This window comes from Ammospiza caudacuta, chromosome 6, assembly GCF_027887145.1.
Source record: "Ammospiza caudacuta isolate bAmmCau1 chromosome 6, bAmmCau1.pri, whole genome shotgun sequence".
NCBI classification, from domain to species: domain Eukaryota; kingdom Metazoa; phylum Chordata; class Aves; order Passeriformes; family Passerellidae; genus Ammospiza; species Ammospiza caudacuta.
Genome location: NC_080598.1, coordinates 60,721,819 through 60,780,459, shown reverse-complemented (window position 1 = coordinate 60,780,459; position 58,641 = coordinate 60,721,819). Strand labels below are relative to the sequence as shown.

At 42.7% G+C, this 58,641-nt stretch overlaps 2 protein-coding genes across 2 annotated transcripts; one reads left to right on the top strand and one right to left on the bottom strand.

Annotated features, from left to right (window-relative positions):
• The first annotated feature begins 4,704 nt into the window (after positions 1-4,704).
• PCNX4 (pecanex 4) lies at positions 4,705-22,152 on the top strand. Its single transcript, XM_058806925.1, has 11 exons — positions 4,705-4,746; positions 7,841-8,566; positions 10,178-10,357; positions 10,446-10,960; positions 11,771-11,871; positions 12,020-12,142; positions 13,588-13,951; positions 17,196-17,299; positions 17,722-18,758; positions 19,253-19,439; positions 20,205-22,152. Exons 2-11 carry the CDS (start codon positions 7,878-7,880, stop codon positions 20,454-20,456), a joined length of 3,552 nt encoding a protein of 1,183 aa, XP_058662908.1. The 5' UTR covers positions 4,705-4,746; positions 7,841-7,877; the 3' UTR covers positions 20,457-22,152.
• A 969-nt stretch (positions 22,153-23,121) lies between these two features.
• Positions 23,122-42,951, bottom strand: DHRS7 (dehydrogenase/reductase 7). Its single transcript, XM_058807399.1, has 7 exons — positions 42,732-42,951; positions 37,032-37,184; positions 31,104-31,210; positions 30,568-30,807; positions 25,453-25,575; positions 23,842-24,057; positions 23,122-23,330 (listed from the first exon to the last, which is right to left on the bottom strand). The coding sequence occupies exons 1-7, from the start codon at positions 42,865-42,867 to the stop codon at positions 23,295-23,297; spliced, it is 1,011 nt and encodes a 336-aa protein (XP_058663382.1). The 5' UTR covers positions 42,868-42,951; the 3' UTR covers positions 23,122-23,294.
• Between the last annotated feature and the right edge of the window lie 15,690 nt (positions 42,952-58,641).

The window sequence follows — 58,641 nt, the reverse complement described above, 5'->3', positions numbered from 1 at the left end:
TTACCATTTCTGTCTTTTTATTTATTTTTTTTTTATTATTTATATAAGTTTTACTACTTGGGACAGACCTAGATAGGCTCTTCACAATAGCAACCAGTTTACCCAAAATGCTTTATTGTGTAAGATACAGTTCAATATTGCCACCCAAAAGAGCTGTGAAGGTCCAGCTTTTCTCCTGGGGAGGACTTGGATGGTTGGCTGGGAATCCTTCTCCATGTGGAACCTAATAGTCTATAATGCTGTAGGGACATGAGATTATTATTATGTATACCAAGAAATCATGGTTGAATTTCTCAATATTGTGGGAATTTCACAGGAGGGTCTTCACACTGAGACATTCCCTGCCTGGGCTGCTGTTCTGAAGGCACAATTAGAAACAACAGGCAAGGAGTAATTAATACTTTAAGTCAGGCATACAAGGGAAATGTGACTGAGTGGTGGGATCAGGCTCCTTCTCTAGTCTGATTTCACTAGAATAGCTGCTAGTGGCTCTTCCATAGCCTTGTCCACAGCTTCATGGTTAGGACATCTTTTAGGAGTGGCACAGTGAGCTAAGAAGGTCCTTGGCCTCCTTCCTCTTGGGATGGGCCACTTGAAGCCCTCAACAAGGCAGTTCCTGACACCAGACCACCGCTTTTATTCCTCCTTAAGAAGGTACCAGCCCCACCAGGGACATCCCAGTTCTGAGTGGATCAAGGCACTTTTTGCACCATCACAAACCAGCACTCAGACCTGCTTCTGGAGAGATGTTTCCTAATGACCAATGCAGCAGCTCTCCACTTAATGAGCATCCAACTCCCTCCAGAGACACGTCCTTCATTCCCAGTATCCCACAGAGCCCAAATGTTGCACTGAGATCTCTGAATTTTCTTGTTCAAGAATATTTTTTTAAGTTCTTGAGAAATTGGATGCTGCACAGTGGTGACCTGAGCCAAGTTTTAACAAGCACCAAGTGTGTATATGACCATTTTTAATTGGGTGAACTGTCAAGGACACAGGAGACACTACTTTGTTGGTGATTCAAACATTCCTACTCCACTGGAAGCTACAAAGTGTCCCAGAGCTTCAGCTGTAAGAGCTTGTGTGTCACTGGAGCAGAGAGTGTCCCACATGATTGTCACCATATTTTCTGAAAAATCTTCATTGCCCAGGATTTTTCTCCTGAGAAGCTGAGAAGCCTCAGGAAAGAAATGCAAGCAATAGTTATCTGATTGCTTTGGAACGTGGTCTGGAGGTTGCTTACCAACAGGTGCCTCTTTGATTGGTTCCATGTGAACTGTGTTGACTTAATGACCAATCCCAGTCCAGCTGTGTTGGGACTGTGGTCAGTCACGGGTTTTTATTATTTTTTCCTTTCTAGCCTTTTGATGTATCCCTTCTCTTTCTTTAGTATGGTGTTAGAATAGAATAGAATAGAACAATAAATGTATATTATTTATTATTCTATTCATATTATAGAAGAATATGGAGTCAGATTCATCTCTTCCCTCGTCCTGGGACCCTCACAACCACCACACACGATCTGTCTCTGTTTATATCCACACACTGGGGTATAAATGACAACTGTGAAGGCTGCATGGCCACGGGACTCTTGCACCCTGTCAAACTAAAGATGTAGAATATCCCATAGTCAATCCTGGGCTGTCACTTACGATTCCAGTAGTACAAAAATTTGCTGTTTGTAATTCTCTCTCTGTCCCTTTCTCCTTGGATCAGTGACAGATTCTCAAAATACAGCAATTGAAAGAGACTTCCAAGAGAAGTGAGTCTTTCCCAAAACATACAATATTTAACTAGATTGCTTCCATAATCAAGATGTTTTCAACATGAAATGCAAAGAGGAGGAAAAAAAGGAAAACCTACTGTGATAAACAACAAAAAGAATTCAGGTCAAAGCTGCTGATTTTAAGATTATCCTACACAAATTAAACAGAAATCTGCAAACTCAGTATTTTATCCTTCATCTGAAGAATACAGTTCTTACAAAATCCAAACCACTTTATATATACAGATAAATTGATGAGAAATATTCTCATGTTTTAATGTTGTAATAAACAGCTAGGTAGGAATACTGAAATGACTTGAAGCATATGTTCAGCTGCCATGCAGGAAGGGCACCTGAAAGGGAGCTGATGCTTCACTTACTAAAACTTTTTACATGGATGTTACCCTGAAACTCTTAATGGTTGCCCAAAAATGTCAACAAAAGCCTTTCCCTTTGGGAAAACATGGGTATCTTCCACATGTAGGAACGGGGAACATTTTCCTAAAGTTTATTTTAAAGGGATAAAATCACCTAGAAAGGAGTGAGCTCCTCTGCGAGCCTACAGCCAAGTTGTCAAAAGGCATTACTGCCAAGGGAGCCACAGGAAAGAAGTCATGGATAACACACATCCAGCACACAGAGATCTCCAGAAACCTACACAGACACAGGATGGGTCCCCTGCAGGATGCAGGACAGACTGAGTAAAACAAGGAGTCCGATTTTACTCTGATATCCTCCCTTTTGGGAATGCCAGCCTGCAGACTGCAATAAAACAATAATTAACTTTGGGCATCAGGAAAAAGTTCCATAATCCAACAAGCTCTTTCTCTCTTAATAATCAATAACTGCGAGAAAGCATCTGTTTCCCCTACCCTTACAGCAACACACAAAGATGCATTTCCAAACAGAAAACACTTATTTTTTGGTTTATCTCTGAAGAGAAGAAAGGTCAGTAAGAAAAATAATTTTACTTGTACTACTACAAACAAAGTCAACATTAAAAATATGGAAATGTTCATATTCAGGGAGTTAGGACTAACAGACTTTTCACAAACTGAACAGGCAAGACAAAAACCAAGTCCAAAATCTGGAAATGGTTTATGTGTATCATAATTTTAAGAGGATCAGGAGTCCTGTTAAATTCAGTGAGGTAGTTAATGTTTCCAGCTATATATTGTGTGATATCCAGAAAAAGACAGCTGGACGTCAGCAGAATTTACCTTGAACAGTTTATTCTGTTGGCAAGTTTTATCTTATTTTATATGAACAAGAAACCTCTTAGAACTCTTAAGAGAAATAAATTACTATGCTCCCTTCACCAGTAGTCAGTTTGCACTGACTGAAATTCTGATTTATCCTTTTTGAGCAAGAGTGAAAATATAGGAAATGATTCCTTGGGATTTTGAAGGAGCTTTATGTGAATTTTGAAACACAAGCAGCAGAGCTTGCAAAGAAATAAATCCAGTGTCTGCTTCCCTCACTCTGCTGTTGTTTTTTAGGATTTAAACATTCCAGAAAAGAATTGTCATCTTTACAAAGCTGCAACTGAATTGAGAAACTGGGACAGGATGAAACTTGACAACGAAAAAGTAAATACCTGCTACCAACCTTTAGGGAATTGCAAAGAAATGCTATTTACCTTAGAATATCTATGAGATATAAATAATTTTAATAGGATTTCAACATATGCATTTGAAAGAGGAGATGAAAAAATATTAGATCAAGGATAGTGAAAAAAACATTTTTTTAAATTTATTATGCAAGAGGATGGAATTAAGTGTGCTACTGAAGTACATTAAAATGAAATTCAATAAAGACAAAGGATCATTGTCCTCTGGTGGTGCTTCCAAGGTTTTACACTGGATTCCCCAATCCAACTGCCTTTTTATTATCTCTGAAGAATAAAGATTAACAGACCTACAAAAATGTTATGATGCTTCTGATGAGAACTGCTCCCAGTCAATCCATTGTCTAAAATTCCAAGCACATGCTTGTGTGTTAAATTACATATTCAGATTTAAATGGATATAACTGTTCCTAACTATCTACATGGTAATTGTTCTAACAGGGATTAAGGCAGATGTGTGCCCTGGTGTTAATACACTGAATTATACATTTTAGTATTATTAGATATGAATTATATTATGCGTGCTGACTCTGTTAAATATTCGCAGTATTTAACGGGTGTAATTTGAAGGGGTACTGCAGCATTTGGATTTATATTTCAGTTTGCCACTGAATGCTGGAAGAAAACAGAATTAATTTGGTTCTGAGGCTAAAAGTAGTGTTCATATATTGAATTAGTTAATACATAAATGCCATTAATATTCAAGATTAGGGGAATTTTTAGGGTTATTCTGTTATGGTGTCAGAATGCTGGGGACCTTCTCGCTCTCTTTAACTCCCTGACGGGAGGGTGAAGCCAGGTGGGGATCGGGATCTGCTTCCTAGGAACAAGGGGCAGGATGAGAGGACATAGTCTGAAGATGTACTAGGGGAGGTAAATTGGACATTAGAGGAATTTTTTCCAGGAAGAAAGATCAGACATTGGAATGGGCCGGCCAGGGAAGCGGAGGAGCCACGGCCGGGCTCTTAGAGACTGGCCGGGCACTCAGTGCAGTGGTCTGGCCATGGACTGGGCTCGATGATGCCAGAGGTCTTTTCCACCCGGATCCATTCTGGGATGCCGCCCTCACCCGTGAGGGAGCGGGAGCACCGCGGCCCCGCAGTGCTCCCGTACCGACCCTGCCGGGAGCAGCGCCGGGAGCGGGGCCGGGGCTGGCCGGAGCCATTTCCCGCAGGCAGCGCGTCCCCACCGCCTCCCTCAGGCGGGCAAAATGGCGGCGGCCGCTGAGGGGCGGGAAAAAGGGGCGGGCAGAGAACGGCAGCGCTCCGCCATCCTCCTCCTCCTCCTCTATCTCCCAACGCCGGCTCGGCCCCGTGCCCTGCCGCCCCCTGCCCGCTCCGAGCCCGGGCCCCAGGTAGGTGCCATCCTTGCGGATTTGCCCCCCGGCCCTTCCCCTCCGCAGACCGCAGAGGTGTTTTTGTACTCGCCGGGTGTTGGGTGTTTTTATTCAGAGCCTGCAGAGGAGGTGAAGGAACCTGGGTGGGTGGGAAGCGTGGTGGCCCCGGTGGGAACCCCTCTGGTCAGGGGCAGCGGTGCCGCGGGGGGAGGCGGCCAGCGACCCTTACCGAAGGTGACCCCGGGATGCTCATCCCATAACTGGATGGGAGGTGCGGTCCTAAATGCTGTGTCCCCTGGGGAATGGAGTCAGCACTGCTGAGCAGGGGCTCGCAGCCTGATCCTCCTGGCTGGAAGCTGACCTGCAGCAAACTGGGGTCTTCAGCCATGGATGCTCCTCCGGGGAATCCTTAACCCGGTGTGTGAGAGCGTCTGGACTTTGTGGGATGCCACAGCCTCCGCTCCACCTCCCATCTCCTTTATCATCCCCAGCTTGGCTAGCAGGTGCTTTGTAACCCCTACCCTTAAACACCTGTAAGACCACCGAGGTAAGGATTTTTAAGCCCTATATGTTTCAGCTGCTCAGGTGGCAGACAGCTGTACACAAACTCTGTAATCTGCTAAAAATAAAAGCAAACCAAACTCGGCTGATCCACCATCAGCCCACGTGGAGGATGGTGTTCATTTAGACAAAAATTCGTGCCCTCCTGTGAATTCCTGCCTGAATTTGTGGCGCGGTTTGTTTTTTTTTCCCTTTGTAATAACGAGGTTATTGCAGGGGAAACTTGTGAAGTGACTTTATGGTGTTAAAGCCCTTTTTCCATCCTTGCTGTGATAGCATCCAAGTGGCACAGATCCCCCCGGTGATGACGGACTGTTGTGTTAGGGCTTGTTTGGGTATCCAGGCAAGTTGTCAAAGTGGGGCCGGGCCTGTATGTCAGGAATGTGCATTGAAGCCAGGTCCTGTAAACACTCACAAATGTCTGCAGCCTTGTTGCTAGGGCTTTGCCCAGGAATAAGACAGGGATGAGCCCCTCTTTGAAGTCCTGATTGCTCCCTGAGTAGCTGGAAGCCAGCAGAACAGCAGAGGGAAGAGTTTCCATAGTTAACAAGCTTCAGTAAATAAATTCACCTCTTTTTTATGGCTCGTTTTGGAGCAGAGCCAAGTGGAACTATATTGTTTATGTGCGTAGATTCTTGTGTCTCACACAAAGATGCCTATTTTTTACACAGAAACTGTAAGGGGAATGTTTTGTTAACATTTGGTTAGCAATATAAACTTGACAAACACAAATGCAGACTGGAACTTGAAGCAAAAATAGCCCTTCTCAGAGCAGAAAAACACAGCTGCCCAAAAACTGTTTTTCAAGGAAAACTCTGCACCTATCGGTTCTGTATTTTCTTTTTCAACTCAGCTTCTGTCATTTCCATGCCTGTAAGTCTTCTACTGCATGTAACTATCCCCACAATTTAAGCTCCAAGCCCATGCACCCTCTAAACAGAGCTTATTTTTCTAAAGAGTGATTCAGTTGTGATATTTTATAATTACATTTGAAATTTGTTTTTAGTTGGGTGTGTCGCTGTTACATTCTCAAATTCCTGAGCTGACTGGGATGAATTCCCCTGTCCATTGTCAACATGTGTCTTTTCCATTAGTTCCAGTAGGACTGACTGCTGCCTTCTTACATTTGAGAAACTTTCAGTGGCTTAAAATAGTAGGACCAAAAAACCTGTTTTTTCAATATTTTATTAAAAAAAAAAAAAAAAAAAAAAACAAAAAAATCCACAACCTACATAAAGAATAGTTACAGAGCCTGTGGGGACCTGCTTCCCGTGATGGAGTATATTGACTTAGTGGATGTAGCATGTAAATTTTCAGTCATGATAATGCATAAAATCTCATTTTCACTGTTTGCAACTTCATTCCCCAATGATCAGCATGTATCAACATTCAAGTGACTGAGACCTGTTTAAATAAATGGGGTGAATTGTTCTCAGAAGGGCTCAGAAAGGTTTGGTATTGTAGCAAAAAGGGATCACAGTAGTTTGAGGACTCTGTGACAGCCAAATGTTTAATTTTTAATGTCTCACCAGTGATGGCAATGGGAATTCATCAGATTGTACAGCTCCAGGGGAAGAAAGTCAGAATTTCTGTCCTTGCACATCTCCTAATGCACACAATCTATTTTACAGAGTTACTATTAATGACATTGGCACTGCTTTTTTGTGTGCTGTTTTTTTCACCCTATTTCTTAGCTTGAGTATTTCTACCTGTCACTCACAGATTCTTGCTTTCATGATTAGTAGCCTAGAATATATTTGAATATCATAGTTATCACTTTACATTCATTGTTTCTACATTGCCTGATCCTCTCTGAATGAGCATTCAAACCTATTTTGTTTGATGGGTCGCTGTAAATGTCTACAGGTATCTTTTTTTCCTTTCTTTCAGCTTTTTCCACTGGCACCATGAAGAATATATCCTAATTTTGCTACAACTCACAAGTATTGTGTTTGATTTTTTTTTTAATGTATAAGTTTTAGGAAGCAGAAAGTGAATTGCTTACTTTAGTTTACACTGATATATCCTGCAGCAAGGCTGTGTAGGGAGGATGGTAGCAATGCTGGCGTGGAAAACAATTTGTAATACTTTAACTTATTTATGTAGAAAAAGCTTTATTGCATAAAGTTTTAATTTTCTTTTTTTGCTCTCTGTGCCTGAGTCCTTGCATTGTGTGGCTGTTCACTGAAATCACAGACTCAGTACACAGAGATCCTTAATAGGATTTGGAATTGGAGGTCTGTGCCAAAGTGTGATTGCAATCAGATTGAGTGGGAAGAATGTCAGTTTTAGGAAGGTATTCTGATGGGGAGGTGGGTTGGTTTTGTCACCTCCCAAGAACAGGTTATATGTTTTTATTTGCAACCTTCAGATGAAAGAATGTGTTCACATTTTTAAATAGATGCTTGCTTATCGTATTCTGAGAATTCTAACAGCAACATGTCAGAATTCCACTGTAGCTTGGTAAATAAAAAGAAGACACAAGAATTCCCTGGGTTCTGAGTTCCACAATCAGTAATGTGTCCATGTTTTCCTTCCTGTTCTCCTACAGGAAAGATGATCCCCAGCCAGCCCTGCTGAGCCACAGGATGGGGCCAGATGTCCCCCTGCTCAATGACTACAAGCAGGAGTTCTTCCTGAAGCGCTTCCCTCAGACCCTGCTGGGAGGTCCCAGGTTCAAATTAGGCTACTGTGCCCCTCCCTACATCTATGTGAACCAGATCATCCTTTTCCTGACCCCATGGCTCTGGGGAGGAGTGGGGACACTCCTGTACCAGCTGGGGGTGATGCAGGACTTGTGCACAGCAGCCCTGTCAGGAGGGCTCATGTTTGTTACTGCCCTTGCTCTTCAGATGACAAACCTCTATGCAAAGCAGAAAACAGTGACAGTAGAAAGAATGCAAATTCAGAATACCCTGACAGATGAAGACGAGTTTGAATTTTCCAGCTGTGTAGGTTCAGAGACAGTAAAGTTTATTATTCCTGGCAAGAAGTACATAATCAACACTGTATTCCATTCTGTTCTGGCAGGGGTGTTGTGTGGGCTGGGAACTTGGTATTTGCTGCCAAACAGAATAACCTTGTTATACAGCAACATTGGAGGAACTGTTGTGATCTTTGTGTTTGGATGGGTGACCATGTGTATAGGAGAGTATTCATTAATCATAAACACAGCCACTGAAACAGCCACTTTCCAAGCACTGGATACTTATGAAATCACTGCTCTGATGAGACCTTTCTACATTTTTGTCTTTATTGCAGTGGATCTTGCACACAGGTAAATGTAATAATGCATTCAGCCACTTAAAGTGATGGTCATTCTGTGTATTTTTGATGGGAAAGGTTAAATTATTCTTCTGAGGAAAATTTATTTTGAGATTCTAATCAACTGTAGTAACTTCAAAGGAAGAAAATTGATGCATTTATGATAAAAATTGAGGTTCTATGCTGTGTATAAAAGGCTCTTAAATTTCCATAGCATTCCATGTAAACCAGGAAAAGCAGTCTGTAAGAGATAGGTTAAAACTACTTTCTACCATGTCATTTTTCATATTTTTGTATTGGAGCATTTGCAAATATATCCTTTTAAAGGATGTGCTTTGAAAACACATGTTCCTGACCTGGAATCATAAATCTAAACACTGCAAGCTTCAGGATTACAGGATTTATGTCCAGATTTCATCTTGGAATACTTTCTAATTTAAGCTCTGTAAAGTGATAGCAGAGGATTTTATACAACAGGCAAAAAAAAAACCCAAAACCCTTGAATTTGGTTTTGATGAATGGATATGCAAATGGGAATATTGCTGTGGCTTTGTGATACAGATTTGGAACTTGGATTTTTAAATGCTTTTCCAATACAAAAGAGCTGTGTCAGTCTACAAATTAGGAGAGTCACATTTCTGTTTTTCAGATGAGTGTCTTAGCTGAAGTATTTGTAGTTTCAGGCTTCTAAAACAAGATGCTTTTAGATTTATTTTCTGCATTATTTCTCCCTGTCAGGTGATATTTATAGCACTTTGTCACATGTAATATTTTATGGGTGGGTTACACCAGATACATTAAAAAAAGCATGTTTGAATTTGCTGGTTTTGCACTGGGAGATGTCCTTGTTAATGATTTACCCTAATTGCCACCTCAGGTGAAGTATGAGAATTACACATGTGGTCTTGGGACTCCAAATCCTTCTATTCAATTTCCTGAGAAGAAGATTAAGACCTTGTCAAAATTCCTGATAAAATTCCTGTGAGGCTTGCTTACTTATTAAAATGGAGAGGGAAACCAAATATGTTGGCAGTCTACCACCTTTAGTTGGTAAACTACATCTAGGTTAGAATTTATGCAAATTTCTAATAATGATCTTTGTGATTTTGCAGGAAAATTTTAACATTTTATGTAGAAAAAAATCCTCTTTAGGAATATACAGTATTATCTGTAGGTGTACAGGCAACATGACAATTCTTCTACTTGGGCCTTGAAATTGCATAAAATTTTACTTTTGTGTCTCTGAAAAAATACTTTATAATTTTTTGTTAAACAGTTGAGGCCTTGGAGCCTGTAGATGTTTATTTTTTGCACAAGTATTTTTTCAGTGTGTTTTTCAGTTTGCAGTAGCAAAAATAATTGGGATAATTGCCTCACTGTATTCATCTGAAGGCTTCAAAACTTTTAAATGAAAATTTAGTCTGTGTTCTAATTAATATGTTACTGTCCCAAGCATAAATATATGTGCTTATTTTTCCTTTTAAAAGATACTTATTAGGTTTTATAGGTTGAATGTGTAAGGTTTTTACTTTGGGATTTGCTGTAGTAATTAAACAGGAAGTCTTCCCACACTGAAGTTATTTTTCCTTTCACAGAATTCAAATGCATTTCTTCTTTTATCCAGGTTTGCTGTCAACACACCCATTCTAGAGCAGACAAACCAGATTTTGCACATCCTGTTTCTTTTTCTGCCATTCTTGTGGGCCATGGGAATTCTGCCCCCACTTGATGCACTTTTTCTCTGGGGAATGGAACAACTGTTGGAGTTTGGACTAGGAGGTTCACCTATGTCAAGTAACACCAAGTAAATGTTTCTACAATTGTAAAATATATCAGTGTTGTTTATAACCTTTTTCTTTTCAAGCAAATCTTCTTTATTTTCTCCTTCACAGGTTGTTAGTAATGTTTCTCATTTCTGCTGGAACAGCAATAGCATCGTATTTCATTCCCAGCCCCCTCGGTGTGATCCTCTTCATGACTGGATTTGGGTTCATACTGAGTCTTAACCTAAGTGAGATTGGGTTTGCCTTCAAACACACCATGATCAGCCATTTAGCCTCCAGCAAAGCTAAAAATGCTCACAGGGCTCTTAGATTACAATTTGGGTGGAGGGAATTAATTTTCTATGTGACTGTGTTGGCATTTGCTCTCACAGAAGCGAGTCTGCTGCATCAATTTGCAGGCTCCTCATCATCTTCCCAAGGCAGACCCCAGGCCATAGCAAGTTACATTCTGATCCTATTACTTGTAATGATGTGGATTCTTAGAGAGATTCAGAGAGTGTACTTGTTTGGAGTCTTCAGAAACCCCTTTTACCCAAAGGATGTCAGGACTGTGGCTGTGTTCATGGAGAAGCAAAGAAGGCTAATGAAAGTTGGTGTTGTCAGGAGGATTTTACTAACACTAGGTAGGAATACACCACTGTCTGTTGTTTGTTAGATGATGCTTGTAGGGAGATTGAAACTCTAGAATTGCTCTATGTGCAAGATTCTGGGAATGAACCAAGGGAAACCAAGTGGCTGGAAATACTTGTTGATGTCTTGTTAAATTGTGTATTGAGGTCAAAGTTACTGGTCCAGCATATTTGAAAGTGATTAAATTTGGAAGTGATTTGATTTATTTCTTTTATAGGGGTGAACCTAAAAAACTGAGCCTTTTAAAAGCCCAGCTGAGAAAGCAGGGCCTTTTAAAGGATTTTAGTTACAACTGCAGTGCCAACTTTTAAAAATATGTACTTGAAAACAAAATGCGTTGAAAGTCTTCAAGCTGACCAAATATTTGGTTCTTAGAGCTTGCTGGTAAAGGGGAGAGCCTCCATTCTGGTAGGTTAGAGACAAATGCATCTACTTTGAGGGAATAAAAATGGATTTAAATTATTTAACGTCATAAAGAACCATTAGTTTGGGGAAATACATTGATGACTGCTATTCCATGTTTATTTTCACTTATTTGAGTATTTTCTCGGAGAAACAAATAAAGGATAAAGGAACTAATAGCAAGTAAGAGCTAAACATCGATGTAAATGTTTGTTGTCCAAGGCCATTAGTGCAAATAAATTGTTCAATATTGTTGGAGTGTAATACAAAGAGGATTTTGTGTTGATGAGGGGAAGCTTTCTCTTTTTTGCTGGGATTTCCATCCTGAAATAAGACTGCTTACCTCTGCTTGCTTTTGTTACAGTTTTGGAAGGTCAGTGATGCTTTTGTTTCAATTGCAGTGTCTCCCTTTGCTATGATAGCATTCCTGTCACTTGACCATTCCCTACAAAACCTGCATTCCGTGTCTGTTTCCATTGGATTCACAAGGATGTTCAGGATGGTAATTTGAATTTGAAATATGTTAGCCTTAGAAATGCTCTTCTACATGACTTGAAAACCAAGGTGACCTGGAAGAAATATTCCAGGTCACGAAAGCAGAGATAAATAGATACGTTTTTTAATGTATTTCTAACATATCTCTATTCTAGGTCTGGCAAAATACAGAAAATGCCTTACTAGACATGGTGGTTGTGTCAGCAGCACAAATGTTGGTGGCTAATCCAGACCTCTGGTGGAACAGGAGCCTTGATACAGGAATCAAACTCTTGCTGGTAATTGTAGGAGCGTCGGGGGGGTGGGAGGGTCGGAGACAAGAGATCTCTGCAGCCAGGTTGTGGAACTTGTGGTTTATTGCAAAGGGCCTGGGTGCAGGGCCCTGCTTGGAGCTGCCAGCCACAGCTCAGAGCAGGCCCCAGAGAGGAGAGGGGGAGAGGGTGAGAGGGTAAGAGAGTAAGGGAGTAAAAAAGGTAAGAGAATAAAAAGGGTAACGGAGTGAGGTTCCCGTTACAATACCATAAATCTTCTTCTGTGTTGAATATTCTAATTCTCACTAACCAATCTAGTACAATATACAAATCCTATAGCCTTTACATACAGCCTATAATAATCACTACATTACCATACTATGTTACATTTTAAACCCTAAAAACTCCTCTTTGGGCCCTTCTGCCAAGCTGGCAGGGTCTGCTCTGACCCTTGGGCCTGTCTGCAAGCAGAGGGTGTTGTTCCATCCAAAGGGGATCACCTTCAGCTGGCCACACCATTGTTTTCCAGTTGTTCAGTAACTGAGGTATCTCTAAGCTTGCTTTCATTTCAATCTCGCTTAGAGTTTCCATATTCTCAAAATCTTTTGCCAGACAATCATATTTATAAGGCTTTCCTGTTTCTCCTTCCCCAACAGGTAATGGTCATATTGTAAAATTAAGCAAGATAATTGTTTTCTGAAGTATCTGTCTCTGTTGGAGAATTACAACAGGGGCCAGAACCCAGCAGACAGAAGCTAAAAACTGTACTAAGATATATTCTCATACCAAGGAATGTTAGCCATGCTTCATTTTCATAAAATTACTGTAGCTATGCTGAGTGTGCTGCAGGCTACAAACCCTGTTCTTCCTGCCCGTGTGTCACAGGTCGGTCTCCTGCGGGATCGGCTGCTCGAGTTGCTGTCCAAGCTGAACTTTGTCATTGCCATCCTCCTGTGCTAAGATATATTCTCACACCAAGGAATGTTAGCCATGCTTCATTTTCATAAAATTACTGTGGCTATGCTACAGTATGTAGCTAGGCTATGGCTACATACTCTATGTTGTATGCTATAGGCTACAAACCCTGTTCTTCCTGCCCATGTGCTGCAGGTCGGTCTCCTGCGGGACCGGCTGCTGCAGTTCTTGTCCATTTGCCATGGCCATCCTCCTGTGCTAAGATATATTCTCACACCAATGATAGCCATGCTTTATTTTCTTTAAGTTACTGTATCTATGCCGAGTGTGCTGTAGAGTTCAAACCCTGTTCTTCCTGCCCATGTGCTGCAGGTCGGTCTCCTGCGGGACCGGCTTCTGCAGTTCCTGTCCAAGCTGCACTTTGCCATGGCCATCCTCCTGTGCTAAGATATATTCTCACACCAATGATAGCCATGCTTTATTTTCTTTAAGTTACAGTATCTGTGCTGAGTGTGCTACAGGCTACAAACCCTGTTCTTTCTGCCCATGTGCTGCAGGTCGGTCTCCTGCGGGACCGGCTGCTGCAGTTCCTGTCCAAGCTGCACTTTGCCATGGCCATCCTGCTGACCTCGTGGACGGAGAAGAAGCAGCGCCGCAGATCCAGCGCCGCCCTGATCGCGCTCAACGTCGCCTTCTTCCCCGTGCTGCTGGCCCTGGTGGCCGTGTCGGCGCTGCTCTCCTCGCCCCTGCTGCCGCTCTTCACGCTGCCCGTGTTCCTGGTGGGCTTCCCGCGGCCGCTGCGGAGCTGGCCGGGCCCCGTGGGCGGCGCCGCCTGCGTCTGCTCCGACACCGTCTACTACCGGCAGCTGGTGCCCGGCCTGGCCGCGGCGCTGCAGGCTGCGCTGGCCGCCGGCGGCCTGGGTGCGTACGGGGAGCGCTCTGCAATAATGCAGATAAATAGTGCAGGAAATGTGGTTTTCCAGCCAAAACCTTGGGATTGGGTCTGTCCCAACACCCTAAAACCCTTGGGATCGGATCCCTCCCAATGCCTTAAAACCCTTGGGATTGGATCCCTCTCAGTGCCCCTAACCCCTTGGGATCGGATCCATCCCAATGCCCCAAAACCCTTGGGATCAGGACCCTCCCAAGACCCCAGACTCCTTGGGATCAGATCCCTCCCAACACCCTAAAACACTGGGGATCAGGTCCCTCCCCATGCCTCAAACCCCTTGGGATCAGATCCCTCCCAAGGCCCCAAAACTGGATCAAATCCCTCCCAAGGCCCTAAAACCCTTGGAATCAGATCCTTCCCAATGCCCCAAAACCCCTTGGGATCAGATCCCTCCCAAGGCCCCAAAACTGTTTGGATCAAATCCCTCCCAAGGCCCTAAAACCCTTTGGATCAGGTCCCTCCCAATGCCCTAAAACCCTTGGAATCAGATCCCTCCCAAGGCCCTAAAACCCTTGGAATCAGATCCCTCCCAAGGCCCTAAAACCCTTGGAATTAGATCCCTCCCAAGGCCCTAAAACCCTTGGAATTAGATCCCTACCAAGGCCCTAAAACCCTTGGAACCACATCCCTCCCAAGGCCCTAAAACCCTTGGGATCAGATCCTTCCAAATGCCCCAAACCCCTTGGGATCAGATCCCTCCCAATGCCCTAAGCCCCTTGGGATTGAATCCTCTGAAGGGAGGAGAATCAGTGGTTGAAAACCAAGTTTCACAGCTGGGTTAAATCTGATATTCAGAGATTGCTCAGGAAAAACTGGTTACTTTTATTCTTGTACATCCAACAATAGGACAAAGGGGAAGAATAGAAAAGAAGAGCTACAAGTTGCAGCAGGGGGAGGTTCAGGTTGGACATTGGGGAAAATTTCTTCCCTGGACAAATGGTTAAGCATTGGCACAGGCTCCCCAGGGAAGTGGTGGTGTCCCCATCCCTGGGAGCATTCAAGAAACAGGGAGATGTAGCAGTTTTGTGAGATGGTTTCATGGACATGGTGCTATTCAGTCAAAGGCTGGGTTTGATGATCTTTTCCAGCTAATGATTCTACAATGTCTGCTTGTTACAATCCTGTAAAAAAAGAAATCTTTTGTTACCTTTAAGCAGAGACTAAATGGTGGTGAAACAGTATCAATCCTAATCTTTCTGTACTGAATAAAAAGGATGGAATGCATTGATCCCACCCAACTGGAGGCAGTAAATTGGGTTCTTCAGCCAGACAGCATAGAGAAGGATGTGTGTCAGATTGCTGTCTGTAGGTCTGTCTGTCTCTGCATCCATCCCATTACTCAGCATCCAGAAGGTGACTTTGCTAATTTGGCTGTGTTAATTGGTTATGGTGAAATACATGATGTAGCCTAAGTGGCAGTAAACAGATAAGAACAAACCTATTGATAAGATTTAATATCTTATCTTGTGCAGGCACTTGGGGTGGGATTGTAGCAGCACTTGTGGGTTTACAACCTGGTAAAGGCATTGTGGTGGGATTTTCACAGAATTTGTGGATTTACAGCCTGGTGGTGAAGGCCTTGTGATGGGGTTTTCACAGAATTACAGAGACAGAGGTGAAGAAAGGCCCAGTCTTTTTCCCAGCTGGAGACAGAGTAACTGTTTTAAAATTGCAAGGTCATTTTCTTGAGAAACAGCCTTTGTGTAACCTAAATAATCAAAAGATTGTAGCCCTCAGACAAGAGGCAAATATTTACATAAGCCTCTTAGAAAATGGCTTATGGCTGGAAAAAGTGGCCTAATATTTGAAGGCAGTGGAAGTTAACCTTAATCAGGCTTTTCTGAAGAAAATATCCAGGTGCTTTACTGGGAAATATGTGCTGCACTTGCATCACTGGTTAGAGAGAGATACTCAATTAAACCAAAAAGTCGTTTTTCTCTAAAAAAGGATACTTCAGTTTGTCTACTGTTTTCTATTTACAATAGATATATTTATTATAATAATATATAGCTATCTGTCATATATATATGTTATCTATCTTTTATATCTATCTATATTTTATATATATACATATTTTAATAGGGTTTTTTCCCCCCATTGCCATCATGACTGTGGTGGCATGTATGCCTTAGAATAAATAATTTAAAACACTAGTCTTGAGGGGTAAAAAGTCTCTTCTTTAATGGGAAAATCTGTGAATGAATGTCTTGAAGCAAGAAAAACTGTGGTGTTCTCAGATGAGTTCAAAAGGAAGTGATGCCACTTTGTGTGTCACTAATTTAAACCCAGAGTTTTTTCTGTGTAAAGGAGTTTTAGTAGTTTTAACTGCTAGCAAGAAAGGAATTAAAGTCTTTGCAAAATGTTAGCAAGAAAATGCACTTCATTAGCTCAGTGGGATAGAAAAGGTTACTTAAATTTTAACTACTGCTTAATGGTTGGTTTCACTGATTTCACCTTACAACATTTTAAAACTAAAATGTTCTGCAAGTGAGTGGTCACCAGACATGAGTGACAGCAGAAGCAGGTCATAAACTGGCAGCAAATGTCATGCTTAAGAATAGAACCATTGTGTTATGGGGATTGACTTTCAGCTATAGTTCAAATACAGAATAACCATCAGTTCTTAGGAAATTTGGCATTGCTTTTTTTGTGACTTTTTCTTTTGTGAAAAAGTTTGGGTTGGGTTTTTTTTTTTTTTGAGTACTAATTTGCTGTTCTTCAGGACCTGATTTTCAAATTCCAGTTTAGTTATATTTTTATTTCTCTGATAACAAATAAACTTCCCACTCCACAGCAAATTGGGCCATTAGGAAACTCCTGTGCTATAGAATGATTCTGTAATGTATTCTCAGTAAGGAGGACTTTAGGTCTCCAGGGAACACTCCAGTGGGAACTCTGTGGTTGGAAATGCAGCCAAAAATGATCTTTAATCATGAAAGTCATCTCTGCAAAGGGAATTGAGGGTGGAGTTGTTTAACCCTGGTCTGGTGTGAATAATGCAGTCCTGCAGTTGTGTGAGGTTTTCCAACTTTCCACAGCTTTTTCAAAGCTGCAATTTCAGCCAGTTTTTCCAAGATTTTAAGGTGCTAGTCATTTCTAAGGTGCCAGTTATTTCTGCTGATGCAGAAATATTTCGTGTTTGCTGTTGAATCCTTTCCTTGGCATGTAGAAAAGGTAATATGCAGTTTTTGTTTTGTTTCTTTTCTTGCCCAGGTCTCTCTCTGCCTGGGTCTCATTACTTGTGCCGCTTTCAGGACAGGCTGATGTGGATTTTGGTGCTGGAAAAAGGCTTCACATACTGTGGTGTGAACATTAAGGTAATTGCATGCTGAGCACTGAGATGTTGATGTTTGGAAATCATGCAAACATTTTGCTGTGTAACATTTCAGCAGTGTAACTGATTTACATTTAATTTTCTAAGATGAGTGTTGTACTAATTAGCCTTGCAATTCACATGAGTAGCAGATGTGAAATTTTTTTATCATTTAGCTTGTGACAGAATATCTTTAATAAGCTAGCTAATAAGATTTGCATCAAGCAAAGATTTATTTAAGACACTGATCTGTGCCTAATACTGCAGTGAGTGCTTTGTTATTGCTGTTATCTCTGGATAGATTTGTAGATTCAGTTGTGGAAATACTGACAATCATTTTATTCAGAATAATTCTGGTGCAGGCAAAATGCTGGCATTTAAAGTTATGTCCTGGTGAAGACTAACAGGTTTTCATGTGTGCTTTAGGGGCTAGAACTGCAGGAAACATCCTGCCATGCTGCTGAAGCTCACAGAGTGGATGAAATTTTTGAAATGGCCTTTGAACATCAGGAGCACACAAGGATTCTGTCTCCCAATCCCCATTTTGGGCACATCCTGACTCCCTGTACTGTGGTTCCTGTGAGGCTGTATTCTGATGCCAGGAATGTGTTATCTGGAATAATTGATTCCCATGAGAATTTAAAGCACCTGAAAGATGATTTTGTGAAAGTGCTTGTGTGGATGCTTGTCCAGTATTGTTATAAAAAATCCAAGACGTGGGAAAGCCCAGGCAGTGCCAACAGGAACAAACAAGAATCATTTCCAGAAAATCAGCACAGTGGAGCAGTGAAAGGATGCAGAGCTCTGAGGGAAGAAGACAGCTTTAGTGTTGATACAGTGGAGGACTGGACTGATGATAGTGACATTTTTGATTTTGAACCCGGTAGCAGAGCAAGAGACAGAAAAGATGCTGGGCACTTGGGACTGACACCCAAAGTGCACCTGTCTATTCCAGGGTCCACAGAAACACAGAGCCAAGATTTCCTACAAGAAATGTCACCAGAAGATAAATTAAACAGGACTGTGGTGCTTGGGCTGCCTGCTGTGGACAAAGGGAAGCAGCCAGAAGTTTTACCTCGTGTAGAATTCAGTTGCTCTTACTCAGAGCTGCTGAGCATCCCAGAAGAATGGAGAACAGCACCAGTGCCTTCTTCCAAAGTCAGTGAAATGAGGCAGAGGTTTCCTGAGGAATGGTACCACTTTGTTCTGAGCCAGCTGGACTTTTTTCATCTGCAAGAGAAGCCTTCCAGTTTGCTCACAGAGCTGATGGAAGATAAAGCTCTGAAGGAGCTGTACATCCTGGGGGTGCTGTCGTGCTGCTTTGGTCTGTTTGGGCTGGATAACGCCGTGCCTGCCCCTCGCCACGTCTTCAGGGCATACACGGGTGGCATCCCCTGGTCTGCTGGCTTGGACTGGCTCACAGGCAAACCAGAGCTCTTCCAGCTGGCATTAAAAGCATTCAGGTAAAAAAAACCCCAATTTCCTGAGATTAGAAATTTATATAGAGAAGTGCCATTTCATTAATGGTTTGTTGAACCCGTATAGTTTTAATTTATTTGTCGGTTTTTCCTATATAAATACTGCCCGTGACTCCAGGCAGTGAAGCCTGTGGTGTGGAGGTTCTTCTTTCTTCTCCACAGCAGCTGCCTCCAATCTGCTGTGTTAACTGGGGAAAAACAACCTGTTTTCACTGACCCCAGCTCTCAACAGATGTGCTGGATTTAGATGTTTGGCAGTAACCATTATCAGGCACTGGGGATGTGTTGGAGGTGAATGAGGTGTTTAAGCTGATGTGTTTTACATGTGGGTGAGCTAAAAGCACAACCAGACTGACTGGCAGGGACTCAGCTGGCAAGCAGTGACTGGCAGAGTTGGTGGAGCCTCTCCACCCTCTGTGGCCTGAACAGCTTTCTCCCTCCTGCCTTTGCCACCCTGTGTGATGTTCTGCACCTTTCAGATACACCTTTAAACTTATGCTGGACAAAGCCAGCCTGGGCCCAGTGGAGAACTTCAGAGAGCTGGTGAATTACCTGGAGGGATACGAAAGCGATTGGTACATTGGGCTGGTGTCAGACCTGGAGTGGCAGCAGGCAGTTCTGCAGGAAAAGCCATACCTGTTCTCTCTGGGGCACGACCCAAGCATGGTAAGGGGAAAAATTACTCAAAGTTTGGGTTTCTTTTTTACTGTTCTTTATTCCCCTCATAATTGTGTTCGAAAACATGAAGGCTCTGCAAGATGGTTCGTACTAAAGAGGAACTGGCACTGCTGTTGTTGAAAAGCCCACTGCACTGTTCTTCAGATGCAGCAATATTTCCTGATTATATTCCAGTGGAGGAATTGAACTGAGGGGACTGGTTTATACTTTGCTGTGTTTAAAGTGTTCATAGAGTGCAGCGCTGTTACTGTCATGTTTTTTTGAAAAATCCCTTTGCCCAGGATTTTCTCCTAGGAAGCTGAGAAGCCTCAGAGAAAAATGAAAACAGTAATTACCTCATTTTGCTTCTTCTGTGTTTTGCTGCTTTAGAATGTGGTTCAGAAATTGTTTATCCAACAGGTGGTTGTTTGATTGGTTTCATGTGAATTGTTTTTACTTACTGACCAATCACCATCAGGCTGTGTGGGACTCTGAGGAGTCAATCAGGAGTTTTTAGTTAGGATATTTACAGAAGGCTTAACAAGATACTTTCTCTATTCTTTAGTATAGTTTAACATTCTTTTATTATTTTATGATTTTATATTATATGAATTAACCTTCTAAAAACATAGAGTCAAATTCAGTTCCTCCTTCATCCTGAAAACCCTAAAAACACCACACAGCCCCAAAGCTTTACTCAGAGCTCTATAACCAAAACGCTCTCGTCTCTTCTCAGCCAATGTCCTGGACATCCTGATCTGTTTGTTCTTGCAGGGAATTTACACAGGGCGAGTCCTCACTCTGCAGGAGCTGCTGGTCCAGGTGGGAAAGCTCAATGCAGAAGCTGTGAGGGGCCAGTGGGCCAACCTGTCCTGGGAGCTGCTCTACGCCACCAACGACGACGAGGAGCGCTACAGCATCCAGGCACACCCGGCGCTGCTGCGCAACCTGACCGTGCAGGCGGCCGACCCGCCCCTGGGCTACCCCGTCTACTCCTCTCAGCTCCTGCAGCTGCCCCTCTTCTAGGCTGTGCTTTCTCACCTGTGGCTCTCGCTGGTTTCTCCTTTTCCTCTGTGTGTGGCACTCTGCCCTGTGTGCTGCAGATCAGGTGTTACTCACAGGGTGGCAGTGCCAGGCTGGTGAATGTCCTTGGCACAGAGGTGGTGCTGGCCAGAGCCTGCAGCAGGCAGCAAGGTGGGGACTGGTTTCTTGCTGCTGGAATACAAGACACCCTTGTGGCTGGTGAGCCACATGCTGCAATTCTCCACCTTAAAGAAAAGCAGTGTAATTCTTATCATTACCACAATTCTGCTCATTAACTATTTTTGGTGCATTCTGATTTACTTTTCCTTTTTTTTTCCCGTGGACAGGTGACCTGCACTGCCAGTCAGGTTATGGCCTCTTGTAGTGTTGTCAACCCCAGAGTTGACAACCAAAGTGTACATAGGACTATTTATATATTTTTTTTTTAATCTGGCCATTTTTATATTGGACTGAGTTCAGTTCTAGCATTTGTTATATGACTCTCACTGATCTTCCTTATGTGCAGTAAGTTATCAGCCATACTTTAACTAAGGGACAATTTTTACCTAACTACTTGTTTTGGTAAAAAGAATTTTATATAAACCAGTGTGTGTTCTGACACATTGATAGCGTGGGTGACTTTATTGATGGAAGAAGTAAACGTATATAATTAGGGGACAGAGGAAATTTTAAGAACAAATGCTATGATTTCATCTCCTTCTTCCAGTATCCATATATATGATATATATATCTGTATACATACATATATATATATATATGTTGTTACTTTCAACCTCTCTCCACCTCCCTAACCAGTCTTCCTCTTCTAACCTCTCACAAATGCAGTGAGAGCTTCATGATGGGGGGTGGGAATCCAGCTAGAAGTATTTATTTTTTTAACCTCACTACAGGCTGGAGCAGACCTGGACAGCTGGTTTGTAACATTACAGCTGACCTTGAAAACAGGTCCAGGTCCAGTTTCCAGTGGCTCATTTATCCTGTTCACTACCACCAGTCTTAGCACATAACTGTGTTTTCTCAGCAGGACCATGGTCACACTGTAGGCAGATGCTGAGCAGGGAGTAGGTAATTGTATTTCCTAGGACAGAATCAATTTAAATCAGACCTGCTCTGTAACTGAAGCAGTACTGGTTTGGAACACCCAGCCTTGTCTGGGTCCAAGCACATTTATTACTTTTCACATTTAAGACCTTTTGACTCATATGAAATTTGCCACAGAAGCTTGTTCTGGGCTGCTGGCTGTTCCTTTAGATAGTGGCCAGAAATGGTTTTTAAGAACTATGCAAGTGGTGTGGTGAGTTTCTAAATCAGGTTGGTGCCACACTGGGCCCTGAGCTGTCTGGAAATACAGAGCCATGGATGTGATGTAGAAGGGGCTTATAGAGAGCCCCCATTTCAGCTCCCACTCACAAGGAGGGAAATGTTTACTCTGATTTAAAACTTCCAAGGCAAGGAGTGTCATGAGCTCCTCAAGCAGTTCTAGTTCTTTGCTCTCTTGCAGCAGCTGGAAAGTTGGAGCTGTTTCCTAAATCTAATTTACCCTCTCTTGCCACATTGTAAATTTGTTACTACTTGTCTTCCATATGGTCACAGAAAATTTAATTATCTTTTTTTGCAGCAGTCCTTACTCAAAGATGGCTGTAATTTCTGCCCTCATCCTTTGTCTTTTGTAAAGTGAATAAACCAGTTGAGAAAGAGCTGAAGAGAGCTGTGATCCTTTTCCCTTCCTTTCTCTGGGCTCTGTCCATCTGGTCCCCAGCCTTGAGGAGAGCTGCTGCTGACTGGGCCCAGTGTTCCAGCAGAGATCCTGATTGGCACCAGATGGAGCAGCACAATTAGCAGTGGGCAGAGTTCCTGCTGGAGCACAGCAATGTGGAGCTGGGCTGTGCTGCCCTGCCACATCCTGTCCCCTGCTGTCACAGCAGTGTGTCCCACAGCCCCAGTCACTGCTCACACAGCCCCTGGCACAGCCCTGAGGCACAGTACCTGTCTGCATCCTGCTTTTGGCAGAATCAGGAGATAAAGCTTTTGTTCTGTCTCGGATCTCTGCAGCTGAGTGCCCCTGTTCAGCTGGTTTGTTTGCTTTGGAGCATTTCTTTGATTTATCCGAAATTCAGGAACTGGAGCACCTTCAGCTCTGGCTGTGTCTGTGTTCACAGGCTGCTGCTGGGATTACTGATGGCATCCTGCTCTCAGCAGGACCCATTGTTATCCCTTGTGACCCTGTTTTCTAACCAGGGGTGTGCAGAGCTTTATTTAGTTCTTCCAACACCTCCTGGCTTTAGTTGTGATGTTGATCACACACAGGGCAGTGTAAGGGCAGCAGAGCTGAGAAAGGGGCAGAGGGTAAGTCCTGATGTATCAGAAATGAATGGATTCAGCCCTGAACACACATTTTGCTCAAGGAACACATCCCAAGCACAGACCAGATATCTTTACCCTCCACACCACACCCTTCTCCTTGTGGGGTTTATGTTAATCAACATGAATTAAGAATGAAAGTGAGGGAAGCAGGATGCTGGGGTCTATCATTTTAGGCTGCTCACCAGGTATTTGCCTGTGTTAGAGCAGCAGCTCAGTCTCTCATGTGTTTCATTCCTTGTAAGCTTAAAAATCCAGCCTGTGGGAATTTGACATGAAACAGGTGTGTTTAGAAAGATTTTTATTTAGTCAAGTATGTCATCAGCTCCGTAGATCTGTCGAGTTACAGGATGACACAGACATTACAAAACCCAAAAAAAGCTGTTGTTTGCAGTCATGCAACATGAAAAGTTTCTCAGCCTAAGCCCAAGTACAGCAGGATTTCTTACATGCTCGTCCTCACTTCCTCTTCCTTGAGTAAGAAGCATCAGCATCCTGGGGGGAGAGGACATGAAATCAGTATTTCCCCACCCGGTGTTAAAAACAACACTGTGACTGAAAAACTTCCTTTGAAACAGCTTGTGACCAGGGGCAGTTAGAGTGTGAAAGCACAAAGTTTTAAGCTGCATGTGCCACCCTTACTTTTGCATTTCTTATACTTGATTATTTACTTGAGGTGCTTTCATGGAGCTGCACTTCAGCTCTCCATGTGTCCCTGAGCTCCCTGGGTGAGACACAGGCTCAGTCACACTCTCCCTGCTCTCAGAAGAGCTCCTCCAGCCTATTCTTACTGTCATATATGCATTTAATTTACATCATATGGGGTCAATAAATGTACACACCATGTAAAACTGCAACAATTTCCATCCCAAAACTCTTAAGCAGTGATCCTGCCCTGCACATCATGGCTCTAAGTGTGACTGAGGAGCAACACAATCCCAACAAACATTCCCACAGCAGAGTGCAACAAGCAAGCAGGGGGCAGAGGGGCGCTGTGCACACTCACAATTCCACTCTTGAAGTTCTGGATCCTCCTCTTGCCCATCCTGTTCATGAGCCACCAGGCCCAGGTGGGGGCGTACTGCCACAGGTAGCACACGGCCAGGTAGGGGTGGTCGCTGATCCACGCCTCCTTCACGTCGTTGGCCACGCTCACCAGGGTGAGCCGGGCACAGCGATCCGTGGGCATCTTGTGGGACTGGTCCCCGCTGTTCTCGATGGACTGGGGGGCACAGAGCAGGGAGGGGTTACAGCTGCAGCCCTGGGAGTGACAGGGAGGGAAAGGGCCACGCTCCATGCCACAGATATATTCCTCCTTGTTTCCCCACAAGAACTCACCCAGAGAATGGGGCAGAGGAACCCATCCCTCACTATCCTCTGGTTTCTGTGTGGGAACACTTTCCACCTTCCTTTGGCTCAAATAAAGCACCCTTTTAATTAATGCCTCTACTGATGGGTCAAAGATTAATATAAAATGGATCTCCAAGCTCTGTCCTGCTTCAGCAGGGCTTCCACTTGATGGGGATTGTTGAACAAATTCCCCCATCTGCAGCTCTGAGGAATGGGAACTCCCCAGGTCCCAGCTGTACCCACACTACTCTACAAGTTACTCAAGTACCCAAGTGAGTAGGTGAGGTCACATTCCCCATAAACCTAAATATTCCTGCCAGTTCTCTCCATCTCAACCAAGAGAGAAGCAGCCAGCTGCTTTGGAGCAGGGACATCAGCCTGTCTTGTCACTGTCTATCATTTAGTGAACACAAACCACAGCCCTGTGAACTTGTGCACATTTCACTCAGCAATAACAGGCCACTCTAGCAATCTGTCCTCCTGTTTCACAGGGCAGAAACAGTTCTGGTCGAGATTTGCTCCTCCTCCCTGGGCTTCTGCCACAGTGAAATCTGAGGAATGTGTTTTGCAACTTTCACCATTGTTCAAAAAGTACACTTTTTCTTTCACGCAAGTCAGAAGTTTTGCAACACAAAAATCGTTCCAGAACTCGATTCAACAATGGGAGATCCCCTCCCCCTCACTGGTGGGTCATCCTGAGCTTCAAATCGATTGAATTTAGGGCAGATTACAGCCTGATGTATCACAGTAGCAATTTTTGCCAGCTGCTTTGTCAGACAGCCTTTACTAAAAGCCATTGTGCAGTTGGAAGGTTTTGCTTTTCCTCCTGGAACAATCCCTAACAGGAAAGGAATGCACAGCTCGTGTCAGCTGAGCCAGGGCTGTGCCAGCAGCAGCAGCATCACCCAGCAGGGCACAGCGTGACCAGGGCAAACAAAACCCCACCTGTGCAAGGACAGCACTCCCCAGCAGAGCTGTGGCCAGAAAACCCTGGCTTTCCCCCCACAACTGCAGCACAGGGGCTGTGCAGCACATTTGGGTTGTTTGTGTTGGAAGAGACAAGGAATATCAATTATCAAACTCAATTTCCAGTTGATACCCCCAAGAATTACAAGATATACACAGTTCTGCACCACTCAGAGCATTTCTTGGTAAGAAGATGAGGTTAGTGTTTGCAGGGAGGACAAAACCAGACAAAGATACCCCACAAAGGATCACTGTCCCCACGGCAGAAGTTGGGTTTGTCACAGCAGAACTGAGCCCTTACCTTTGCAAGATTCTCAGTAAAGACATTTTGGATGATCTGGGACTGCACAGGCCCTGGGCAGATTTGGATAATGCTTATCTCAGGGTAGTCAGTCAGCTCAGTCCTCAGAGAATTAAAGAATCCCTAGAAGACAAAAATATACTTAAATCTTCCTTTCCCATGTTTTCTACAAGGTTTAGCTGATGACAACTTTTCATACAAATTTATACTGTAAAGATAACAGGATTCCACTCCAAGCAATTCCTTTTATTTTCTTTGACTTTTCACACTCAATGGCTAATTGAGCATTTTATCAGCAGTTACAGACATTGATCTAAAAACCAGGGAAGAATCCATCCCCATCTGACCAAATACCCAGTAATTTCTCTAAACTACAGCCAGATTCTGCTGTCCCTGTACTGAGGACAAGCCCTAATGTTGGGCACTGGAAATGCCAGCAATCCTAAGTATTGCAATATCATGGAAATCACCTTTTGCAGATCAGTTGCTGTTTGGGGTGACAATAAAGAGTTTACACAGTTTCTAGGAAATAGGTGGCACTGGTTTATGTAAGAAAAGGATGACAATTTTCAGCACAGCAAAGTCAAAAATACACCCTGACATTTCAAGGGGGTTAATTTGCAGCACTGAATTTGCTACAGAGTTTGAAATTGGCAGTCACATAGATACAAATCTTATTTCAGCTCAGGAATATGCTACCAGTGTATCCAATTTAAACCAAAATTACAAAAATTGTGAGTACTTTTCTTTAAACTAAGAGAATACAAGGTTTTCTCAATCTCTGTAGCAATGCACATTTAGACAGCAACTATTATGGGAAACATGGCCAGTTCAGAGGGGGGCATTGCACCAAAGCTGTGGTCAAGCACTCTGGAGGATGATTTAGCCAACACCCCATCATGTCTTATCTTTGGCCTGGCTGCCAGCAGCCCCCTGTATCTATTCCAACACATAATTCTGTGTCACAGCAGAGACACAGAGTGAGCACAGGCTGATAAACTTCTCCCACTGTAGTAAAATTTTATCACTCTACTCCCATCCAGCTTGGGAGGAGGGCTGGCTGCCCCAGAGCTCTTCCCTGAGCATCAACAGAGGCCAAACCCAGTGAGATTTGGGCCTGTGGTGACACAGAACCAGCAGCTGGGACAAGCCACCAAACCTGAGCAAGGAACAGCACACTCTGACCAAGCACAGGGGCTCCAGTTTCCCAGGGATGGTGGCTAATTCCAATTTATGGATTCCATGCAGGCTCTGCAGTTCAGTTCCCTAAAACACTGAGCAGGAATTTAAAGTTGTGAGTACCCACAGGCTCCAGATCTGGGGCTGGATCTTCACAGCATGTCAGCAAAGCCTGGAGTGGATTAAATCCTAATACTGGAAACTGATGTGCCCAGAAATCTGCTCCTGGACAGGTGGGAATCAGCTCCTGGACACTCAACAATTTTGGTTTAAACTTCCAGGCCCTCCCCTGGCTACCCCACCCTCATGTGCACAAGCAGGGCTGTGTTTCATCCAGCACTCCAGGCTAATCCTACATCCCAACCTGCATTTTCCCCATCCCCTTCCTTCCCTGAGGGACCCTGAGCCTTCCAGAAAATCCCCAAACCCCCAGGTTGTGTAGTGCTGTCACACAGGTGGGGACTCAGGGCAGCTGAGGATAAAATCACACCTAAAAAGGCACATACACAAAACCACACCTAAAAAGGCACATTAAATCACACCTGAAAAGGCACATACACAAAATCACACCTAAAAAGCCACATTTGCCCACCACTCCCTGCCCACTGGAGGTGAGGAACAGAACTGGCTCCCATTTTGCCTGAAGGGAACACACTCAAGATTCACTTCCAGAAGCCAGGGAGGTGGAAGAGCATTTGTCTGGGAATGCTGTGATGGAAGGGAAGCCAGAGCACAGCTCAGCCATTTTTGACAAAGCTCCTGCACCTGCTCAGATGCTGGGAGGCTCCTGGGATCCAAGCTGTACCTAAAACTGGGCACCTGAGCAGTCACACAGGGGCACACAGCAGCATCAGGCAGCTCCAGGGCACTGGCAGAGCCAAGCTGATTCCTTTGAACATGAAAAAAAAAAGTAGCCAACAAGTAGTAAACATGAAATGCAAGTAGCCAGAGATGCCAGTGAGCTCCTGAGCTCCTGGTCCTGCTCTGCAGCTGTCTCACATCCTTCCATCCTTGCAGCTCCAAGGTTTTACCCCAGACAAGTGGCACAGCCTTCACCAGCAGCACAGGAGGGCCAGGACACTCACCCACCCTAAATCCTGGCTGAGGGACACTGCCAAGGGCATCCTGAAAACCAGAATCTCACACAGACTCAGTCCCCTCTGGGGCCATGTTTTCTAATTCCAGCACTTATCCTTGATATTCAAAGATAGCTGATATGAAATTCTTCTGCTTCCCCCCAGAAGAGAAGCTTTAAATTCCTCAGCAAGAAAACATAAGGGCTTCCTCTTATTGAAATTCAGGCAGGGACAGACCCAGATTTGGGAGCAGTAAAGGAACTCCAGTGCAAGAGGAGGAAGAACCTGAGTGCTTGCACCAAGCCCAGACTGAAGGAATTCCACTAAAAAGAGTGACCAGAGAGGAGCTGCTGCTGTCAGTCCATGTGCTGAGACAAGTTCCTGATGAAGGAACATTCTGAAGGCCACCATTCCTGATCCATGCCACCAAGCAGATGAATTACAGCTGGGGGAATGGCACATGAGCTCCATGAGCATCATCCCTCCAGGAGGGAAACTGCAGCAGGCACATGCAGACTCCTGTGGGCCTGACTCATGCTCTTACAGCACTGGAATAAAGGGTAATTTCACAGTAGAACATTGTTATGAAGAATTCCAGTTGGCATCAATCAAAGCATGATTGCTTCAAGGACAGATTCTAATTCCAGGCAGAATTCCTTCCTTCCTTCCTCCTACAACTGCCATTTAAAGGAATTTTTTAAACCCCAAAAAACACAAAAAAAACCCACAAAAAACAAAAAAACACCAAAAAAAACCCACAAAAAACCAAAAAAAAAAAAAAAAAAACAAGGAAAAAAAATAAAACAAAAAAAGCAAGAAAAAATACAAGGAAAAAAATCACAAGAAAAAAAAACAAGAAAAAAAAAAAAAAAAACAAAACAAAACCAAATGAAGTAAAAGGAAGGACTTTTTGAAAAATAGCTGTAATTAAGTTTGCAGCATTAAGTGTATCAGTTGTGACAGACTTCAAGGCATGAATTAAAAAAAATAAATACCAAAACAAGCCAAAAATCACAACAGACAAATCCATGTCATATGGGCTCACATATTTAATAACTGGTGGCCAAGACACAGCCTTCAAGAAGATCTTAGAATCCAGGACAGGTGGATCCATGCTGGAACACCTGAACAGGAAAAGCACCACTTTTTGCTTTGGCTTATTTTTCCCCTCCCTTTTTCTAGTCTCTATTTTTTTTTGGTCACCACCAGAAAAGGGCTACAGGGCTAAGGAGGGCTGCCATTCCTACAGAATTCCTTTATCTGAACTGCCCTGGTGAAGTTTGTTCTTTCAAAAAAGTTTTTTCTTATTTTTGGGGGCTTCAAAATTCCTTTGGCTTCATCTAGCTGTAACTCCAGACTGATCAAAGGCTCTCAGGCAGAGTATTTCCCAAACCAATACTGCAAGTCCTGTTTCAACACGTGCAATTAGTCTTTCTAGACTTACTGGGAAAGAAATAAGGAAGGAGGTTTGGAGTCTGGCCTAGTTATTGAGCAGAGGTAGAAGCTAATAAAGATAGAAGCAGTTCAGTCAGCTTATTTTAATTAATTTTAGTAAACTATCTCTTTAAAGTTTTGTCTGCGCTCTCAATCTTAACATGAGATTGAGAATCCTGAGTATTTTTAAAGCAACATGTGAATTCCTTGTGCTCTGCAATTAATTAGCCATGCTTAGCCCAGCTGCACCACACCCAGAGATAATTCAACTGAAAGAACATCTAATAAATAAAGGAGCATGAAGGGAAGTCAGGCTTCTGCTCATTGCATTCTTCTAATTTTAATCTACCAGGCTTAACCCAAAAGCTGGCCTGTAATGGCAATTCCAGCATTGCCACTCCAGTGAAAAGCAACAAATCTCTCCCCATCACTAACTGAAAAAAAAATTTTAGCAGAGATCTGTCACCATATTCTATATCTTATATTTTCAAGAGGCTTTGCAGTGTCAGCCATTTGTTACATTTTTGTTGTTGCTGGTCAAATTGTCAAAAAGATATTGATCCCTTGGCTTAAGCAGTTGTTTGTTCTGTTCACATGCTGAAATGCAGCAGGGTGTAAGAAGATGCCAGTTTTTAAAACACCACTGAGCACAGCTGAAGTTTGTTTTACTGAGGTCAAAATGTACATTAGCAGGAGGCCAAACAGTGGTGAAAGACAAACATACCCAAACAAATTTACTAGTTAAGCAAGAGATTCCTCAATGATACAGGCAGAAACTTTTCTGAACTCCTCTTTTATGTTTTTCTACCCCAGTGGGTAGAAAATTTCAAAAATTTTTTCCAGGCAGTGTTGAGTGCTAAGTGTCAGGCAGAAGGTAACTTCCTATGGCACTGGGAGCTGCCACTTCTTCACACCACAGAAAGACACAACTCTTGGGAAAAGTCATTCAGCTGCTCCCAGATGGATCAGGAGCTCTCATTTCTCTGAGCAAGCTGCCTTACCACTCACTGTTCTCATTTCCCTGTCCTAAAAATCTCCTCAAGTTGTAAAACTCTCACCAGTGACTCTCCCTTAAAGAATTGAGAACTTTAGGGCTCTATATGGAACAGAATAATGCTCTCCTAGAGGTATTCCCTCATCTGAAGGCCAGAGGCTTTGTGTTTCATACTCCAGTTTAACCATGTAGTGATTAGAACCAACCAAGCTGCCACTTCCATTCCAGTCAGGGAAAAAAATCTACAGTGGGAGCTATTTCACATTTCAGAGCAAATTAATTCTAAAGGACTTCCAATACCAGAGAATGTTGCACATGCTGTGTGAAATTTCAGGTGAGAACTTCTGTTTTCTGCACAGAACAAAGCCCTGTGCTGCAGCACTGGCACTGATCCTCTTAATTAACTTGATTAACTTCCAGCCTGGAACTCACCTGCAGGGCATGCTTGCTGGCACAGTAGCCAGTGGCAAGAGGGGCTCCCATGATGCCCATCACACTGCTGACAGTGACAATCTTCCCCTTCTTCCTCTGGATCATGTGGTTCAGGACATACTTTGTCAGGGAGATGGTGCCCAGGTAGTTGAGCTCAATGATGGCATTGTAGACATCCAGGTTGGTGTCCACGAACAAGGAGCGCTGCGAGCGCCCACCATTGTTGACCAGAACATCAATCTTCAGAGAGATGAAAAGATAAATTAATATAAACACAATTCCCTTTAATATTTGTGCTTCCTCAGGCAATTCAGTTCAGTTTAGCCCTTGGGAAGGACCCATGATTATTTGTTTGTTGATGAAAACCAGAAGCAAGCAACAGAAGGGATAAAAATGCGGGTACATTTTGGCAAGTTTAATACTGAAGCTGAAGGAAGGTGTAGACACTTCTGAATTTGTCATACAGAGAAATATGAGCATAAATGCAGGTCTAGGAGACAAAGAAATAAAAGTTCAACCCCAGAAGCACACCTTACCTTGCCAAAGTGCTTGAGCACACTGTTGGTTGCAGCTTCATGAGAGGATCTGTCAGTCAGGTCGAGACGCAGAACGAGGATATCATTGTCACTCAGGCTGCTAATCTCTAAAAAACAACCATAAAGGGAATGGGAGCTGATAAGATTCCCAAAGTCAGAACTGTGGGAAACATAACATGCTTTTAAACACCACATTTTCACAAAGACAACATCGAGAAGCCATAACATCAAGTTGGAAATAAAATGCTTGCTTTGTTTTCATTTTGACCCCCACACAGAATCTATTTTTAATCTGTTCCTACCAAGTGTTTTTCTCACTATGTTTTTGTATGTGAAAAGCCTGACTTTATAAATGGGCTTTGCAGCACAATACAGAAGTTTCACTTCTTCAAATAAATTGCAGTAGTTAGGAGTAAAATCCAGCTGAAACTTTTCACTGAGGGATTCAGAATCACATTGGGAGCCCTGACACTTAGCTTGGATGTCAACAGGTCAAGCATGTTTATTCCTGACAACAGGACTTGTACAATTCACACCCAAAACACAACATACAGCAGAGCAGCTATGAGGCAAAGTCTATAGAAGCTGAATTTTGGGGATTTTTTGGGAGGAGATAAAAGACTTTTGTTTAACTGACAGCTTTTAACATATCCATGCCCTGAAATAAAAGTCAGCTGCCATTAAGTTCCAGCCTTTTTGTCACGTTTTCCCCCACTGTCTCTTCAGAACAACTGACCTTTTCCATAGAAGGCATTTCTTGAGCAGTGATTTCTTACCCTGGGGTTTTGGGGCAGATGACTCACAAAAACAAAATCATTATTTCAAGCTTTTTTAAATCTACATCTAACAAGAATTTTTACATTATTTTTATTAGTTTGTTAGTGCTATTTTGTCCCTGAATGGATTCCTAGCCACATCTAGGTGTGGTTGCTCCCCTTTAAGCAGCTGCCCTCTCCTGAGAGCCCCAGGCTTTGACTTTTTAATCACTACTGCTTGCAAATATAGAGCAAGTTGAACTTTGTCTTAACAGTGATATAGAAATAAAGAGGTTACTTAAACCCACGAGTTGCCTCTGTTCAAAGGTCATTAGTATTTAAGCCACTGGTTAAATAAATAAATAATAAACCAAACTGTCTGGTTTAGTGCTGGCAGTGTTTCCATTTATTGCTCCCTCCAGCTGCTCCATGTGCATTTTCTCCTCCATTTCTTCCAGAAATACAGCAGTAAAATGTAGTTTAAGCTGCCCTCTCAGGGGCACACCTCTGCCTGTGCTGCCTGAAGCAGATTTGCACAGCTGGTACCTGTTGGGGTGTGGATGTTTCTGCCATGGGTTAACAAGACCACAGGGCCAGCCCAGCTATGAAAGCTACACAGGGGAGAAAGGAAAGAGCAGAGCAAGAGGCACAGGCTGCTGGTAAGGAAGGAAGTGCTCTTTTATAAGATGTTAGAAACGTTTGACATCAGGAAACTTTAAACCAGAAACCTTGTACAGGATTTCCACATTCAAACTCTGCATCTCCAGCAGCTTTCTCAGTTCTTTTCTAGGGTGAGGGGTCCTTGCTTCAGGCACTCCTCAGACAGCTTTTACAAAAACCAAACATTCCTGTTACCCCTTTCTGAACCCCTTCTCCCATTCACTATCCCATTATTTTCTGTCTGTGACCAGCCCTGTGCCTGGTGCAGAAGGCACATACGGGTCCCAATTTCTGCACTGCCAGAATGGTGCTCCTCATTGCTCTTACCTACAAACCCTAATATCCCACTGCCCCTTTTGTCTACCCTGCTACCAAAGTGAGGTTTTTAAGGGAACAGTTATGATATCCAGAAAAAACACTTGGTCCCAGGTGGGAGACCTTAGTTTGAAGTTCATTGCTTGGATTTCAGATCAACAACTCTTTTCAATACATGTTAATCCCAGGTAGCAGTTTCTCGTAACATGATAAACATTATAGCTCAGAGTAGTATTTTCCAGCTTTTCTGCATTTTCTCTTCTTTCTTTTCTTTCTCCCTTTTATAAATGCCCTTCCACAGAGGTTGAGCTCTCAGCAGAGGCTGATCAATGTGACCTCCTGGGATCCATTTCAACCTCAATTACTGTATAATTCTTGAACTTATAGGTTGTCTGTCACTCATTTGGCCTAGCCATAATTAAATCATATTTGACCTTTGCCAAGCAGAGAAACATCCCCTCGTACTTTTTTTTTCTTTTTAAGGTTTTTGAGAAAAAACAGCCTCCAACATTTTCAAGAAAAGAAAGAGAAAGAGTGGTTGGGGGAAATACAGAAGCCTCTTGCAGGAGCTGAATGAGTTATACAAGTTGTTTTCTCTCCCTCCTGTCCAAGTGCAGTGAAGTGTTGAATTGGCATATGCATGACTCAACAGGGATTACCTCTCCCTCTCTCCCTCAGCTTTTTAAGCAGTGTAGAATGCACAAACCTGTACCACAGTGTGGTGTCACTAAACTTTGAACAAGATCTATGTGCTTGTTCCTGACACAGCTCAGTTGCTGCAGTGTTCAGCAGATGTGTTGCAGCACAGGAGCTCCAGTTATGCCCCATAAATCAGCCAAACTCACACTGGTGTTGCACATTGCTGCTCAGGCTCCATCCACCCCACTCAAACCTCACAGGACAGTCCTGCACTCAGCTGCCAAGAGAAAACATGCAGGTGGAAGCAGGCACAGGTCACCCAGCGAGCACATGGACAAGCATGCAGAGATGGAATCAGGGAGATCAGCACCCAGGTGGAGCTGAAAGTGAAATTTCCACTGGAGCTGAGGAATGTGAAAGGCAGCAAAGGCTTCTCAGGTGCAGCAGCAACCAAAGGGAGGCCAAAGACAGGGTGAGCTCACTGCTGGACAGGGATGGTGAGGAAGAAATGATGAAATGCACAGAAAAACCTGAGGTACTCAATGCCTTCTTTGCCCCAGTCTTCACTGGCAAGATCTCCTCTCAGGTCTCCTGAGGCTACACTCTGGGGAAAGAAACACTACCAGAGTCAGACAAATTAGGGACAAAATGCACCTACAAGCAGGGCAAAATATGCATCTGTGATTTACAAAAGCTGACCAATTTCATTCCCTTTTGGAATTTTCTTCTCCCCAGGGACAGCAAGAAAACAAATGTCACAAAGCCTAACCTCAGTCTTTGGGAAAATGATGTGGCAATTCCTCCTGAAAGCAGTTTCCAAGGAAGTGGAGGACAAGGAAAAGCCACCACACAGGCTTGAGCATGACCATATACTGCCTGACCAACTCAGCTGCTTTTTGTGATCAGCTGCACCATCCCTCCATGATCAATATGTTTGAATATCTTCATTAATGACCCAGATGATGGGAAAAAAACCACAGATTTTCATAAAATTTTGATTTAACATCAAGTTCAGAGGAGCAGTCCCGCTGCAGGGCTGGACTGCCATGCAGAGGCACCTTAACAACTTCTAAAGACAGTCTGACAAACCTCATAAAGCTCAACAAATTAAATGCAGATTTTCACACCTAGGACAGGACATAGAAGCTGGCTGTAGAAAACATGAACTATCATAGAATAGTTTAGGTTGGAAGGGACCTTAAATGTCACCTCATTCTAAACCCCTGCCATGGAGGGACACCTTCCACCAGACCAGGTTGCTCAAAGACTCATCCATCCTGGCCTTGGATGCTTCCAGGGATGGCACAGCCACAGCTACTCTGGGTAACCTGTCCCACCAGCCTCAAAAGCAAAAATTTATACCAAATATATAATCCAAACCTGGTTTCTGTCAGTTTAAAGCCACTCCCCCTTGTCCTCTCACCTCCTGCCCTGGTTATGTTCCTGTGTCACTGAAGAGTTTCCAAAACTCCTACTAATCAGACCTTCAGTTAAAGCAAAGTTCATGAGCAAACATTTGCAAAGCACAGGGCTACATAAGAATTCCAAGGATGTGCATGGCACAGCTCAGACATTCAGAGGGACAGTGGAAGTTGGCAGAGGCAGAAATCTGTCACTGTAGGACACAAAATAACACTATGCACACACACAGCTCTCAAAGGTAAAAAGAGCACTTTTAATTTCTGACTCCAACATTTATAGATTTCCAAAAGTGAGAGTGCCACCTCTCCAATGACACTGGACAAACAGTGTCTTGAATTTCTCCTTCTCCATAAGAGAGTACAAAACAATAAGTTATTCAACAAAAAAAAAAAAGTTATTTAACAAAACAATAAGTTATTTACATAAAGCGTGTGAGAAAGTTCGTTACAAGAATGTAAACATCAGAAGGCTTAGAAAAACTTTAAAAAATCAGGGCAACAGAAATCATCTCAGATAAATCAATGCTCTTGGCCCACATGAATTGAAATCATATTTCTGAATATTCCTTAGCACATCCCACAGGTATTTCCTGAAAGTGCCCATCCAGGATTGCAGCTGCTGCCAGCCTGTCTCGTGTCATCAATTTTGCAATCACAACAAACAGCCATGGACGCAAACAGTGTTGCAGATTTCTGCTGACCATTGCATCACACAGCACTGGCATTTTGTCACAATTGCCACTTCACCACACTGTCATCACATGTCCCCTGCCTCTTTTTAAATATCAGACTCTTTAGGTGACTGCTTTTTGGAGCCCTCAGAAAATAAAACCAGGATAAAAGGAGTTGTGCATTTCTGAAAGTTCCTTGAAAGCTTTTCTGAGTAGGCTGCTGCAACTTTCAGCTTTCTAGACATGTCTAGGTGCTAATCCAAGAAAAACATCTGATTATTCTCTAGCACACATTCCAAGTAGACTGTGGACATTCTGTCAACATTGCTAAGACTGACCTCTTGGTGTGATAACACATTCCACATAAAATATTCCATCCTGAGCTATAGAGGATAAATAGTCTGAAAAAATGCATCATGTTAATCATGTTCACTGATCTATCTATCAGTGTGAATTAACTGCCTATTCCTCTTGCTGCCAAGCCAGAAAACAGGAGGGAAAAAGAGAAACAGGAAGAGTGAAGCCAGACCACTGAGTCATCAGGCATATGAAAGCTAACTGGAAGATAACTGGAATAGTTAAAAATTTTGCTCCATATTTTTTCCTCTTGATTACAGAAGATCCTCCTTCTTCCACATTTTTAGAACAACTTTTTCTGAACATTTTTATTAGTCTTTTCCAAAGAGCAAAGTCAGTTTTCTCTCTGCCTGTAATGCCCACAAACCTGAAGAAAGAATATTTCTTAGCTGCAAGAAGCTAGGTGATTTGGTTCTTTACAGGATGATACCCCTGGGATTGTTTCCTCCATTCCCCACAGTATTTATTGCATTTCTTAATCTAGTATCTTACAAGAGTGTCGCAGACATCTTTTATGAAAAATCCTTTCCTTAGGATTTTTCCTCCTGAAAAGCTGAGAGGCCTCAGGAACAAAATGTAAACATTGATTATCTGCTGCTGTGGAATGCAACAGGTGCATCTGTGATTGGCCCATGTTGGTTGTTTCTAATTAATGGCCAATCACAGTCAGCTGGTTTGGACAGAGAGCGTGAGACACAGGCCTTTGTTATCATTCTTTGCTATTCTATTCTTAGCCAGCCTTCTGAGGAAATTCTTTCTGCTATTCTTTTAGTATAGTTGTAATGTAATATATATCATAAAATAATAAATCAAGCCTTCAGAAACATGAAGTCAAATCCTTGCCTCTTCCCTCAACCTGGGACCCCTGTGAACATGAACAAGAGCACTTGCAACCAATAATGAGATTTTTAGGTAACAGTGGCTTATGTAGGAAGTTGAAATGCATGTCTATACAAAGGCTTCTCACTCTACAAAAAGAAGGTACCAGGTCTGTATGAAGTTGAATTTCCTCATTAAATTTATTCTGGTGATATGTGGGTTAGTGTTCCTGTGGCAATTCCAGCCCAGCCAGGGTGGAACTGCTGGCATGGAGTGCCAAGTTGTACTTACGAAGGCATTTCTTTTTCACTCTCTGCAGCTCATCCTCCCTCCTGGCAGAGATGGCAAGCAGGGCTCCCAGCTTTGCCAGCTGGTAGGACAGCTCTTCTCCGATGCCACTCGAGGCTCCTGTCACCCAGACAACCTTGCCACGCAGTTCATGTTCTAGCAAAAGAACCAAGACAGCAGTTCACACATTGCCAATGCCAGGATAAGCAGCTAACTCACTGCAGGGGTGGAATCTGGTGCTGTTTTTAAGAAATATGCTCATTTTGGATGGTATTACAAAATCCTGACTTCTTCTAGTCACATGCAGTTGTGAAATTGTTCATAGTTGTTCTGTTGCCATCTGAACTTTGTTCAAAGGCTGATCTGAATAAACATGGGTTATTTACCTGAGGGAAGGAATCTGATTGCATTTCTGCAGTCCGTCCACACATAACAGGCCCACTAACCTCATCAAAAACAGTTTCAGAGGAAAAGGGGAGAGAAAATTCTTGGAATTGACAGGAAACAGTTACTGTACTGCAACTACAAACAAAAGCCTAAGCAAGTCTTTCCAAATAATGTTTAATCCCAAAAAATGTTCCAGGGTAATTGCTGACTGAGTAAAATTCTCTGAACAGAAAGACAGCTAATCACAAAAAATGGGTTTCTATCCTCTTTGTTTAGCATCTGATGCGGGTTAGCTCCTGCACTGGCCAGGGCACATACACAGAGTTCCCAAGGTGTCAATTCACACGTGGATTCCCCAGCTCCTGCCCTGACATGCTTTTTTAACCTGCAGTAAAATTAAGAGCATCCTGCTCTGTTTACAGCTCTGCTGATAATGCCTGTTCCCACTTGTCCACAACCATCCCCACTCCATGGTACACCTGGGCACTGGGAAAAGCTTTTGCTTTCCAAGCATATATCCAAAATCATCCAATTCCACAGATGGGTGAAAAACCACTCAGTTAATTCCAGAACTTGATTTAGGGATGAAAGATCACAAATGTCAGAGCACTTTGCAGAAGGAATCATTGCCTGACCTGTGTATGTGTTCCTCAAGACCAGCCACAGTGAATATCAGTCTTGGGGAAAATCTGACTCACTCAGAGCTCTGCTGACAGGAGCTCTTCCCTCTGTTTCTCAAGTTTGTGCATTCCAACATCTAGCCAACCAAGAAAGACTTCAAGGCATAATTCAAACATCAGAGCCAAATGCAGTTTCTGGGACTTAAAGCCAGTTCCATTCTGTAAAGGCTCAGAGTAGCTTTTATCAGCTCACTGAAATTTAACCACTAATTTAATTTAGAAAAAAATACTCTTTTTCCACTGTGGCTGAGATTGCTTTTACTTCCTGCTCTCACCAGCAATCAGCTCCTGGTTCTCTCTACACCACACTGTGTTTCAAATTTCTACTTTTGGAGTCCTAATGGCACAAATCCCACAAAGAGACCAGCACCAAAACCCTTCAGACAAAAGCAGTGAGCACTCAAGACTGACTGTCAGAGCTCAGCTTGACTTTGTGGGGCTGGCAGTAAGAATTATTTGTCTTTTCTTAAGCTGACTGCATTTCAGCCAAAAAAAATCCCTCCTAAACCCAGGCTTTTGTGGCTTGGGGTTGTTTGGAGTTTCTTGTTTCTAAAAACACTAACAACAGCAACAGGAGCCACTTCCCAAGGGAGAGATGTATTGTAAGGTTATGAACTAGGGATGTGGAAAGAGATTCTGTTGAAGTTGCAGAAATATCCACTGTGTTCATCATTAGAACAAATGGCTGCTGTCTGTAAAGCTTATTCACACCCTTTCCCTACAGTTTTATTCCAACACATTCCCAATTTATTGAATTAAACACAAACTTGTGAGTTTGCCTCTGCTACAACATTTTTTTTTCTGAAAACCCAGGCAGACAAACACTACACAAACAAAACAACACAAACGTAACTTCAAAACAACACATGAATGTAATTTCAGCCCTGCTTACCACACTCATTCCTCTTGCTACAGAAAACAAATGGGCTTCCTCCTCCTACCACTTAGTTTCCCTGTTCCCAACCTGTCTTGGGCAGCTTCTCAGCAGTTATTCAGGATCTTGTTCTGTGAACAGAATAAGTAACTGAGATAAGGAGAGTTTTCCCACCAATTCCCCAGAGCTGCTGAGAGTTAACACAATGGGAAACCTCAAATGCTGGTGGTGCAGGACAAGCAGCAAACCATCAACTTTGCTCCAGAATAAATGTCCTGTTGTTGCTGGAAATAAGTTTAAAAATTAACCATGCCAAATTAAAAAATAAAAGCAGATTATGCCATTCCTAACCATTAACTACTGTGCTACAAGGCATAACAAATAAGAGGCTGAACTCACTAGCACTAAAAGTAACCCAAAAATTGCTTTGTGGTTCTCCTTAGAGTTTTTTCCAACTTTTCATAGCTCTTATAGCACAAGGTGGCCATGTCATTACTTTCAGGAAAATTATTAGAAGTGGGGAAGTTTAAAACAGAACAGAACAGAGCCCTAAAGAATCACACCCTTATTCCTAAACTTAAGAGCAGGGCTTTCATACATGGAAGGTTCCCCCTTAGCTTGATAATATTAAGCTGCCTGTGAAAAGCACAGGGTTTAGGGTGACTTCTGTGCACTCAGAAAAACACAACACAGAAGGAAAGGCATCCAGCACCTAAAAATCCTTCTCTCCTGACCACACACATATTCAGAGCATGGGAAGCAATCCAGCACCTGCCAATGAACACATCCAAAAGTCAAATTTCCCTATAGAATTGAATCACTGGATTGGAATCAGTCTTACCTATATTAAGGCCTTTCTTTGTAATTATAATTTGTAGCACAAGAAGCGCAGGAGATAATTTCTGCTAAATACTTCCATCTCCAAGAACTTCAACACCCATAATAATATTATTGGAGTGATAACACAAAATAATGACTGCAAAAGTGATGGTTCTAACAACACATTTAATTAAAAATTAAGGGGTCCACTCATTATTTACCTAGGCATCCTACATTACATGCACAATATGGGGAGAAGTTATTTAATGAAACATCTTTACTATGCTTGTCTCTTCTGTTTTCCTGCCTGCTTTGTTAAATTGTACCATTTCAGTTAAATATTTCACTTAATAACAAGCACAGAGGCTGGGGGGAAAGGGGAGGTGGCCAAACCACAGCTGACCTCTTATGTTGATGAATTTTTGCCTGATTCTCTTGTGTATTACATGTCTAAACAACCCCATCATAAAATTACACTACACTGGTCTTTGCATGTGAATTTTTAGACTACTTAAAGGGTTTCTAGGCCTTCAATTATTCTGAAGGCTATATTCAAATAACACTTTGTATGCCCGAGAGAGCTCCTGCATCTTGATGCATATTGCATATAGATCATTCAGGACAAAACCACAATTCTGTTTGTATTAGTCAAATAATCAGAGAAGTGATATAAATCTTGTATTAGTCAAGATTTATCTCACTTCTCTGCCCTGATTCTTTCCATGCTCTTTACAAAGTCCACACACTGAGATTTTTTTGCAGTTTTCCTACAGTAAGGGAATGTTCTGATGGAATTGATAAAAACTTTGGGCTGAGCACCTAAACAGCTATGAGAGATTGTTCTCACTGGTTTAAATGCAGTATTTTTTAAAGCTGTATTACTTGTGCTTGTCCATCTAATGGAGAACAGAAAAGGATGCACACTTGTAGGAAACTTCTGCTGAGAGCAGGAGACAAGGATGCCTCAAGTTTGTCCTGCTCTTCTCTCAGCTGTTCCTCACACCAAACTTCACCTGCAGCACCATCCCCTAAGGAATCACGGACCCAAGCTCAAACCTTCACTCCACCTCTCCTGTTCCACCTTCCTTCCATGCAGTCCCTTCTCCCTATCTAAACCCTACAGCCCATTTCAATTCCCCCGTGGGATATTCAATTTCAATTCCCACATGGGATCTCTTCCAGTGCCTCTCATCCCACCTTCTGTCCCCAGTCTCCACCTTAAGCACCCACAGCAGCCACAAATCACCCCAGCAGGCTAAACTAAGGGGGGGATATTCTCAAATTTGTGCCTTTTCTGACCAAAAGCCTCTATTAAGCAAAAAAAACCCTATGATTTCTAGATTTTTGATATCTAGGTTTCTAGGTCCAGAAATAGGGAGAATGGCAGTCAGAATAGAAAGTTCAACTGGAGCAAGAACTGGAAGTGTCTATCTGACAGTGTTTCATTGAACTTTTGTCCCCCAGGTGACCATGGCAGCACCTTTCAGAGATGCAGGGACTGTCCCCATCAGCATCGCCTGCCGGGGCTGCTCCCTGGAGCCGATCAGAGCACAATGCACGGAACAGGAAACCCTGTCAGCCCCAGCACTAAAAATACTCATGTTTGCTTCACTGCCGACAGCCCTGTGAATGCAATATCAGCTTGGAGATCGCAGAACAGGCTGGAGCAGCAGCTGAACAGGCTCCAAAGCCACTTGTCCCGGCCACAGGAGCCAGGCATCCCTGTCCCTTCCCAAGCCTTCCTCCCGCACTGTCCCTGTGCTCAGCTGCCCCGTGGGGCCCTGCCAGGACCGGGAACCTGCCCAGAAACTGCAAAACAAACAGTTCTGGCCTAAGGAACCAGAAACTGCACAAAACAAACAGTTCTGGCCCAAAGGAACCAGAAACTGCACAAAACAAACAGCTCTGGCCCAAAAGAACCAGAAACTGCACAAAACAAACAGCTCTGGCCCAAAAGAACCAGAAACTCCAAAACAAACAGTTCTGGCCTAAGGAACCAGAAACTGCACAAAACAAACAGTTCTGGCCCAAAAGAACCAGAAACTGCACCAAACAAACAGTTCTGCCCAAAAGAACCAGAAACTGCACCAAACAAACAGTTCTGGCCCAAAAGAAACAGAAACTGCAAAACAAACAGCTCTGACAGCTCTGGTCCAAAGGAACCAGAAACTGCACAAAACAAACAGTTCTGGTCCAAAGGAACCAGCCCTCAGCCCCGACCCATGGTAGTTCCTGAACTGACTTTTGGGATCCGCTCCCCGAAGTGACTTTTTGGGAGCCTCTTTGCCAGCACGAGGGGCACCACGCACCTTTGTTTTGTGGAGATAAACAAAACTCCAAAACATCTGTGAAATTTGCAAAGCAGGTATGTTTATTACAGCGCTGGACACGTGGGAATCGCTTCTTTAGAATGACATGCGTACTTCTGGGAGCTTCAGGTCTTTTTTTATCTTCTTCTCAAATACATACGCATACAATTTTCACAATAGGTCCATACATATTTATTTTTACGAATTTTGCGTGATATTTGTCGCTAGTTTTTCTTTATCAGAAAGAATTCTTAGGTCAGGCTGACGGGCTCTCACAGCAGTTTCTGTGTCTATCACTCTCCGTCTCCCCCTTCCTTATCTCTGTCTTTCACTGAAGCAGCTTCTCTGAGCTCAGGCTTTTTGCAGCCAGACCACACAGCAAGCTACATACTTCACTCAAGATATACATTCTACCTAATGTAGAATGGATTTCTACCTTAGAAAACTTCTACTCTGCCTCACTTTACCCAGGTAAAGGGCAGGTAAAGCACACTTTTGGGGTATGCTTATGGCATGCTTATGTTTATGGACACCCCACGGGACAGCCGATGCTACCAGCACCGCTGTGCTCCCCGCCACCCCCTTTACCGAGCGCGCCCCTCTCCCCTCACGGTGCCCTGGTGGGTGACATTACCTGGCTTCTTCCCCCACCTCTCGGCCCAGAGCAGCGTGAGGTCCCCGTCGGCCCTCAGCCATCGCACCAGCTGCACCAGCAGCGCCAGGAGCGCCCCTCCGGCCAGCGCCAGGCACAGCGCGCACCCCCAGGCCATGGCCACGGCACCGCGGCCCACCCTCACGGCGCCCCTTTATCGGGAGCCGCCCCGCTGCCCGCAGCCAGCGCCGGCCTCCTCCCCGCCTTCCCGCCTCCCTCCCTCCCTTCCAGCCCCGTCCCTCCCTCCCTCCCTCCCTTCCGCGGTCGCTCCCCGGCGGGCCCGAGGCTGCGGCGATAAGCGGGGGCTCTGAGCGGCACAGGCCGAGCGAGCCGCCGGGGGTGAAGGTCGCGTTCTGGGAGCGGAGCGCTTTGTTTCCCCTGCTGGCCGTGCCCTCAGGGCTGCCCGACCTTTCCCCGCTGCCCACCGCACGTCCCGGGCAGCGGGACCGCGTCCAGGGCTTGGCCTCGGTGTGCGGAGAGCAAACGCTGCTCCCAGAACAAAAAGCAGTGTCCCGTTTGCCTCCTGGCTGTGCCTATGAGACACCGGCGATTCCTTTTCCCTCTGGAGCTCTCCGAGGGCTTCCAGTCCAGCTGCAGTCACCCCCAGCCCCTGTGACCCCCCAGCCCCAGGTGTATTTGTTTTGGTTTAGGGTAAATTTTGGAGAGAACTTTTTAAAGGGTTTTTTTTTAGGAAATGTGAAAATGCATGTATTTTATGATTGGCTTTTTACAAATATTAAAATGAATATTATATGTGTTGTGTTAGAAAGTAACGCTGTATTAATTCTCTTAAATAGTGTGTTAAATAAAGCTTTAGGTTATAAAAAATGTTAAAATAGAAACTATGCTATGTAGGATACTTTAATTTAAAGAAACTCGCAGCGAAATAGCAGCCCACAGGACACCTAAATCTTTCAGAGAAAAAGAATTTATTGCCCTCTTATCAGAAGAAACAAACTTCTTCCCAGCTCGAAGGCGCTGTCAGGATTCAGAGGAAGAAGTTGAGGAAGACCAGACAGAATCCTGTGTTTGAATGGAATTTATGCATCACGTATGAGGTCTGTGAATATGCAACAGGCTGTTGCTTTTAAGGGTTAATCTTTGTTAACGTGGGTCCTTTTTCGGGCTTGTGCTGCCCAGAAAAAGGTACCCGGACCGTCTGTAACTCTTTGTCTCTATTGTCTCATATTGTCCTAATTCAAATTGTCCAAATTATTATTACTCTAATTGTATTACTATTTTAATAACCATTTTACTACTGTTAAAATTTTAAAATTTTAAAAACAAGTGATTGGCATTTTTCACAGGAAAGTAGATTTAATTGGTTTCTTTCCTTAACTGGTCTAGGAGAAAATTTATTTTTTTTTTAGAAAAGTGGGAAAAAAACTTGTTTATTAAACAATAAAATTTTTGTTGCTCTAAAAGAAATGACAAACTCAGAAAGTTTCTTTTCTGGGTTGCAGCTCAGCTTACTCAGTTTCTTATCAGTCTTTTCAGTGCTGGAGACACTGCAGCTCAGGCCCGGCCCAGTGGGCTACAGGTGTGAGTTGCTGGTGCTCTTTTGGGTGTTTAGTTTAGAGAAGGTTTAAACAGGCCTAAAGAAAAGGAAAAAAACCACCACAGTTTGGGGAACTTCTTTGCCTCAGCTAGCTAAAACTAACTAAAACAAAGGAGAGCTCTGTCCTGATGTCTGTCCATCCGCAGACAACAGCCCAGGAGCAGGGATATGGAGGAGTGAGTGCAGTGTCTGAAAACAAACTGCAGCTTCTTTTCTCCCCCCTTCACTCTCTGGAACAAGCCTTAAAGATGCAAAACTTATTATTCAGCATCAACAGAACAAGACAATTGGGGATAAAAGCATCATCTAGTCAACCTAGGACAACAGGTCACATCCTCCCCCAGCCAGGTTCCTGCAGGAATGCTGCCCTTGGACATGCCTCCTGCTTCCCCACCTGGGAATGCAAACCCAGTTCTCACATGTACCCACTCTGGCCAATGTTTCAGACCTTGGGCTCCAAAATTCCTGGTGGTGGATACCCCCAGGTACTAAAAACACCAGGGACTGCAGCACTTCTGGTCATCACATCACTCATCTACAGTTCTTAATGACAGATTTGTTAAGCCATTTCTTAATGACACATTTGTGGTTATGTGCAGAGGTGAAAAACACTGTTCTTACTGCTTTAATGTACCAAAGTATTTCACAAGAGGAGGTACAGATGCAAAAAAGAGGCTGGAGTGGGACTTTTTACAAGGACATGCAGTGATAGGACAAGCAAGAATGGCCTTAAACTATAGGAGGGTAGGTTTGGATTTGGTACTAGGAAGAAATTCTTCTTTGTGAGGGTGGTGAGACCCTGGCACAGGGTGCCCAGAGCAGCTGTGGCTGCCCCATTCCAGTGTTCCAGGCCAGCTTGGATGGGGCTTGGAGCAACCTGGGAGAGTGGAAGCTGTCCCTGCCCATGGCAGCAGGGTTGGAACAAGATGATCTGTGAGGTGTCTTTCAACCCAAACTGTTCTATGATTCTGTGAAAAGAGTAACCCACAGTAATTCCTGGCTCCTCACCAGATATGACACAAATGCATGCAGAGCTTCTGTAGGACAGGACTTACATCCTGTTCCCAAAATCTCACAGGCTCAGGCCCCTGGTCTGTCAGCAGATGCAGCACAGGATGGCTCTTCACCACACGCAGCTGCTCAGTCTGTTCCAGCTCCACCAGTGAGCAAAGATTTCATGAATCACCTCCTGAATTAGCATAAAATTTGCATTACAGCTTTTTGAGGCAAAACACAGCCATGGTCTACCTTTGAACCTTTGGGCTCCTACTGATTTTTCAGCAAGTCAGTCCAAACCTAATTCATATGACAAGGGAAATATGACAGAAAATAAAAATACACCATCAACATACTTTGTTTCTGTAAATAACCCCAGTCATCAACCATGTCCAAACTAATAACTGTAAATTAAATGGTTGTGGTAGTTCAGAATAGAAACAGGCCTCTGAAGGTTATAAAGGAAGTCACAGAACTATGAATGTTCACAGTTACACAGTTACAGGTAACAGCTATTCTTTATATTCCTCTGTTTTCTCCTGTTTTACTGAGTTGAGAACTATTTATCTTGTGTTAATGCAATGCACGGTGTAATAGAATCTTAATGTCATAGAAAATACAAATAATATAAATAAATAGCAAGTAATTAAACTGTTTTCTGGGTCTCGTTTCCTACTTGTGCTACATGCAGGGGTGCACACACAATTGTGGAGCTCTGTGCCACAACACACCCAAACAGGCAGTATAAAGCTGGAAAAGGTGTAAACTGCAGCTGCATAGTGCATTCCCAGTGAGGGTTTTCCCAGATGTCCCCAAAGACACAGGAATGCAGCAGCTGGGGCTGAGCACAGAAAATATGAGTAGGAGAAATTCACAAGCATCTTGTCCTGAAGTTCCAGCATCTTGTGATTAGTTTGTGGTGAGAATTTATTGTGTTAACTCTGTGCTTCAACCCTTCTTTTACAACAAAGCTGAGTAAAATATATTTCTCTTGTTTAAAAGAAAGGTTAAATCAGGGAGGTTTTGTGCATTGTACACTTGCACAGTCTCCATCAGTTGACATTTTATGTCCTGACCTGAAACAAGCATGAAGTTCCTGCTTGGTGTCAACCTGAGCTTCAGAAGGAGAGCACTTAGAAAATTTAAAACACCCTTTACAAGGTAATGTCCATTCTCGCTGTTTTACAACTTATAAAAAGTAAGTACACTCATCTCGTTAGTATTATCTTAATGAGAGGCAAGTACATCTTAAAGTTACTCAGAGAAGCTGTGGCTGCTCCATCCCTGGAAGTCTCCCATGCTAAGTTGGGAGAATTCTTAAGGAATTGTTGGGAAAATTTTTAAGGAATTTTCTATTCAAGTCTATTCTATGAATCTGAAAGGATCACATCATAATGGAGCACTTGGATTTGATCAACATCTTCGTTTCCAAAGAAGACCAAAAAAAATTTTCTCCTTATAATGCCTGAACTTAGTTTCTATATGAGAAGCTAATTTTCACTTTCTGCAGAGGCCATCACTGCTAACAGCTTTTAAAAGTCAACCAAAGTGAACCTGACATCAGCAGCAGGAGTGACAGCTCTGCTGCACTTTGCCCCATGGCTGATGCAGACGGCACTTTGGAGTTCAGCAAACACATTCTGATCTCTGCACAACGTGCTTAACTCCAGCTGGGAAGTGCAAGAGCCAATGTAGAGCTGGAGTGCAAGGCCCTGAAAACAAAATCACAGTTACTGGTGTGGGAGGTCACAGTCTTGCCCCAAACCCTGGGTGAGCCCCATTGAGGTTCCCCTGCTGTGTCGGTGGCAGCAGACAACAGGTCAATTAAACTCAGCACATAATGTGATAATGAGCCTTATTCTCAAGAGTTACACAAATTGTATTGACACACTTAGTGTAAATAAAAGCAAGATAAGCTGCCTTCTCTCTCTAAAGCAATATGGCAGAAATATAGATTTGATTGGATTGCTCTTTCTACATTTTTTTGTCCTTCAGCTGTGCAGTGTTGAGGAGACTTTGTGCAGAAGTAAAACTGAGGGATGGAGAGCTGTCCTGCAGAGAAAGACTTGGGCATACTGATGAGTGAAAAATTGGATATGACCCAGCAATATGATCTTGCAGCTCACATTTTCTACCTCTACTCTGCACTGGGGAGATTGAAGATCTGTGTACTGCTATGGATTTCTGGGACCACAAATAAGGTGTGGACCTGTTGGAGGAGGGCCATTAAAATGGTCAGTGGGCTGTGGCAAAAGGCTGAGGGAATTGCAGTTGCTCATCTGGAAGGAGAGAAGGCTCCATGGAGAACTTATTGTGGCCTGTTAATACATAAATGGACTTCTAAGAAACACAAAGGTTACAAAAGATGTAGTGTCAGGACAAGGGGAAACAGTTTTAAACTGAAAGAGGGCAGGGCAACATTAAATATTAAGAAATCCTTCCTTGAGGATGATGAGGTTGCACAGAGGAACTGTGGGTACCCCTGCTTTACAAGTATTCCAGGCCAGGTTGGACCTGCCTGGTCTGGTGGAAGGTGTCCCTGCCCATGACAGAGGGTTGAAATGAGATGGTCATTCAGGTCCCTTCCAACCTAAACCATTCTGTGATTCTATAAAATGAGTACATTTGCACAGATTTATGGGCAAAGTGCTTCCTTTTGGAATGTTCACAAGGTGGGCCTCACAAGTCTTGCTGCCAGCCCTGCTAATAATACTGTGACAGCATGGGTGTGAGTATTTTCCACAGTGCTGTGATGCAATTTCTTTGATCCACATTAGAGTGAATAAAGCTCCAGAGCAATTATCTGAGATTATTTCAGTGTCTGTGTAAAACATAGATTTGAAAAATGCTCTTACTTCACTCAATTATTTATGAGAGTACAATAACACTAAAATGAACAGCACTAAGTAGAGCACCTTCTTTCTCTATTTTCTCTTTCACCATGAGCAAAACAGAATACTTTATAAGGAAAAAGCTCTTTGCTTTGTTTAGGAAAACAGAACTTTAGGGAGGATCTGTCATAAAATGAATGCAAGTGAAGTAAGGCCATGTCTCCATCCTCTCTGCTTCAGAATGTGATCTGTGCTGTATGGTTTAGTGTTGCCTGAAGAGGAGACAAACACACACACATCCAGGCAAAGACAGTCCCATGTGAATGTAACAGAGTGCCAAAAATACTTCTTACATACATCTGTCTGATCAGACAATGGATATGTACCTTCGCTCTATTGATTTTATTTTATACCTTGTTTAACCACAAATTACTATTTCAGAAAGTGTCATCTCCTTTGTAATAGCATTTACTGAAAACCTAAAATTGTATCCTAGGTAAGAATCACCCATTTGAGCCCTTTAAATGTGGCAATCATTGGGACCTGATGTTGATTCAAGGAACAATTCTGCTGGCACTATGTCAATGAAATTTTTCCTCTTGCTTACAAACAGCACAAGCTCTTCTGCATCCAAGTTACCTTCTGGAATTCAAGTCTCTCAGGTTTTCAGCACTTAAGCCTCTGCATTCCAATCTCCCCTAATTGCCTCTCATTTCAGCTTTTAGCAGCATGTTGTTCCACCTTCATGTTTTCTCACACATAACCCCTTCTGCCTGCTGCCTTTCTCTGGCAATTTAGAGACTTGAAGAAAATAACTCCCATCTTTTCTTCCTTCAAAATCATTCCTTAATTTTGCTTATGACTTGCATCCATTTCATTTCACTTTGTTTAGTTAAACTTTTGTGTGTGAACTCCCATCAGTTTAAAACTTAAAGTCTAATTCTAATTATCATAGAATCATAGAATGGTTTGAGTTGGAAAGGACCTTAAAGATCACTCAGATCCAACTCCTCTGCCACGGGCAGGGACACCTTCCACTATCCCAGGCTGCTTCAAGACCCACCCAACCTAGCCTGGGAGACTTCCAGGGATGGAGGTGCCACAGCTTCTCTGGGCACCCTGTGCCAGGGCCTCTCCACCCTCACAGGGAAGAATTTCTTCCTAAATTCTAATCTAACTTCAGTCAGTTTAAAGCCATTCCCCTTTTTCCAGGCCCTTGTCCAAAGTTCCTCTCCAGCTCTTTTGGAGCCTCTTTAGGCAATGGAAGGTTCCCTAAAGACTCCCTGAAGCCTTCCCTTCCCCAGGCTGAACAATTAGGACAAGATGAAATGCTGTGTCTTCTATCCATTGGTAAAACAGTAAATACAGCTGTGAGCCACTATTTCACAGTTCAACACAACCTGTTCCCAAGCAGTAGATGCTAAACTAGAGACATTGCACTTTCTTTTCCCAGAATGAGCTGCATCTGTACCAGTCAGTCAAACAGGGCCAGGGTGTGGAGTTGTGCACTGGCACATGGTCATCCACGCTTTCAATCTCTTTCTGAGGTTCCTGGTATGGCTTTGCACACAAGTCCCCAGGAATGTGGGGCATGTCTGAGGGACATCAGCTACACACACAAGCCAGGTCAGCCCAGCTGTTCTCAGTACTAGAAAGCTCAAAGATTGCTTTACTTGCTAGCAAAGACAGAGCAAAGGTGATTACACAAGTCTGTGCAGCTATTTAGATAAGTGAAGTGTAACTGTGAGTGAATCATTTCTCCTCCTCTCCCCTCCTTACATCTCACTGTTTGCTCCCTCAGGGAAAAAAAGTAGAAGAATATATAGGAAAATATAACAACAGAGCATCACAGAAAAATACAAAATAGCAATATAAAGTACACAAGGGTAAGACAATGCTTATTCAGACGGCCAGGACAAAAACAGGAGCATCTTCAGGCACAGAAGATGATTCCTGGGTGTTGGTCAGTGACTTTTTGTGGCAAGCCCTGGCCAGGATTTCCTCAGTATAAGAAGCAAGAGTCCTTTGCCACATTGTACCTGGTGTGACACTTGTGTTTGAAGCAGTAAAACTCTGCAGTGGTCCCAGCCACCTGCAGCTCCACTTGGCCCTGCCCTTCTTCCCAATGTCACATCCATGGCTCCTCAATTTGATTATAAACTGCTTGGCTTTGGGTTTTGCTTGCAAAGTGCTCTGTGAGCATTCACTGACACCTGCATTAACTGTATTTGTTTAAAAGAGACGCATTACTTTTAAAGGACAACTTTTTCCTCCAGACAAAGAATTCCTGCACATCAAGTCTCCCCCCTGACCCAACAGGATATTTTATTGCAACTGAAGTGATCCAGATGTGTCCTTCACAAAAGGGTGAACTCAAGTCAGGTCTGCCTGAGACCTGCACATTCCCTCCAGACCACTCTATTTTGACTTCTCTTCCTGTTTATTGACATTAAAAGCACTTTTACTCAGAGAAATAATAAAAAGAGAAATCCAGAAAAACTTCAGCCTTGTTTGCAGGAGATGAGACATCTATATGAAGATAAAATTTGTTTATTATGAAGGGACAGTGATGGAACCCAGAGTCCTCGAGTCATATTATCCATTTCCTTTTCATAACATACTTTTTTTAGTTTACATTAGGGGTGTGACTAAATCACCTCTGTTTATTTACATAACTGAAATAGAGAACATGTTCAGGTAAATTGAAGAAAATCCCATTTGATGATAATAGCATTTTGTTTGTGTGACATTACTTCTACATAATTCTTTCTGATTATTCAAAAGAAACATTAGAAGAAGTGAAGATAGAAGTTTTGATTCTGTTTTGCTTTAAAGGAACAGCTTTCTTGCTTCTTGCTATAGACCAAACCATCTTCTCATGGTGAAGAGACAGACAATATAATTGTTATTTACACTCTGATTCTTAGATCCCTGTTTTGTGTCTATCAGCTTGGGGTGGCTCTTCTAAGGTCACCAAATGTAATGGAAATGTTTGTATTACCTTTCCACATCTGGAATTTTATATATATATATATATATATATACACACACACACATATATATATATACATATGTGTGTGTATATATATACAATATTTATTCCATTTAAATCTGCTCTGATGAATTTAGAAGAGTATTTTTTTTTCCACATGGGCTCTCTCAGTGCACTAGAACTGAAAGGATTACTCAAAGACACAGGGAAAACTTTCTCTCTTACAACATTAAATATTGTGAGTCAGGGACAGGAGGAGGAAAAGTATTTCCAAAGGCTGATTCTGCAGAGTTTTACCTCACTGGGCACCTGCAATAATCAGCAGAAAAAACTCCACCATGGGGGTGGCAGGGAACATAAGTTGGGAGCCTGCTCTAAATCCTGCACTGAAAGATTTTTTCTTCCTCCATCTCCTGACACAGAGGTAACTTAAGGAGTAGCTTGTGGAGAGAATGTCTTCCAAAAAGAGATATTTTAAGGAATCAGTCCCTTGTTAGCTGTTAGCCAATGATGGAATCACATAATTAAAATTTCTTTCCTAATTGTCAATTTTTTTTTCTTAATAATTAGTACTACTCTTTGGACAGCCTCTTAATAGTACAGTTTTCTTAAGACAGCTACTGTCCCTTCCTTTTCATGGGTGTATTCTGCTTTGGTTTTAATAGAGAACTAAAATAAAGTGGGGCTGTTTGGGGTTTTTTACACTGATATTGTTCTCAACTCCAGCACAAATCTGGGACGGGGTTTGTTCTCTGGCTTAAGCCCCCTCTGCTGGTCTTCCCAAAGCAAAACACAAAATTTCAGGGATTTTTCCTTACCAACGACCCTTTTTAAGGGAAAATTTCAGATTTCTCTTTCTTAATCTTTTACTAGCAGAGATTAAATCACAAGGAAGATCACCTTTGGGGCTGTGAACTCAGCATAAGGGCAATTTTTAAAATTAATTCAAGAAAATAATTGCATAATCAAGCATGTGAACCTGTGGAATTTCTCAGGCAAAAAGTCCAAAAGTGAATATGGCCTAAAAAGCTGATCCCAGCCTGATCTGCCTCTAAGCAGCACCCTGTGATTGGCATTTTAATGAAGATATTATGTAAGGAGCTGGAGAAGCATAGGCTGATGGGGATGGGGTTTTGCTGTGTATCTCAGCTAACAAAATCCAGAGGCTGCAGTCCTGCTCAGACAGAACATATTTGAAGGAGATAAACAGGTAAGGAGGTGGCTAAATATTAGCACCCATTCCAGCAACACTGTAAAACAGAGATCTGATTATCTGGATGGCAGAGAAGTGAATTAAAGCACAGTGCTTTCTTATCCAGGTGAAGGGCAGGACACACTGGCATTGGAAGAAGGAAGTTTGGGGTACCTGCTGTTCCAGGAGTTCCTTTCTGCTATCCAAAACTAAGAAAAAGAAGCTCCAAGATTGCTCTTACTAATACCAGCACCTAAAAATGTTTCCTGCATTGCCCAGGATCAGGCAGAAAAGGGTGGTAGCACAGGTGTCAACACAAAGATGTTCAGGAGAGTCACAAAATACGATAATGGTTTATTTTGCATGGGTTTACAAGATTTTTAATTATGTTAAAAAGCATTTCACATGTCACAGCAACAGGCAAGATCCTGGCCATGGGTATTTAAATCAAAGCTCTTTAAGCAGCCTCCTGTTACCTGCTCTGGGTAAGTAAATTCATGAATGTTCTGGAGAAAGTGCAGTGGAGGCAAAAAAGGTGGAGAGAGACTTAGAGAGCTGTCATTGCTCAGCTGTAAGGGCAGAAGGATAAGGGAAGGTTTTATTGCTGCCTTCAATCACAGACTCTTTTCAGAGATACAAAGTGATAAGAGACAACACAAATTATAACACAGGAGATTCTGGTGGGAAACAAAAACAAGTGTCCAGTCAGGTGAGATTTCCATTCTCAAAGATATTTGGGTTGGATATCAGGAAAAAGTTCTTCACCCAGAGGGTGTTTGGGCACTGAACAGGCTCCCCAGGGCAGTGGGCACAACACCAAGCCTGGCAAAGCTCAAGGAGGGTTTGGACAATGCTCTCAGGCACACGGTGGGATTGTTGGGTTGTTCTGTGCAGGGTCAGGATCTGGATTCCATGATCCTTCCAACTCAGGGTACACCAAGGTTCTATGGCTCAGCGGGACAAAAGCCTAAGCAGCTCCTCACTGGACCTGCTTTGAGCAAGGAATTGAACCAGATGACCTCCAGAAGTCCCTTCCAACAAAAAATATTCCATGATTTTATGTTAAGTGACTACTGGATCATTAATCCAGCTTAACCTGATGGAAGTTACTTTGACAGTTCTAATGAGTGAATTAGAAATTTAAACCCAATCCAGACTCGCTGAAGTCAGTGGGAATTTTGAGCTTAACTTGAAAGGCACTGGATCAACGTCAATGCTTTTAGGATTCATGTTCAAAAATGATACTAAACTTTGGTTTTATGGGTGACACTAGAAATTGCCTTTTTTAAACTATGAGTTTCTCAATAGGTTATCTCTGCAGTTAGATGAGAATTGCTCTCTTTTGAGTAGTCACAAATCCTGCCCAGAGGGTCTCCAGCAGAGCAGGAGTTTGCTCAATGTTCTGTGGGGGTGTAACTCCACTTTGCAGTTTGCACTTGCAGGAAAATTCCCATTTGCCAGGTGTTATTGGTAATGAGCCTCTTGTCTAACGTGACTTCAGCTCAGTTCAACTTCTGCTTTCATGTTGAGACACTGCCTACAATAATTGAAATTTATGTCATAGAATGGCAATCCTGTGACCTCTGTAGAGTGAGCTAATGGTTCCAATCCTGTTTTCAGCAGATTGCTGTGAATTAACATGGCCACTGTTTTCCCTTTTTCACCTCATCATTTTTCTTTGTAAGACAAGTTTTTTCCCCTCTTCCTTCCTTATCTTGTCTCTTACAAGGGATCCTATTATTTATCATCAACATGAAACAGAGGAAAACAACACAAGGGAGTAATTACAACACAATAAATGTCAAGTACTAGCCAATTATTTTGATAATTCCTATGAAGGTGAAAAATGAAAAAAAGGCCAATGATTTTGTAAAAACATTGTGAATGCCTTTACACACATGAGGAGAATGGAAACACTGATTTATTTTAATAAATATGGGAATCATATACTACAAAGAAAGAAAACAAGCAAGGAAACAAACTTGTTTCAAATCCTTAAAAGAAATCACATTCACAGTCCCTGAAGAAGTAGCTGTCCTAATCCCTTGGATTAACTGAAATTTCCTGAGAAGGAAGGATACTTTTCTGGTTAGGGTGGAGATTTGGATTATCTCCAAGTAGCATCCATGTTTTGAGTAATCCTCTGATATGAAGCTGCACCTTAAATGTTCTCCAAAAGAATGCGTGCTAATGTGACCTGCAATACAAATCTTCCTTTCCTGATGCCTCTGGGTTTGAAATGCACAACAAGCACTTTCTTTTCATAATGGCCCCTGTTGTTTTGCTGATATTTTGTTCTGCACCATCCCCAACAAAACAGAACATCGTCACTGCAGGGTGAGGGTTGTCATAAAATGCTAAAAATCCGAATTGCTGCTTGTTTTGCTTTCCTAAGAAAGCCAACACATGGAACTTGTGATCTCATATCCATTTTTACCATGTCCCTTATGCCAGCAAACATGAAACAATGTCTTTACTTCTTAGTCATACCCCTTCAGCACCTATGTAATGAAACTAAATTTAAACTTTGGTTATCCTGTCAAATAAAAAAAAAGCATGGATGGCAAAAATCCAGCTCCAGACCAGGATTATCCTGTAAATCAGGGGCTCTCCAGAGCCCTTGGTACTGTGGAAAACTTATTTTGCAAAATACTGAGTAATGTTAAAATGTTAAATATCTCCCTGCCTTGGTTATTTGACTCGGACACGTTGCTTTTAGCTTAATTTAACTGTTTAATTGACACAAAAAAATTCATCTGCTCAGCTGTGTCCCAGCTAACAGCTTGTTAAAAGAGACAACTGATTAAACACATTTATGTGAATGAACGTAGTAAAGCATAAATTGTGTGTGATTGTACAAAGAAAATTACTACATATTGAAAGAAAAGGAGTGGTAAGACAAAAGGGAAAAAAAGGGAGTTTACAGAATATAAATCTTATCCTTTCATCCAAATTAATCTCCCTCACATCTGGAAATTTCAGTCTTTTTCAAATTTCAGTGTCTCTTGCCTGGATGTTAATAATCATAAACCCCCTAAGAGCATCATAAGACTCTCGATGAGTCAGGATGAAGTATTCTTACGCCTCGCCAGTCTCTCATGTAATTTCGGCTGTGATTGCTAAGCTAATTCTTAGGTTAAACACCCGGCAATTGTGGGCAGGCCCATTACAATTGGCTGGCTAAGAGCAGTTTTTACAACACGCTAATGACTGGGGGATTGATCCTGCGAGGTCAGTGGCAGCTTTGTCACCGGGCTCCCTGCACGAACCAAGAACGAACAAAACCAGCAAATTCTCTCATATTTTGAAAAGAGAGTCTAATGAACAGAATAGGTGAAAGCCTGGCTTGTTAAAAATAGGTTAGAAAATGTTGTAAAATAGTTGGTAGATCGTTAAGCATGTATTGTTAGTTTGATTATTATATTGTAAAAGGGCTCAAAAGTTGTAAGAAATACGGTACTCAACGTACACCTAAGGAAAGTGCACCACGAGCCAGCCTGGACAGAACTGTGATGGGCCAATCAAGCACCTTAAACCTTCATGCAAATGAAGGATCCAAAAAGAAACCAATCCAAAGGAACAAAAACAGGATAAAAAGGGGCTTCTGACCCACTGAATCCGTGTTGCTCCCTCTGGGATATCGAGGACATCGCTGCTGAGCAGCCCCAGGGCCGGCACTGCAGCATCCTCGAAAGAACGCTCCTGCTCAGCCCAGGCACCCTTGCTTTAGGCCTTTCTTTTTCTTATCATAAAAGCTGAAATCACTTTAGTACCAAGAGCCTGCTCTTGTTTTTATCATGGCTGATAAAATATTCTGGGTGTTCTCCACTTCACAACTTGTCTTATAGCAAAAGGTCTTGCCAAGACAATGGGATTTTGAGAAATGGAATACTAAGACACAGGCATTTCTTGGTGCCCAGTGATGAGGATTAAATGAAGTGTACCCTCCATGCTGGAAGGGACTGTGGAAGGTATCCCTGCTGGAGTCCTGGTGTGTTCTAATCTGCCCCAACCTTTTAAAGACTTCAAATCAATTTATGCTGTCTCCTAATGTGGCTTTAAGCTGATTGATGGTTTCTGTGCCATGGAGAAGCACAGATGGTCCCAAGGAGCCCATATGCATTGTACTGCTGAGAAACTGGTGGAGAGCTCAGGGACAGGGGCCAAAATGCATTGGCATAGCCAGGCGAGCCATGCCAGCACTTCTTCAGACATCAAACGCGGTTATTTTGTCCCTTTCTCCATAACAAGTTCAGGATACACAGCCTTTCTAGCAAGGCTTTTCCATTTCAACTACCAAGGCAGCAGAGATTCTAAAGGGAGGGGGGGAAAAAAATCACTGTTTAAATGGTTTTCTTCTTTCCTCTCATTTTTCATTTTCTTTAAAATTCCTGTAGACTATATTGACATTCTTTTTTGATTTCCCCATCCCCATTTTTCCTAGCCACTGGGTCTTTGGTGACATTTTGCTACAAACAGAAGGAACCATGTGAAATGCAGGTGCTTTGCAGATAACTCTGAAAACCTTGATGAACTGCATTTCTCTTTCTGAGCTGCCTGGATTTTTGTCATCTTTGGGCTTTTGAAGAAATTGGGAGATGCCATGCTTTTCCCTTATTTCATATACAAAAAAGAGAAAAATGGAAGGATGGCCCTTCCCCAATATTTCAGAATATTAATAATATTTCTATATACTAATTTACATTAATGGTAAATATATTACCTTTATTCTCCTTTTCATCTTTTATTGATTTATAATATATATTTATATGCTTGTATTTTATATGCTTTATTTTGTATTATGTTTATATTTCTTATGGTTTATGTTTTATTGTGCTTATTTTTACAAGCTTTGTATTTTTATTATGCTTCTATATTGAATATATTTTGTATTTATTTTCAGCATAAAAGGATTTTTCTTCTGTTGATGTATTGGTCTTTACTGTTTGCTTTTGCTGATTTTCTTGAATTATAGGTTACTTCCATCAGCAAATTCTCCCTGGAAAAATAAAACTCATGACTGAGCATCATTTGCTCTCTCTTACAGCTAAAATAAGAAAACCACACTGTGATGCCCTAATGATTTTGTACCTAATTTTGTAGTTTGAAAATTACCAGCATTTGATTTTTAAATGAGGTCATAACTGTTGTTTTTTAAAGCAATCAGAGCATGGATCTGGTCTCAGAGGCAACAAAGTATGGCAGGTTGGGAAGCACTTTTCAAAAGTCCGGCAGAAAGGGAATTAAATCCAAAGTGTTGCATTTCAGGAATGCAGAATGTTTGTATGTGCTGACCAAAATCTTTGTGACATCCTTCAGATAAATTCAGGTTGAATGCAGGATCCACCCTAGGTGTGTGCTTTTGATGATTTAAACATCATGTGATTATTAATCATCACCACAGTGCCAGCATTTTATGGAGTTCCCAAAGGCACAGCTGCCTGAGCACATCCCTACAGGTGCCATCACACCAGGGTGCTGCAGGAATAGCACCAGGAAGAGGAAAAGCCTGCAGGGTAATCATCCATGTGGCTTTGGGATCCCAAAAATAGGTGCAGCCCCCTGGAGAAGGGATGGGGCAGGCAATCAGTACTCTTTCAGGTCCCACATATCATTAATATGAAGATTTCTGTAGATAACCTCTAAGCATCTCTAAGATCTAAGGTAATTAATTAATTTTAGCTATCTAAAAAATTAAGGATCTAGTCTAAGCAGTCATCTCAGCTTCTTCTGAACTCACAGAAACTACAGAAGAGAAGAAAGCCACCTTCAAAGGACTCACCCAACCTGCTCCAGGCACTGGCAAAAACATGACAGTAATGATCACCTGTCTCCTTCCACCAAACCAAGGCAACCTGGACAACAGCTTGATTATACATCTAATATTTAGATGAGTATTACCAGGTGATACAAATCCTTTTCCAAACTATACCCCACAGTTTACCAACTTTTTAGGCTGCAGAGTAACTTGAAATCCATTGTTTCCCACCTACATGAGATATTCATGGCAGACCATAAAAGAGAGGAGGAACAGGGACAGTAAGGGAAGCTGAAATGAAGGTTTCAGATGAGAGAAGCTCATTTTTTTTTCTCTGAGAAATTAGGAAATCTAAATAGTGCTATACAACAGTGATCCATCCTCCACCTCTACTCTGCCCTAGTGAGGCCACATGTGGAGACCTCAAATCCATGCAAAATAAACCATTATTGTCTTTTGTGACTGACCTGAACATCTTTGGGTTGACACCTGTGCTACCACCTTTTTCTGCCTTATCCTGGGCAACTCAGGAAACATTTTTAGGTGCTAGTATTAGGTAGAGCAG

What these genes read in the sequence shown, in the direction of transcription:
- PCNX4 (XM_058806925.1), top strand. Translation starts at nt 7,878, where the DNA reads ATGGGGCCAGATGTCCCCCTGCTCAATGACTACAAGCAGGAGTTCTTC. An exon ending in TCACAAGGATGTTCAGGATG is followed by an intron (nt 11,872 to 12,019) that starts GTAATTTGAATT and finishes TCTCTATTCTAG; the next exon opens with GTCTGGCAAAATACAGAAAA. An exon ending in CAGGAATCAAACTCTTGCTG is followed by an intron (nt 12,143 to 13,587) that starts GTAATTGTAGGA and finishes CATGTGCTGCAG; the next exon opens with GTCGGTCTCCTGCGGGACCG.
- DHRS7 (XM_058807399.1), bottom strand. Translation starts at nt 42,867, where the DNA reads ATGGCCTGGGGGTGCGCGCTGTGCCTGGCGCTGGCCGGAGGGGCGCTC. An exon ending in TTACTGAGAATCTTGCAAAG is followed by an intron (nt 24,058 to 25,452) that starts GTAAGGGCTCAG and finishes TGTGCCCCCCAG; the next exon opens with TCCATCGAGAACAGCGGGGA. An exon ending in AGAACTTCAAGAGTGGAATT is followed by an intron (nt 23,331 to 23,841) that starts GTGAGTGTGCAC and finishes CTCTCCCCCCAG; the next exon opens with GATGCTGATGCTTCTTACTC.